The 72089-nt window shown below is 38.8% G+C and overlaps 1 pseudogene; it reads right to left on the reverse strand.

The window, feature by feature from the left end:
• Positions 1-10689: 10689 nt before the first annotated feature.
• LOC138848737 (transcription factor IIIA-like) lies at positions 10690-48680 on the reverse strand (annotated as a pseudogene).
• Positions 48681-72089: the final 23409 nt, after the last annotated feature.

Raw genomic sequence — 72089 nt, forward strand, 5'->3', positions numbered from 1 at the left:
AAAATATATATATATATATATATATATAGTGAACATATGGATAGGATTAAGTGTTAAAGTGATCATGTAAATAGGACTGTTTGATAATAATAATAGACAAAATTAACAAGGAGTGAATGGTCACACATGGGAAACAGTCCACACAGCAGACTCATAGAATGACAATTACCTTAAGTAGCACTCTGAGCTCAGAATAAGCCCATAAGGCATTCTGGTCTGGCTACAAAGCCCATGAGGGCATTTCAGGCATGGAAAGCCAAGACACTGTGACAAAAAGTGCCCTACAAGAAGGACCTCAGTGGGTGAGACTCCAGTGGAAAGAAATAGTCATCAAAGAAGGATGTACTTTTCTCTGAAGGGAGGAGAGAACTTCTACTTTACTAATGGCCTTGTCTAAATACTGACAGAATTTGTGGATTCAAAAGGCTTGCATAGCCTTAGCAGCTCATGTCAAAAGCCTTGGGTGATCACTGATGTCATACATAAGAATGTTAATTGTTAAATTAACAACAGCAGTCACTGTACACTAACTTCCCATGCAGGACCTCTGTCCTCAATGAGTTGTATTATGAAAGTTAATAGTAAAACTTGTTCACAAAGAATTGCTTTGCTTTAGTGTATTCAGTGGAGGATATTCTTATGTCTCATAAGTAATTTATATATAAATGCTCACAAAAGATGTATCATTCTTTGGTTCTTTAAAGATACTTAAGTTTCTTAAAAAAAGGAATGGTAATAAAAAAGAAGTGACATTAACTTCAAGATGCAATGACTTTGAACATCCCTTGTCTAGACTGTTGAGGAACATTTTCTTTTATTCTTTTTCTTTCTTATTCTTTACCTAGAACAGAGTCAATCTTCTGTGTATAAAGTTAATTTAAAGTAGATATTAGTAAAAAATAAGACTGGGAATAGGAGAGGGAGGAGGAAGAAGGGTAGGAGCGTGGATGGGAGGGCAGGTACAGTTGGAAGAATTATTGTGTTTCTAAAGTTGTATTTCTGAAATGCATGCAAATAAATAAATAAAAATAAAGTTATATGAAGTTAAAAAACATATCATTTTCATTTGTCTTTTATGACACAAGGATTTAGTACTGAATGACTTTTTTGAAGCTTCAATACTAATAGAGACATTTATTGCCTTAACATTCTGTTAGCCCAACTTTTGAAACGCACTCCAGATATAGCTATTTAACCAAATAACTGGTAAAGATTAGCAGCAATTGAGAAACCTTAACTCAGATGTTCAGGTGAAATAATTTTTGTATGTGACTTAAAGCATCTTAATCTTATTCATTCATACATTCATTTAAAAATATTTATTGTGTTTCTATTTATGTGCTAGAATAACTTCTAGGAATCAGAAATCTACCCCTAAAGCAGAAAAAAAAAAAGACTTCCCTTTATGAAATTAACATGCTAGTGGGGATGACGAATAAAATAGCCATAGCATACAAATACCCTTTACAGTATTTTAGAAAGTGTTATTCTTAGAGATCCAAGGTCTCACTTGGATGACATTTGAGCATACATTTCAGGAGTGACATCTGTGTATATCTAAGGGAAAACATGACCCAGCAGAGAAAAGTAACTTCCCAAACTGGCCAAGATAGAAGTATGCCCAGCAATAAGCGTGCTGATTGGTCGCCAAAGAGTGCACAAAGATAAGAGTGGCAGATTAGGCGGGAGGTGTGTGTGGTGGGGGACATTGTGAAAGGCCTGGTGAGATAAAAATTTCTTTTGACATTTTCTCTGAGTGAAATGAGGAGCCACAGGGCATCCTCTGACTTACATCTTACTAGGATTTGCTGCATTTCTACAGGGAGCAATGCTAGAGCTAGGAGTCTAATTAAGGGGCTATTGTGATCGATTTGAGAAAGGGTGTTGTTTTGGACCCAATGGGCAGTGACGGTGGACAGAAGGGATAGACTTCTGTAGACTACAGATGCATCATGCTTGCTGTTGGCAATGATGGGAACCAAAGCCAGTTTGGACATGTTAAAACTGCCATCCAAGTGTCTCTTGGGAAAACTAGGGGAGAAATGTGGATTATGAACATGGCTGCTGTTGTTAGTGTAAGAGTCGTAATTGTGTGACTGGTTGGGAAAGCACAGAGAGACCAGAGCTCGGGGCATTTTCTTGGTCTTGAAAGTGTAACTTTAGTATTTCATCATCAAATGTTACCTTTTCTGTAGTGACTTTGTTGTAAATAGCCATTATCAGGTTAAAGAAGTTCTTCACTAGAGAACTAAGCTGTTTTTCCTTTCTTTTTGAATCATAGATTGATGTTCAGATGTTCTTTACTCATTGAGATAGTTACATGATTTTTTCCCCTATTACACCAGAATTAAATCTCCTGGTATAAACTTCACTTGGTTAGGAAATGCTGTCTTTTTTTTTTAAGATTTATTTATTTGAAAGTCAGAGTTACACAAAAAGAGGAGAGGCAGACAGGAAGATGTAACTATTATAAATGTATATGCACCTAATTACAGGGCACAGGTCTATTTAAAAGATATGTTAAGGGACTTAAAGGGAGACTTAGATTCCAATACAATAGGACTGGGGGACTTCATACTCCACTCTCAGAAATAGACAGATCATCCGGACAGAAGATCAACAAGGAAACAACAGATTTAATTGACACTATTGCCCAAATGGATCTAACAGTTATCTACAGAACTTTCAACCCTACATCTAAAGACTTTACATTCTTCTCAGCAGTGCATGGAACCTTCTCTAGGATTGATCACATACTAGGCCATAAAGCAAGTCTCAGCAAATTTAAAAGAATTAGAATCATACCATGCAGCTTCTCAGACCACAGTGGAATGAAGCTTGAAATTAGCAACTCAGGAAACCCTAGAAAGTATGCAAACACATGGAGACTGAACAACATGCTCCTGAATGAACACTGGGTCATTCAAGAAATCAAAAGAGAAATCAAAAACTTTCTGGAAGTAAATGAGGATAGCAACACAACATATCAAAACTTATGGGATATGGCAAAAGCAGTATTGAGAGGCAAGTTTATAGCAATAGGGGCCTATATCAATAAATTGGAAAGCCACCAAATAAATGAGCTTTCAGCGCATCTCAAGCACCTAGAAAATTTGCAGCAAACCAAACCCAAAGCTAGTAGGAGAAGAGAAATAATTAAAACCAGAGAAGAAATTAACAGGATTGAATCCAAAAAAAATTACAAAAAATCAGCCAAGCGAACAGCTGGTTTTTTGAAAAAATAAACAAAATTGACACCCCATTGGCCCAACTAACTAAAAAAAGAAGAGAAAAGACCCAAACAATAAAATCAGAGATGAAAAAGGAAACATAACAACAGACACCACAGAAATAAAAAGAATCATCAGAAATTACTACAAGGACTTGTATGCCAGCAAACAGGGAAATCTATCAGAAATGGATAGATTCCTGGACACATGCAATCTACTAAATTGAACCAGGAAGACATAGAAAACCTAAATAGACCCATAACTGAAACAGAAATTGAAACAGTAATAAAGGCCCTCCCAACAAAAAAAGCCCAGGACAAGATGGATTCACTGCTGAATTCTACCAGACATTTAAAGAATAACTGATTCCATTTCTTCTCAAACTATTCAGAACAATCAAAAAAGATGGAATCCTCCCAAATTCTTTCTATGAAGCCAGCATCACCTTAATCCCTAAGCCAGAGAAAGATGCAGCACTGAAAGAAAATTATAGACCAATATCCCTGATGAATATAGACACAAAAATCCTCAATAAAATTCTCGCCAATAGAATACAATAACACATCAGGAAAATCATCCACCCAGACCAAGTGGGATTTATCCCTGGTATGCAGGGATGGTTCAACATTCACAAATCAATCAATGTGATTCACCACATTAACAGACTGCAGAAGAAAAACCATATGATTATCTCAATAGATGCAGAGAAAGCATTCGATAAGATTCAACACCCTTTCATGATGAAAACTCTAAGCAAATTGGGTATAGAAGGAGCATTCCTCAATATAATCAAAGCAATTTATGAAAAACCCATGGCCAGCATCCTATTGAAAGGGGAAAAGTTGGAAGCATTTCCACTGAGATCTGGCACCAGACAGGGATGCCCACTCTCACCACTGCTATTTAATATAGTTCTGGAAGGTTTAGCCAGAGCCATCAGACAAGAAAAGGAAAGTAAAGGAATACAAATTGAGAAGGAAGAAGTCAAACTATCCGTCTTTGCAGACGATATGATTCTTTACTTAGGGGATCCAAAGAACTCTACTAAGAGACTACTGGAACTCATAGAGGAGTTTGGCAAAATGGCAGGATATAAAATCAATGCACAAAAATCAACAGACTTTGTATACACAAGCAATGCCATGGCTGAGAAAGAACTGCTAAGATCAATCCCATTCACAATAGCTACAAAAACAATCAAATACCTTGGAATAAACTTAACCAAGGACGTTAAAGATCTCTACGATGAAAATTACAAAATCTTAAAGAAAGAAATAGAAGAGGATACCAAAAAATGGAAAAATCTTCCATGCTCATGGATTGGAAGAATCAACATCATCAAAATGTCCATTCTCCCAAAAGCCATTTATAGATTCAATGCAATCCCAATCAAGATACCGAAGACCTTCTTCTCAGATCTAGAAAAAGTGATGCTGAAATTCATATGGAGGCACAAGAGACCTCGAATAGCTAAAGCAATTTTGTACAACAAAAACAAAGCTGGAGGCATCACAATACCAGATTTCAGGACATACTACAGGGCAGTTGTAATCAAAACAGCATGGTACTGGTACAGAAACAGATGGATAGACCAATGGAACAGAATTGAAACACCAGAAATCAATCCAAACATCTACAGCCAACTTATATTTGATCAAGGATCTAAAACTAATTCCTGGAGCAAGGACAGTCTATTCAATAAATGGTGCTGGGAAAACTGGATTTCCATGTGCAGAATCATGAAGCAAGACCCCTACCTTACACCTTACACAAAAATCCACTCAACATGGATTAAAGACCTAAATCTACGACCTGACACCATCAAGTTATTAGAGAACATTGGAGAAACCCTTCAATATATTGGCACAGGCAAAGAATTTCTGGAAAAGACCTGGGAGGCACAGGCAGTCAAAGCCAAAATCAACTATTGGGACTGCATCAAATTGAGAAGTTTCTGTACTGCAAAAGAAACAGTCAGGAAAGTGAAGAGGCAACCGACAGAATGGGAAAAAATATTTGCAAACTATGCAACAGATAAAAGATTAATAACCAGAATCTACAAAGAGATCAAGAAACTCCACAAAAACAAAGCCAACAACAACCCACTTAAGAGATGGGCCAAGGACCTCAATAGACATTTTTCAAAAGAGGAAATCCAAATGGCCAACAGGCACATGAAAAAATGTTCAAGGTCACTAGCAATCAGGGAAATGCAAATCAAAAGCACAATGAGGTTTCACCTCACCCCGGTTAGAATGGCTCACATACAGAAATCTACCAACAACAGATGCTGGCGAGGATGTGGGGAAAAAGGGACACTAACCCACTGTTGGTGGGAATGCAAACTGGTCAAGCCACTATGGAAGTCAGTCTGGAGATTCCTCAGAAACCTGAAGATAACCCTACTGTTCGACCCAGCCATCCCACTCCTTGGGATTTACCCAAAGGAATTTAAATTGGCAAACAAAAAAGCGGTCTGCACCCTAATGTTTATTGCATCACAATTCACAATAGCCAAGACCTGGAACCAACCTAAATGCCCATCAACGGTAGACTGGATAAAGAAATTATGGGATATGTACTCTTTAGAATACTATACTGCATTAAGAAACAATGAAATCCAGTCATTTGCAACAAAATGGAGGAATCTGGAACACATCATGCTGAGTGAAATAAGCCTGTCCCAAAGGGACAAATACCATATGTTCTCCCAGATTGGTGATGACTGACTGAACACCAAAAAGGAAACCTGTTGAAGTGAAATGGACACTATGAGAAACGGTGACTTGATCAGCATAGCCCTGACTGTTAATGAACAACTTAATACATTATCCCTCTTAGTAGTTTTTTTTTTGTCTCTTCTACTTAATATGACTGGTTTAATTCTGTAATTAATACACAGTTATTCTTAAGTGTTGAAATTTAACAGAAATGTGATCCCTGTTAAACCTAAGAGTGGGAATGGGAGAGGGAAGAGATGTACAATTTGGGACATGCTCAGGCTAACTTGCCCCAAATGGTAGCGTTAGAAACATGCCAGGGGACTCCAGTTCAATCCCATCATGGTGGCATGTACCAATGCCATCTCACTAGTCCAAGTGATCAATTTCAGTTCACAATTGATCATAATGAAAGGACTAAGAGTCAAAAGGAGCACATAAACAAGTCTAGTATCTGCTAATACTAACCGATAGAATAAATAAAGGGGAGAGTGGTCCAACATGGGAAGCGAGATACTCAGCAGACTCATAGAATGTCAGATGTCCTAAATAGCACTCTGGCCTCAGAATCAGCCCTAAAGGCATTCGGATCTGGCTGAAAAGCCCATGAGAGTATTTCAGGCATGGAAAGCCAAGACACTCTGGAAAAAAAAAAAAAAAAAAAAAAAAAAAAAAAAAAAAACAAAAACAAAAAAAAAAAACAACACCACCACCAACAACAACACTAAATGAAAGATCTCTGTGAGTGAGATCCCAGTGGAAAGAACAGGTCTTTAAAGAAGGAGGTACCTTTCTCTGAAGGGAGGAGAGAACTTCCACTTTGACTATGACCTTGTCTAAAGAAGATAAGAGTCGGAGAACTCAGAGGGCTTCCATAGCCTTGGAAACTCATGACTGGAGCATGGGGAGATTACTGAGGTCATAAACAAGAGTGTCAATTTGTTAAGTCAACAACAGGAGTCACTGTGCACTTACTCCTCATGTAGGATCTCTGTCCTTAGCGTGCTGTACATTGAGACTTAATGCTATAATGAGTACTCAAACAGTATATTTCACTTTGTGTTTCTATGGGGGTGCAAACTGTTGAAAGCTTTACTTAATGTATGCTAAACTGATCTTCTGTAAAAAAAAAAAAAAAAGAAATTTTCCATTCCTAACTTGACTCTCACTGGGATTAAACATGGAATTAAACATGACAATAGGTCTGATCTGATTTCACCATCATTTAAAAAATCATCCATTATTTTTCACTTTATGTTTCTGTGTGGGAGCAAACTGTTGAAGTCTTTACTTAATGTATGCTAAACTGATCTTCTGTAGATAAAGAGAATCGAAAATGAATCTTGATGTGAATGGAAGAGGAGAGGGAGTGGGAGAGGGGAGGGTTGCGGGTGGGAGGGACGTTATGGGGGGAAGTCATTGTAATCCATAAGCTGTACTTTGGAAATTTATATTCATTAAATAAAAGTTAAAAAAAAAAAGAGGAGAGGCAGAGAGAGAAGTCTTCCATCAGATGGTTCACTACCCAGATGGGCACAGTGGCTAGAGCTGTGCCAATCTGGAGCCAGGAGCTTCTTCTGGGCCTCCCATGTGGGTGCAGGGACCAAGGACTTGGACCATCATCTTCTGCTATCTGGGCCATAGCAGAGACCTGGACAGGAAGTATAAGCAGCCGGGTCTCGAACCAGTGCCCATATGGGATGCTGGCGCTTCAGGCCAGGGCATTAACCCACTGCACCACAGCGCCAGCCCTGATACTGTCCTGTTTTATAATGTTAGAGTAGTTTTGCTAATGTTTGGTTAGGGATTTTGCATCTGTTTAAGACTTAAATAGCCTATAACATTCTTTTTTTGTATGCTCTTGTTGAATTTTACCATAACAATTATCTTTATTTGCTAAGATGTGTAAAAATATCTCCTATTTTTTTTTTTCCTCTGGGAGAATTTTGGAAAATATTTTTGTTTTCTGTTTCATTATTTTGCACTTGTACCTGATTATTATTCTTCCAGTTTCTTTGAGTATATTTTATTTTTTTCACTAACTTTTTAAAAGTGATGCTTGCCTTGTAGACTTTTATCTATTTTTTCCAGCGAATCCATATACTTAAGACAGATTTTCTCTTTCTGTGTACCTTAGAAATATCTATAGATTTTATATCTTTTCATTTTAGAATGCTTCTTATTTTACATGATTTTTTTCCTTTAAACATTAATTTTGAAAAAAAATTTCTAGTTATAAATTTGTTATATTTTCAAATCAGTATCCTATGGTTAAAAAATAAGTTTTTTCAAATTTTAATCCTAAAAAATTTGTGAGATTTGGACTTAGCCCTAAGGGTAAAGCTAAAAACTTACTATGGAACTCCAAATCCCACTAATCTGGGTGATGTGTTAAACTGATCATATTAAGTGTTTAATTGATCATATAGATAGGATTAAGTGTCAAAAGGATCAGATAAATAAGACCAAGTATCTGGTAATAACAATAGATAAGATTAAAAAGGAGAGAATGATCCAACATGGGAAGCAGTCCACACAGCTGACTCATAAAATGGCAGATGCCCTAAACAACACTCTGACCTCGGAATCAGCCCTTAAGACATTCGGATCTGACTAAAAAGCCCATGAGAGCATTTCAGGCATGGAATGCCAAGACACTGTGCAAAAAAATGTTCTACATGACCAATCTCTGTGAATGAGTTCCCAGTGGAAAGAAGGGGCCATCAAAGAAAGAGGTATCTTTCTCTGAAGGGAGGAGAGAACTTCTACTTTGCTTATGGCCCTGTCTTAATACTGACAGAGTTTATGGACTCAAAAGGCTTCGATAGTCTTGGCAGCTCATGTCAAAGCCTCAGTGACCACTGACGTCAAAAATAAGAGTTTCAGTTGTTAAATCAACAACAGGAGTCACTGAGCACTTACTCACCATGTAGAATCTCTGTCCTTATGTAGTACCATGAGAATTAACTGTACAATTTGTTCTCAAACAGTGCTTAATACTTTGTGTGTGTGTGTGTGTGGGAAGTGGGTTCAAATTGTTGAAATCTTTACTTAGTATAGAGTTGGTATTCTGTATATAAAATTAATTAAAAATGAATCTTAATGAAGAATGGGATGAGAGAAGGAATAGGAGGTGGGATGGGAATGGGGGTGGGAGGGTGGGTATGAGGGAAAGAACCACTGTATTCATAAAGCTCTACCTGTGAAATTTGTATTCATTAAATAAAACCTTTCTTAAAAAGTAATACATATACTATCAACCCATTAACAAAAAACAAACCTATATAAAAGTGTACATTGATACATCTATCAGTAAGTACATTGGTACTTATATATTGTTTATATGTAAATGCAAAGAAAAAGCTCTAGAAGAATATAAATCAAACAAACTATAGTAGTTATCTGTAAACACTGATTGAAGAGGGAACAGTATGAGGAGGACTTGAAATTTTTATCTTACACATTTCTGCATTGTTTGAATTTTCAATAAACATTATTTGTAACAAACAAAATTTGTGAGATTATCTTATTGCTTATCAGAGATACTGAAAATTTCATTCTAAAGATTTTAAAAACATTTTTTTCATGTATACCTGGAATGTTTACTCTCTTACTGTGTTGATTCAGGTCTTTTATTTCTGAAAAATTTGAAGATTATTGATTTAAATATTGATCATTATTTATTTAACATACATGTATTGGAACATCTTGACTTTCTTCCATATTTATCTCTTTCTTTCAGATTTTTTGCCTCTATTTTTGTTTCATTTTTAGTCTGATTTGTTTCATTTTTGTCATCTTTACCTCTCACTGTTCAATTTTGCTGTTCTCCCTTGGGCATTTTTTAATTTATTTTTCATTTTCAAGCTGATTTTTTTTCTTTTTCTTCAGTTTCTTTCAGCTCTTCAGCTCTTTTTCATACCTCTTTTTTAATCTGTTCTGTTTGGGTTTTGGAGAGTATGGGATTTATTTATTTATTCAATTATTGGCAATTTTATATTTACTTCCTTTTTGAGAAAGTTTTCCTTGTATGTACACATGTTAATGGGTTAATAATAGGCTTGCATATTTTTTCTCAGATCCTGAAATGCCTCATAAGGTGAACTTATGTTAACTTCTTACAGTAGTATTTCTGAATATATATATATATATATGTGTATATATATATATATATATATATATATATAAAGCTGGAGGGGGTGGCACTGTGGCATAGCAGGTAAAGCCATGGCCTTTGGACATATGGACACTGGTTCTAGTCCTGGCTGCTCCACTTTGGAACTAGCTGTCTGCTATGGCCTGGGAAAGCAGTGGAAGATGGCTCAAGTACTTGGGCCCCAACACTTGTGTGGGAGACCCAGAAGAAGCTCCTGGCCCCTGGCTTCGTGTCAGCTCAGCTCCAGCCGTCACAGCCATCTGGGGAGTAAACCAGCAGATGGAAGACCTCTCTCTTCTCTCTCTCCGGGTCTGCCTCTCTGTAACTCTGCTTTTCAAATAAATAAATACATCTTTAAAAAAAAAGCTGGAAATAAATTTGGTAGACTTTTTTTGTGGAGTTTGTGAACCCATGTCAGCCATATCTCTTGCAACCAACATTGCTCATTGAAAGTGGGAAGAGCCTTGAAGCTATTCTTGGGTTGTTAAATATTTTTTTTCAAGTGATCCACATCAGTGACTTTAATATTGGGGCAGAAATAAGCTCACTGGTCCGTGGTCCTTTAAACAAAGCAGAGTGCCAATTAGGTGAGGGTAAACAGTGCAACTGTTGCAAGCACCTTGTCTTCAACACAGTCCCGCAACTCTCCATTTTTAGGCAACTCTTGCTCCTGGTTCCTCTTAGCATTGATATAGCCACTGAGGTGGGAGGCCCAGCTCCGTCTTTCATGCGGTCTTTTACTTTGAGCTTTATCTTGTCAGGATCCTGCATAACAGTGTGCCGAGTGAGGCTTTGTTTCACGGTGAACATTCTGCCGCAGCCCGTGTGCTCACACACAAAAGGACGCTTTTCCTCATGGAAGGAGAGGATGTGGCTGGGCAGATTAAACACGGTGGTGTAGGTCTGCCCACTGTCTTCCGGTGACACACATCCCTCGGCCCAGTGTGGGTCTTCCTTTGTTGCTTAAGCTAATCTTTGAGCTTAAACGTTTTCTGGCCTACTTTACAGGTTATTTCCTCTGGTGGAGCAGACAAATTAACCATCTTCCCCATCTGTGACACTTTGTGGGCTTCTTTTGTGTGTTTCAAGAGCTCTGACTATGTTTTGGCCACAAAAGGATATCCCTTTTGACATGTGTAACCCTGGTGGACCTTGGCGTGCCGTTTCAGCCTGCCGGGTGAGGTGAAGTGTTTACCACATCCCTCCTGGGCACACCTGGCACTTGGAAGGTTTTTGGCCATGAGAGACACCCACTTGAAGGGTGGCTCCTTGGTGTGCTGGCTCTGATGTGTCTTCAGCTGCTGGTGTTTCCTAAAGGTCTTCTGGCAATCTTCCCAACTGCACCGTGTAGGAAGCGTCTGTTAGTTACATAGTGCTTTTGCTGGTTTTCGTGTTTGCATTCCAATGTTTCTTCAATCAGATTTTGTGTTGAATTTTTGATCACAGTCACTCCTGTGCAGACAAACGGCTTTTCTCCAGGATGGATCAGTGCATGGTGACTCAGATGGTAGTCTGTGATGAAGGCCTTGCTACAAGCCCAGTGATCACAAACAAACGGTCTCTCCCCTATGTGCTTGTACAGGTGCACGTCTAGTTTGCAGGCCATGTTGCAACTGGCATTGCAGTCAGGGAAAGAGCAAATGAACCTCCTAGAGTGTGGCACTGAATTCTCACTGGTGGTGTCAAACGTGACGGTGATGCTCAAGGATGATGGTCAGAGACAACATGGCCTCCGTGACCAAGGCCCTCAGCCCCAGGAGCCAGGGGCCAAGTACATGGCCACATGCAAAGGCACGTGCAGCCACCAAAATATTTCTTGATAAAAACACCAATGCCTTACACCCCATATTTCCTGAACTGTATTCTATCAATAGGTAAGAAAGGTTGGTCCTTGGTTAAATCTCTTTTGTCCTGTGAATTTTATTTGTAGACAAAATCCAAGATCATTATTGATTATCATTCATGGAGTATTTGTGTTACTTTGAATATTTTCTTTCTTGCTGTTTTTCATATTACTGGAACCTTTCAAGTCTGTTAGCTATCTTTTTGTTATTGTGCAGAGTGTTGTTTTTTCCTAGACTCTCAGCAAAAACAGGTGTTTCTCTGGTAGATGGTAAGGTTTTTGAGTGCTTATTCATTTTCTTAGTTCAAGTTATCTCTTCAATATGTTCCAAATACTATTACTGTATAATTAAACATTAGCAAATTCATTGATTTCAGATAATGACTTCTCTTTTTTGCTCATGAAGCTTTAATTCAGGCAAGGCTCCATGGTGACAGCTCATTTCTACTCTACTTATTCATATGTCAGCTGACCCACTCATAATTAGGGACTGGAATCAACTAAAACCTTGCTTACTCACATGATGACTGCAATGAACTGGGATTTCAGATCCTCACTATGTAGGTCTCTTCATGTGGTTTCTCTGAATGGGCTAGTTTAGACTTCTCAGCAAATGGCAACTCTGTTCTAAGAGCAAGCTTTACAAAGCAAGAAGCTCTTGGAAGCCAGTTAATGTTATGATGTAGGCTAGCAAGTCATGCATCCTCATATAAGATTTATCCAGTGAGGCTGTCATAAAAACCCACCCATGATCAAAGAGAAGCGAAATAGGTTACATACCTTGACAGGTTCTAGAGAAGTATGTGGAACTAGAAATATTGCTGTGGTCACTTTGGAAACATACAGGTGAGGGTGATTATCTGGAATGAAGAGAAGAAAGGCCAGTGGCAGAGCTGGACAGGTAACCAACTGTGCTTCATTGAATGGAAGTCATGGAATCCCACATCTCAATGAGAATGTATGGCAGGGCATCCTCAACATTATTATAGGAAAGCTGAGGAAGATGGGAGATACTGGAATCAGTTCTACAAGCATTCACGGTGCTGCAGGTGATCATATTTTGGACAATACCTTCACTGTGAGAACATCTTTGTGCTGTTGATTCTTTTAAAAAAAATTGGTAGAATTGGGCAGAATTACAAAATTGGCTTAAGTTATAGAATAATATTTCTTAAATCTTTGCCTTCCACATACTGGTTAGTGGTCATAATGCTTGTTTTAATATAAAACCAAATCATTGATTTTTGAAAAATTGAAAGAAAAACCAGGTTTGTGGCATTAAAAATATTTATATAATTAAAACGCTATTCAGTTAGTGGGATGATATCATTTCAGCTTTTGAGTAATGTGTATAGGCTTATAATCATAGGTACCTGAGGCCAAAGATCACATCTCACACTTATTGTTTTTATTTTTATTCCTTCCATTCTTCTATATCAAAACCCCACCAACTATTATAGATCATTGAAAAGGGCAACTGTCATGTGGTAGCACTTTGTAGATAAAATCTGAATCTGAAATTATGGGGAGTTCATTCAACAAAGACATCAGCTTTTGGTCAAATGCTCAGACATTGTAATGAGCACATCACCCCTGAAAGCAGAAAGACTGGATGTTTTTAGAATAGAGGGCAAATGATATTCAGCCTCTGGTTTCTTTTTACTTTTGCAAAATTTAACATTCTGTTGAAATATTTTGTTATACCTTAAAAATATATCCAATAATGCACTATTATCTGCTTAGTCCAATAGATAAATAAAAGTATTAGGGAAGAATAAAATTATCTTAGACTGAGTCTTTTATATCTAAGTTTGGTCCTTTTATCCAAGTCCAGGGAATAAGAGAGGGAAGAGATGTATAATTTGGGGCATGCTCGGGTTGACTTGCCCCAATTGGTAGAGTTGGAAACATACCAGGGGATTCCAATTGAATCCCATCAAGGTGGCATGTGCCAATGCCATCTCACTATCCCAAGTGATCAATTTCAGTTCACAATTGATCATAATGAAAGGACTAAGAGTCAAAGGGAGCACATAAACAAGTCTAGTATCTGCTAACACCAACCGATAGAATAAATAAAGGGGAGAGTGATCCAACATGGGAAGTGAGATACTCAGCAGACTCATGGAATGGCGGATGTCCTAAATAGCACTCTGGCCTCAGAATCAGCCCTAAAGGCACTTGGATCTGGCTGAAAAGCCCATGAGAGTATTTCAGGCATGGAAAGCCAAGACACTCTGGCAAAAAGATCTCTGTGAGTGAGATCCCAGTGGAAAGAACAGGTCTTCAAAGAGGGAGGTGCCTTTCTCTGAAGGGAGGAGAGAACCTCCACTTTGACTATGACCGTGTCTAAACAAGATAAGAGTCGGAGAACTCAAGGGGCTTCCATAGCCTTGGAAACTCATAACTGGTGCATAGGGAGATTACTGATGCCATAGACAGGAGTGTCAATTGGTAAAGTCAACAACAGGAGTCACTGTGCACTTACTCCTCATGTAGGATCTCTGTCCTTAACGTGCTGTACACTGAGGCTTAATGCTATAACGAGTACTCAAACAGTATATTTCACTTTGTGTTTCTATGGGGGTGCAAACGATTGAAATCTTTACTTAATGTACACTAAACTGATCTTCTGTAAAAAAAAAAAAAAAGAAATTATCAATTCCCAACTTGATTCTCACTGGGATTAAACATGACAATAGGTCTGATCTGATTTCATCATCATTTAAAAAAAATCATCTATTATTTTTCACTTTATGTTTCTGTGTGGGAGCAAACTGTTGAAATACTTACTTAAGGTATACTAAGCTGATCTTCTGTATATTAAGATAATCGAAAATGAATCTTGATGTGAATGGAAGGGGAGAGGGAGTGGGAAAGGGGAGGGTTGTGGGTGGGAGGGACGGTATGGGGGGGGAAGCCATTGTAACACATGAGTCGTACTTTGGAAATTTATATTCATTAAATAAAAGATAAAAAAATGTAATATTTTAAAATATTTAGGTTAGGGCTATTAAATGTTATTTAATATATTACTGAGATATACTACTTATTAAGTCACATAGAATATAGTTATTATTTAGTTAATAATGCTATAAAGAACTATTTTTATATTTTCTCTGATCAATCTCCAAATGTCTATAAGAGCTGGGACTGAATCAGGTCTTCCATATGGGTGGCAGAAACTATCACCTGCTGCCTCTTAGGGTGTGCATTAGCAGGAAATTGGATAGGAAGTGTAGGTGGGACTTAATCTTAGGCAGTTTGATATGAGATGTGGATATCCTATGGGCAGCTTAACAATTTATAAATTTTAATTTACATGCTGAACTTAGTAGTGTGATGAAATCTCATAGTGCCCTACTCTATCCTGCCTGGGACATGGATCACAACCCCTTTACTCAGTGTATACACACTGCATACACAACCTCCTTTAGTCACTTAAAAGCCATCCTGTTTATCAGTCACACTGTCATGGTACTGTAGTGCTTGTGTTTATGTTACCATCATTTTACTTAATGATGGCCCCAAAGTGTGAGGGTAGTGATGCTGTCAATTTGGATATGCCAGAAAAATTCTTCCTTTAAGTGAACAGTTGTAATTTTATTCACATAATTTTATTATAGTGTATTGCTGTGATTTTTATATTTTGTTATTGCTGCTGTTCATCTCTTTCTGAGCCTAATTTATAAACTAAATTATAAATATATTTATAAACTAAATTTATAAACTAAAATTTATAAACTAAATTTTACCAAAGGTATGGATTTATAGGAAAAGAATGTAGCATATACAGAGTTCACGATTATCTAAGTTTTAGGCATCCACTAGGATCTTGGAAAATATCCCCCAGAGATAATGGGGGACTACTTTATTCATACTCATTTGTTCTGAGAGACCACTTATCTGTTAATGGTCTTAGTGGCTTTGAGATGGTAGTTTCCTGTTATCTCAAGGCTTACAGAGTATGGTTTGATTTTTTTTTGCTTGGGAGACATACAGAGCCCCTGCCTGGACAAGGCTCCTACTGTTTTAGGGTGCCAAGTCTCACCCAGATTGACCTATAATTCATTACATGCTCATTAACATGCTAAATGGCACACCTACCGCAGCACTGACAAGAAATCTATTTGCCACCATTTTTCACTCCTTTTATGGCTGATAAATTTCAGGAAATCTCCACCTACTTCCCTCCCAAACCGTTAACTCTAATGGACCTTCTCTGCTTCTATAGGCACTTGCTAGTATATAGTGCTCCATCTTCCTACAAGAAAGTCGAAAGGGTGAGATATTTTTATATGCCAACTTAGCATACTTAGGAGCAGGTACAGGACTTAGTTCAACCAATCAGGTACTATATTTTAGGACATGGAGTTTTCAATCAGTCATTTTCTCTCATTTATCCAAAGACCTTTTTGTACCATACTAGGCACTGAGAATACAACAGTAATCAAAGTCCTTGTTCTCATGAAGTTTTTCATCTAGTAGAAGGCTGCAGATAACAAAAAGTAAGTGAATGTATTACGTGTCAGATAATAAATACTATGAAGACAAATGGAGGTTAGAATGACTGCTAGAAGTTTTCTAGACAAGGTGGACAGCAAAGAGCTCTCTTGTTAGTGATATTTGAGCAGAAATTTAAATGAAAACTAGAGTCTTTCAATTGTCTGGGGAAAGGGTGTTACATCTAAGAAATAGTCAAATCACGGAGTCTAATTGGATATGTTTGACTTGTTCTTAAGATAGCTCTGAAGCCAGAATAGATGGAGAGGCAAGGGTAGGCAGTCAGGTCAAAGAGGTAACAGGGACCAGATTATGTAGGGTTTTATGTACGATGATAAGGAATTTATATTTTGTCCTAAGAGAAATTTTGGGGTATGAGGGTCACACAAACTGGTCCATACAAGATACTGTACAGAGGTGTACAGAGGTAAAAGTCCATGGAGATGATCTGAGAGTCCAGGGCTTCATATTCTTAAATAGGTACCCAAGGCATGATGTTAGATGTTAAGATGCATGGCAGTAGCTGAAGCAGCATCAACTTTTCTTATTCCATTGTATTTACTCCCACCCCCTTTGGAAACAAAAGGGCCTTAGTGATTTGTGAGTTTGGAGGAAAGAAGTACATATGTTTAGCTCAGTGTTATCTTCTCTTTGCTTTTGCCTGTCTACAAAAGGGCTCCTGCCTTAGAGTAATGCTCTTGCCTCTTTCAAAGAAGACTGGTGACTGCCTACCTGTGGCATACGTGGAGGGAAGTGGTTTTACCTGAATCACCATAAAGCAACCCAGCTTTTTCGATAATAACTTTGATAACTTGCTCCTACGTTTCTGACTCAAGTGTCATTCTAGACTTGGCTTCTAATGCAGAACCTCAGAGATGTGGTTTTTTTTTTTCCCCGTTTTGAAGCCTGTTTGGTCAGCCTTGTGTTGATTCTGTATAAGCACTGAATTGTCTTTCAACTAAATTCACAGTTTACTTGCTGTAGATAGTCAGTTACGGGTGCTTTAAACCAAACACCATAACCAATACAATCATTTAGTCCTCATTCTAGACAAACTTCATTGATTTGACAGAAAGGTCATTCTGCTTTGCTTGAAAATTGCTAAAATGGTTGCATGTTACTCTTTGACATTTCATTACAAACAATGCACAGGGGAATGAATCACCAGTCCAGGAAAACTCAATTTTCAGATAATTATCATTGTACTTTGTACTCCTATTCTGTCGTTGTGACGGTCTATGATAAATTCTCTCAGTCACTGACTCACTTGGATGAGCTTTACAGGTTCACTTTCTGTAGTCTTTCTGGAGTCAGGTATAACTATGTTTATGACATTCTTCAGGGTGGTACTTCTTACCTTGTAGTTTTAAACCTTAATTTTACTCATTCATTCATGACATTAGAGCCATTGTTTCACTTTGGAGGATTGGTGCATAATGATGGACTGTAGTACCATCAAAAGTATAAGTGTAAAAAATCATATAGGAATGTGAATATATTGGTTCAGATAGATGATATGCTGGCCAACATAGGCTAATGAATACTGCCTTCACAGCGCTTTAGATGGCATTTATGGACAAGGATTAGTACAAATCTCACAAGAGTTCTTTGGCAAACATAGTTAACCTTATTCTGATTACATGTTGCTGAGTAACAGACTTTTTTCTTATGGTTTGAGTGTGTCCTCCCAAGTCCGTGTGTTGCAAATGAAATCCTTAAGCAAACAGTGTTGGACGATGGGGCCCAAAAAGAGGTGGTGTCCTAGTGAGTGTATTAATACTGTTATCACCCACAGGAGTGGGTTAGTTGTCAGGAGAGTAGATTTTTTCTAAAAGCAAGTTTGTCCCTCTCTTGCTCTCACCCTCTCATCCTCTCTTGCCTTTACGTCTTCTACCAGGGGATGATGCAGCATAAAGGACCCCGCCAGATGTGAGACTCTTGATCTTGGATTTCCAAGTCTCCGGAGTGCTCAGAAATAAATTTCTTTTTGTCCATATTATCTGATCTGCGTTATTCTGTTTTAGGAACATAAAATGGACTAGGAGACTATCCTAAAACTCTGTGATGAAAGCTTCATGATCAAGCTGTATCTCATCATTCTGTGAATTGTAATTTGGGCAGGACTTTGCTGGTTGGTTTTTCTGCTCCCCTTGGCATTGACAGATGTTAGTCGTAATCAGTGATAAAGGTTAGGGTGAAGCAAAAGTTCCAAGAGGCTTTCCTCACATTCCTGTTGATGTAGCGGCAATGACTGGAAAGCTGAGATCAGCTGGAACCTGGAGCTTCCTCTCTCTGCTCATCCAGATAGTCTTGAAATATCTTCGTGCGGAATGTAAAACAGGGTATGTGGATTAGTAACTTAGTCATCCAAAAGCAACTTCCCAAGAGACCCAGGTGTATACCTCAAGGTTTTAAATAAAATATGGAGGTCCTCAAAGTCACTTTTGCATTCTACAGATCAAATAAATCACCAACGTGAGGCTGGTTTCATGGGCAGGGAAGTTAGACTATTTCTCGATGAGAGAAATGTCAAATATGTTCTAATTGTCTAAATCCACATTGTGAAATGTATTAAATAAATGTGAACAACGTTGCTGCATTATTTTGGTCTTTGAAATAAATAGTATGCAGACTGCTTGGGACCACCAGTATGTCCATGGATGATATTTTGAGAAAATGTTTGTCTAGAAAATGAGGTCGATCCTAAAAACAATTCCTAAAACTCCTGAGTACTTATACGAAATATGAACATATAATATGATCTCCACTCCTTTAAGGGAACAATGTAATACAATGGTTAGTGTAATCTATAGAGATAAGTTGCCTGAGGCTCAAAGCCAGGGGCTGATTTATTGGCTATATCATATGCACAACTGTTTTAATGCCTCTTGTTTTTCTTATTTTCTTCCTCTCTACCTTGAGATAGCAATATTTTAAGTTACCAGGTTGTTTTGAGAATTAAACAATAAATTGGAAGTGAAGAATTAAACAGAAGTCTTGGTACACAGTATCACTCAATATATGTTAACTACAAATTGTTAATATTGATAAATTTTTCTGGGCTCCTGAGTCTCCTTGGTATTGGGCATTGCTTTAAGAGGAAGAGATATTTAGGGAATGAGTTATTGACAATATGTGAATCTATGCTAGTCAAGGATTCTTTTATGCTACTTGTTAGATTTTGTTCTCTTGATTTCTGTAGTGCAAAATCGAAGAACAGGAGAGAATTAGGCTGTAGGGACTCTTGGGTCAATAGAATAGAATGAAGAGATGGAAACAATGGGTCAATTCATTAAACAAAAACCGAATCAAATCAAAAGAAAGCATACTCTTGTTTCAGGCAGATTCTATGAGTGTCCTTTTTTCTTTCAATATACATTTGATTATAGACTTTTTTATCTTTGATTTTTTATTTAGTAAATATAAATTTCCAAAGTACAGTTTATGGATTACATTGGCTTCCCCCCCCCATAACTTCCCTCCCACTCGCACCCCTCCCATCTCCCACTCCCTCTCCCATTCCATTCACATCAAGATTCATTTTCAATTATCTTTATATACAGAAGATTGATTTAGTATATATTAAGTAAAGATTTCATCAGTTTGCACCCACACAGAAACACCAAGTGTAAAATACTGTTTCAGTACTAGTTATAGCATTACTTCACATTGGACAACACATTAAGGACAGATTCCACATGAGAAGTAAGTACACAGTGATTCCTGTTGTTGACTTAACAATGTGACACTCTTGTTTATGGTGTCAGTAATCTACCTAGGCTCTAGTCATGAGTTGCCAAGGCTATGGAAGCCTCTTGAGTTCGCTGACTTCGATCTTATTCCAACAGGGTCATAGTCAAAGTGGAAGTCCTCTCCTCCCTTCAGAGAAAGGTACCTCCTTCTTTGCTGGTTCCATTGTTTCCACTGGGATCTCACTCACAAAGATCTTTCATTTAGTTTTTTTTTTTTTTCCCAGAGTATGTTGGCTTTCCATGCTTAAAATACTCTCATGGGCTCTTCAGCCAGATCTGAATGCCTCAAGGGCTGATTCTGAGGCCAGAGTGCTATTTAGGACATCTGCCATTCTATGAGTCTGCTGTGTATCCCGCTTCCCATGATGGATCCTTCTCTCCCTTTTTGATTCTATCAGTTAGGCTTATTTATGTGATCCCTTTGACTCTTAGACCTATCATTGTGATCAATTGTGAACTGAAATTGATCACTTGGACTAGTGAGATGGCATTGGTGCATGCCACCTTGATGGGATTGTATTGGAATCCCCTGGCACGTTTCTAACTCCACCATTTGAGGCAAGTCTGATTGAGCATGTCCCAAATTGTACATCTCCTCCCTCTCTTATTCCCACTCTTATATTTAACAGGGATCACTTTTCAGTTAAAATTTAAACACCTAAGAATAATTGTGTGTTAATTACAGAGTTCAACCAATAGTACTAGAACAAAACAAAAAAAAAAATACTTAAACGGATAAAGTATTACATTGTACATCAACAGTCAGGATAAGAGCTGATCAAGTCACTGTTTCTCATAGTGTCCATTTCACTTCAACAGGTTTCCCCTTTGGTGCTCAGTTAGTTGTCACCGATCAGTGAGAACATATGATATTTGTCCCTTTGGGACTGGCTTAATTCACTCAGCATAATGTTTTCCAGATTCCTCCATCTTGTTGCAAATGACCGGATTTCATTTTTTTTGACTGCTGTATAGTATTCTATAGAGTACATGTCCCATTATAGATTTTTTTCTATACTGAATTATTTAAGTATAGTATAGGTAGTAAAAAAAATCACATATTGGGAACTCAAAGCTTTCATTCTACAGTTTGTTGTATCATTAGGGCTTAGAAATGGCTATTTGTGACATCAAGAATACACTGGCTTAAGTAAGAGATTATTTTTTTCCATTTCATGTAGAGTTTGGGGATAGTCAGTTCAGAGTTTAGACTTCAGGTCCTTCCACCTGCGGCTCAGTTATGTGTTACTTTGACTTCTAAGAATTAGACCCATGATGGTTTCTGGAGCTCAAGAAATTACATTTGCTTCCCTAATCTTAGGAAAGAGCATGCCTAGCACTGTAAGAATACGTTCTGAAAGATTCTAGTGGCTCTTTGATTTAAAACACTCAAGATTCTTTCTGATGCCAGATATGTTGTTCAGTATCAGTTCTTCAATCCTCTGACAACAACTGGGGTCTAACAATTCAATTTTATTCAATTCCAGTACTGTCTTCCTGTGGTTAGTGTCAGATTCCCCAATTTAAATGATTTAGTCCCACAAGACATCCTCTACTTTGGATACCTATTTTGCAGGTTGTCCACACTTCTGCCTCACTGACATCAAATTTTGGCTTTCTCACCTCCCACCACCAAGTTTTGATAATTTTCTGTAGCAACTCACAGAACTCAGGAAAACTACTTATGTTTGCCAGGTCATTATAAAGGATACACATGAATATTATTGATAAAGAGGTACAGAGAGCAAGGCCTGGTTCCCAATGCAAGAGTTTCTGCCCCCTTGGAGTTGAGGTTCACAACCTTCTATTATATGGATATGTTCATTAATAACAAAGATCCTCAAATTTCATTGTTTAAGTTTTTATAGAGCTCAGTCTTCAGATCATCTAGTCTCCCAGAATTCCATGGTACTTACAGTGCCAACTCTCTAATCAAAGTTTGGGCTTTTTAGTGACAAACCCTATCCTGAGGTTATCTAAGGGCCCCACCCTATGACTTCATTAGCATAAACTTATATGTAGTGGAAATGAGCTCATTATGACTAAGATAAGATAATCTTATCACTCCAGAAGTTCCAAGGGTTTTAGGAGATATGTGTGAGGCACTGGGGACCAATGCCAATTTTTTTTTAATCATACCACAAGTCCACTGACCAAATTTAGTTACAGGGATTTATCTAGTTGTAAGGAGTCTCAGTGATGTTATCAATATGGATTTTATTTGCAAGGGAAGAATGTATCCTGGGGGAAAATTCCCTGTTCCTTCATGAATGGATTTTCCATTCATTAATTAAAGTTTCTGGATTCAGTTTTAATAATTTTTAGTAAAGACCTGGATGTCATTGGAACGATTTCCCAAATGTTGTTAGCCTCACTGTTGTTAGAGTCCTGAATGTTTGACAAAGTCATCATTGCCAGTCAGTTTAGACTCTTATCTGGGGTATTAGTCTGTGTCTCTGCTTATTCTTATGTCAGTTTGTTATAGGGGTCCTTAGCTCTAGCCATTGGTTTCCTGTCTCATTACACTATGATTGAGGAACACAAAGAAGGGTGAGCAGAGAATCGAAGTTTATTGAAATGAAGGAAAAGTACCCACAGTAGCAGGGGTCCCTGAGCAGAGATGCCATTAAGGGGAAGTTGTCTAGGGGTTTATATTCTTTGGACTATGAGGAAGATTTGTAGGGTTTTGTAAACATGTTGCTTAGTTATGGATGACCTTCTCATTGCTGGGGAGTCAATATGTGGAGCTGGACAGGTCCAGGTGTAACTGCATCCTGTTGTATTTTCAGTTTCTCTATCTTGTTTTTGGGTAGTAAGACATTTTGTTTCAGGCGTGTCTCTTGCATGTCAGGTTTAAGTTTCCTATCTCATGGACCCTTTGTTTCCCTGTCTTCTTCAGGCCTCAGCTATATCCTACCTCAATCTCCCCCACCCCCAAGGGGTGACTCTAACTGCCATTGGGAAACAAGGACAATGACTGCCCTAACTGCTTCCTGCTGGTGAGGGGAATTGGCAGAGGGATGCCCCTCAGAGTGATCTGTCTGACTGACCTCAGTGGAAGGAACTGTTTTCCTGTGAGTCAGAGTATCATTTATAGCTGAATTGCCTATATGAGAATAAATGAAACAGGTGAGCTGATTGCTTATTAGAGGGGTGAAGAGCAGAGGTATGAAGATGACAGCAAGTGGCCCTAAGAGGGGAAGTGATCAGGAAAGTCTAGGAAATATAGGGACCAGAAAATGTTATTTACTTTCATTATTGAGTTCTTGTATCCAGGTAGCCTATTTATAGATCTCGCTGATGTTAGTTTCAACCTGACCTGAATCGTTGATGTAAGTGCAACAGGTTTTATTAATTACATGAAGAAAGGCTCCTTATTCTGCTAGTAGATAGTCTAAGGTGAGTGATTGTCCATGATCACATCTGCCAAAGAGCTGTAAGTGAGACAACCAGTGAGGACATCACCAGATTTTTGGAATGTCCACTCCAGAGACTGAGTCAGGGCTTGAAGAGTCGTCTCATGCAAATCCTCCCCATGAGAAGACAGTGGCAACAGCAGCACTGCTCTGGCTATGATTAGACCAGTAACTCTCCAGGAACGCTGGTGGGAACTGATATTTTTAAAAATGAATACACATCCTGGGATGATTGTCCACAAGATTCACTCTTCTCTCATCAGAGAATTATCCAACTGAGAGAAAGCAAATACCTCATGGAGCTGTAACTAGTTACTAGGGGGTGCCATGTCACTAGACATGTCCATGGGGGGCTGTGATTCTGGAAATACTTAAGGATAGAATATGGGACCAATTAGGTGATTTGGTGATATTTCAGTCAAACAAAGATGTCTCTCTCCAGAAGGGGAGTTAGGCTCTCTGGAAAGATTAAGAAGATATGAGTAAAAAAAAAAAAAAAAGAAGAAGAAAGTTATCCCAGTTACTGATTAGGAGTCTGGTAAAATATCTTACCAGGGGCTTTCCTGAGATGACTCTCAGTCATGCTATGGGAAGGGCGGGGGGGCGATTGAAAGAACAGAAAAGTCAGCTCCAGTATCCAAGAGGAAATCAACTTCTTTGCTTTGGAGAGTTAGGACCACCCAGGTCTCTTGAGTGCTGATGGTTCGTGTGGGAGGAGCCTGTGGGGGAAGCCTTGGGCCCCTTCAGCCCTGTTGGGTCATCCAAGGAGGAGAGCCTGACCCCAGAGGCTTTAGTCTCTTGGGGCAGTCAACCCTCCAGTGATCCCCAATACAAATAGGACAGTGCTATGGTTCTTTTTTTCTCCTGAAGATGGGAGTGTGAACATTGCTTCTGGAAGTCTCACATCTGATTACAACCATAGCACTTCAAAGACCCCTGGGGACCCTCAGGTCAGGTTGGCTATGAGGCAGCTACCAGACCTGCAACCTGTGACCTTTTTCTTATCCCTTCTCTCTCATTGTTGGGTCTCCTCCAGGTCCCGATTATAAAAGGCTGAAGTAGTGATCTTTAGGAGATTATCTAATGCATTTTCAGGTCCAGTAGACTGTTTTGAAGCTTTCTTCTAATATCTGAGGCTGACATGGTAATAAACTTATCCTTTAGGATTGCCTGCCTTTCTACTGAAATGAGATAGGAAGGTATATTTGACTAAAGCCTTTCTAAATCTTTCTAAGAAAACTGAGGGATTTTCTTTAGGGCCCTGGTCTATCATAGATAACATGGAGTAAATTAAGGGCTTGGTCTCGGTTATCCTCAGACATTCTTTTATATATATATATATATATATTTATTTATATTTTATTTTATTTAATGAACATAAACTTCCAAAGTACAGCTTATGGATTACAATAGCTTCCCCCCCATAACTTCCCTCCCACCCACAACACTCCCCTCTCCCACCACCTCTCCCCTTCCATTCACATCAAGATTAATTTTCAATTATCTTTATATACAGAAGATCAATTTAGCATATATTAAGTAAAGATTTCAATGGTTTGCACCCACACAGATATACAAAGTATAAAATACTATTTGAGTACTAGTTATAGCATTAATTAAACACCTAAGAGTAATTATGTATTTTTTTTTTTGACAGGAAGAGTGGACAGTGAGAGAGAGACAGAGAGAAAGGTCTTCCTTTGCCATTGGTTCACCCTCCAATGGCCACCGCAGCTGGCGCGCTGCAGCTGGCGCACCGCGCCTATCCGAAGGCAGGAGCCAGGTACTTCTCCTGGTCTCCCATGGGGTGCAGGGCCCAAGCACTTGGGCCATCCTCCACTGCACTCCCTGGCCACAGCAGAGAGCTGGCCTGGAAGAGGGGCAACCGGGACAGAATCCGGCGCCCCGACCAGGACTAGAACCCAGTGTGCCGGCGCCAGGCGGAGGATTAGCCTATTGAGCTGCGGCGCCACCCTGTAATTGTGTATTAATTACAGAGTTCAACCAATAGTTTTACGTAGAACATAAAAAATACTAAAAGGGTATAGTATTAAGTTCTTTTTTTTTCTTTTTTTGTTTGTTATATAGTTTTTTTTTATTTAATAAATGTGAATTTATGAAGTGCAACTTTGTAAATTTGTATTGTTGTGCCCCCCCCCCCGCAACTTCCCTCCCTCCCGTGGCCCTCCCCTCTTCCACTCCCCCTCCCATCCCGCCCTTCATCGAGTTTCATTTTCAATTACCTTCATATACTGAAGATCAACCCAGCATATACTAAGCAAGGATTTCAACAGGCTGCACTCACACAACCTCACAAGGTACAGGGTATTGTTCGACTAGTAGTGTTGTTTTTTAAGTTTCATAGTAGAACACATTAAGGACAGAGATCCTATGTGGGGAGCATGTACCCAGTGACTCCCGTTGTTGATTTAACAATTGGCACTCTTATTTATGACGTCAGCAATCACCTGAGACTCTTGCTATGAGCTGTCTAGACTATGGAAGCCCCTTGAGTTCACCGACTCTGAACTTGTTTAGTCAAGGCCGTATCACAGTGGAGGTTCCTTCCTCCCTTCAGAGAAAGGCGCCTCTCTCCTTGATGGCCTGTTCCTTCTGCTGGGGTCTTGTTCACCAGGATCTTTCATTTAGATTGTTTTTTTTTTTGCCACCGTGTCATGGCTTTCCATGCCTGTGAGACTCTCGTGGACCTTTTAGCCAGATCCAAATGTCCCAAGGGTTGATTCTGAGGCAGGAGTGCTGCCATTCTGTGAGTCTGCTGTGTGTCCTGTTTCCCCTGCAGGATCATTCTCTCCCTTTTAATTCTATCCTTCGTTATTTGCTTACACTGGTCTTATTTGTGAAATCTCATTGACACATACCCTATCTTTTTGATCGGTTGTGTATTTATACTTATCACTTTACCAAGTGCGCTGGCATTGGCACCTACCTCCTTGGTAAGATTGAGTTGAAATCCCCTGGCACATTTCTAGTTCCACCATTGGAGGTAGGTCTGAGTGAGTATGTGCCAACCTATATATCTCCTCCCTCTCTTCTTCCCACTCCTATATTTAACAGAAATCACTTTTCTGTTAATTTTATACGCCTAAGAATGATTGTGCATTGATTACAGAGTTCAACCAGTGATCTTATGTAGAACAAACAGAGCAAAAAAAATAACAACAACTAAAATACTAAAAGGAATAAAATAGTAAGTTGTTCTTCAACAGTCTATACAAGGGTATCATTTTAGATGCTTGTTTAGTTGCTATCGATCAGGGAGAACATATATGTGCCCCTTTTGGACTGGCTTATTTCACTCAGCATGATGTTTTCCAGATTCCTCCATTTTGTTGTAAATGCCCGGATTTCATTGTTTTTTACTACTGTATAGTGCTCCATAGAGTACATATCCCATAGTTTCTTTATCCGGTCATCCATTGAAGGACATTTAGGTTGATTCCATGTCTTAGCTATTGTGAATTGAGCTGCAACAAATATTGAGGTGCAAATGGCTCCTATTTTCTCCCCTTTAATTCCATTTGGGTAAATTCCAAGGAGTGGGATGGCTGGGTCCTATGGTAGGGCTCTATTCAGGTTTCTGAGGACTCTCCAGACTGTCTTCCATAGTGGCTTTACCAGTTTGCATTCCCACCAACAGTGGATTAGTGTCCCTTTTTCCCAACATCCTCTCCAGCATCTGTTGTTGGTTGATTTCTGTATGTAAGCCCATCTAACCAGAGTGAGGTGAAACCTCATTGTGGTTTTGATCTGCATTTCCCTGATGGCAAGGGATCCTGAGCATTTTTTCATGTGTCTATTGGCCATTTGGATTTCCTCTTTTGAAAAATGTCTGTTAAGGTCCTTGGCCCATTTTTTTTATTGGGTTGTTTGTTTTGATTTTGTGGTGTTTTTTGATCATTTTATAGATTCTAGTTGTTAATCCTTTATCTGTTGTGTAGTTTGCAAATAACGTCTCCCATTCTGTTAGTTGCCTCTTCGCTTTCCTGACTGTTTCCTTTGCTGTAAAGAAACTCTTCAATTTGAGGTAATGCCATTTATTTATTTTATCTTTGATTACCTATGCCTCTGGGGTCTTCTCCAGGAATTCTTCACCTGTTCCAATATCTTGAAGGGTTTCCCCTATGATCTCAATTAGTTTCATGGTGTCATGGCGCATCTCTAGTTCTTTGATCCATGTTGAGTAGATTTTTGTATAAGGTGTAAGATAGGGGTCTTGCTTCATACTGCGACATGTGGACATCCAGTTTTCCCAGCACCACTTGTTGAAGAGGCTGTCCTTGTTCCAGGGGTTGGTTTTAGGTCCTTTGTCGAATATGAGTTGGTTATAGATGTTTGGATTGATCTCCGGTGTTTCTATTCTGTTCCATTGGCCTATCCATCTGTTTTTGTACCAGTACCAGGCTGTTTTTATTATAACTGCCCTGTAGTATGTCTTGAAGTCTGGAATTGTGATGCCTCCGGCCTTGTTTTTGTTGTAAAGGATTGCTTTAACTACTCTCAGTCTCCTGTTTCTCCATATGAATTTCAGCATCGTTTTTTCTAGGTCTTTGAAGAATGACTTTGGTATTTTGATTGGTATTGCATTGAACTTGTAAATTGCTTTTGGGAGAATGGACATTTTGATGATATTGATTCTTCCAATTCATGAGCATGGGAGGTTTTTCCATTTTTTTGTGTCGTCTTCTATTCCTTTCTTTAGTGTTTTGTAATTTTCATCATAGAGGTCTTTGACATCCTTGGTTAAACTTATTCCAAGGTACTTTATTGTTTTTGTGGCTATCGTGAATGGAATTGATCTTAGAAGTTCTTCCTCAGCCCTGGCATTATCTGTGTATACAAAGGCTGTTGATTCCTGAGCGTTGACTTTGTATCCTGCTACTTTACCAAACTCTTCTGTGAGTTCCAATATAGTCTCTTATAGGAGTTTATCGGGTCCCCTATATAAAGTATCATGTCATCTGCAAATAGGGATAGTTTAACTTCCTCTTTTCCCATTTGTATCCCTTTAATATCTTTTTCTTGCCTGATGGCTCTGGCTAACACTTCTAGGACTATATTGAATAGAAATGGTGAGATTGGGCATCCCTGTCTGGTGCCAGTTTTCAATGGAAATGCCTCCAACTTTTCCCATTCAATATGATGCTGGCCATTGGTTTATCATAGACTGCCTTAATTGTTTTGAGGAATGTTCCTTCTAACCCCAATTTGCTTAGGGTTTTCATCATGAAAGGGTATTGTATTTTGTCAAATGCTTTCTCTGCATCTATTGAGATAATCACATGATTTTTGTTTCTCAATTTATTAATGTGATGTATTACATTTATTGACTTTCAAATATTGAACCATCCCTGCTTAACAGGGATAAATCCCACTTGGTCTGGGTGAATGATCTTTCTGATGTGCAGTTGGATTTGGTTTGCCAGAATTTTGTTGAGTATTTTTGCATCTATGTTCATCAGGGAGATAGGTCTGTAGTTTTCTTTCTCTGTTGTGTCTTTTCTGGGCTTAGGAATTAAGGTGATATTGACTTTGTAGAAAGAATTTGGGAGGATTCCCTCCCTTTCAATCGTTTTGAATAACTTGAGAAGAACGGGGGTTAGTTGTTCTCTAAATGTCTGGTAAAATTAGGCGGTGAAGCCATCCGGTCCTGGGCTCTTCTTTTTCGGTAGTGCGTTTATTACTGATTCAATTTCTTGCATGGTTATGGGTCTGTTTAGATTTTCAATATCTTCACGGCTCAGTTTGGGAAGGCTGTATGTGTCCAGGTATCTATCCATTTCTTCCAGGTTCCCCAATTTGTTAGCATACATCTCTTTGTAGTGGATTCTGATGATTCTTTTTATTTCTGTTGTGACTGTTGTTACATTTCCATTACTATGTTTGATTTTACAGATTTGGGTCTTCTCTCTCTTTTTTTTGGTTAGTTGGGCCAATGGTGTGTCGATTTTGTTTATTTTTTCAAAGAACCAGCTCCTGGTTTTGTTGATCTTTTGTATTGTTTTTTTTGCTTTCAATTCGGTTTATTTCTTCTCTGATCTTTAATATTTCTTTCCTTCTTGTGGATTTGGGCTTGATTTGCTGCTGTTTTTCTAAATCCTTGAGGTGCATGGAGAGTTCATTTGTTTGGTTCCTTTCCAGCTTCTTGATGTAGGCACCAATTGCTATAAACTTCCCTCTTAGCACTGCTTTTGCTGTGTCCCACAGGTTTTGATAGGTTGTGTTATCATTTTCATTTGTTTCTAGAAATCTTTTGATTTCTCTTTTAATTTCTTCAACAAACCACTGTTCATTTAGGATCGTGTTGTCCATTCTCCATATATTTGCATATGGTATAGAGATTCTTGGGTTGTGGATTTCCAGTTTCACTGCGCTATGGTCTGAGAAGCTGCATGGTATAGTTTCAATTTTTTTGAATTTGTTGAGGCTCCCTTTATGGCCTAGCATATGGTCAATCCTATAGAACGTTCCATGTACTGGGGAGAAATACATGAACTCTGTGGCTGTGGGGTGGAAGGTTCTGAAGATCTCTATTAGGTCTATTTGGTCTATAGTGTCAATTAACTCTGTTGTTTCCTTGTTGAATTTCTGACTGGTTGATCTGTCCATTGGTGAGAGTGGGGTATTGAAGTCCCCTGTTACTATTGTATTTGAATCTATATCTCCCTTTAAATCCTTTAGTAATTCTCTCAGGTAGCCAGGTGCCCTGTAATTAGGTGCATATACATTTATAATAGTAATGTCTTCCTGTTGGATACATCCTTTAATCATTATATAGTGCCCTTCTCTGTCTCTTTTGATAGTTTTTATGTTAAAGTCTATTTTGTCTGATATCAGGATGGCCACACCAGCTCTTTTTTGATTTCTGTTAGCTTGGAGTATCTTTTTCCATCCTTTCACTTTCAGTCTGCGTGCATGTTTGCTGATAATGTGTGTCTCCTGAAGGCAGCATATAGATGGATTCTCCTTCTTGATCCAATCAGCTAGTCTATGCCTTTTGGTAGTAGAATTAAGACCATTCACATTCAGTGTGATTACTGTTAAGTACTGTCTTTTCCCATTCATGTTTCCTAAACGAGCTGTTTATGTATTTTGAACTTTGTAGGTTACTCTACATTCGCTTTTTTTTTTAGTGAAGTTCTTGTTTTTGTATTTCTGGGTGCAGCATGTCTTTGAGCAAGTGTTGTAGGGTTGGACGCGTAGATACAAATTCTTTCAGTTTCTGTTTGTCTTGGAAGATCTTTATTTCCCCTTCATTCATAAATGATAGCTTTTCAGGGTATAGTATTCTAGGTTGCCACTGTTTGTCTTTTAAAACTTGAAATATATCATGCCATTGTCTCCTTGCCTGTAGTGTTTAGCAGTGAGAAGTCTGGGGTGAGTCTGATTAACTTACCCCTGAATGTGATTTGTCATTTTTCTCTGGCACATTTTAGGATTTGTTCTTTGTGTGTCACTGAGCTGAATGTTGCCACAATGTGTCGCGGTGAATTTCTCTTCTGGTCTACCCTGTTCAGAGTCCTGGCTATCTGTTGAATTTGCCTGTTGTTATCCAGCTGCCTTTGTTTGAAGTTTTCTGATATTATTTCATTGAAAACACCTTCCAATCCATTCTCTCTTTCCACCCCCTCAGGGACTCCTATTATCCGAACATTACACCGTTTCATTGAATCTTGCAGTTCTCTGACCATATTTTTTAATTTTTTAATTTCTTCTTCCTTCGTTTGAACTGACTGTATTATTTCTGGAAGTTTGTCTTCGAATTCTGATATTCGGTCTTCAATTTCATCTGTTCGATTTCTAAGGGATTCCACAGTGTTTTTTATATGGTCAATTGAGTTTTTTATTTCCAGTATTTCATTCTGGCTTCTCTCTAGGATCTCTAATCCTTGGGCTTGTTTTTCGTTCAGCTCTTGACACTGTTTCTCATTATTTCTAAGTATTCTGATTATTAATTTTCTGAATTCTTTTTCTTGCATAGTTTCAAATTATTATTCTTCTTCAGCCTCTGTTATGGTTGGTTTAGCCTGCTCCATTGGCGAGTTTATATGTTCTTCTATATTCTTATTGTGGACTTTTGTTTTGTTTTTTTTGGCATTCTGTCTCGGTGGTTTTTCAGGTTGATTTCCCTCTGCTATGGGCTGCTGTTAGTCTGTACCAATATCCAGTGTAAGCAGGCTGCTCTGCCTTTTAGAGTTTGTTTGATTATTTTTTACTTATTTATTTATTTATTCATTTATTTTTTGTAACTTGAGTGGGCTGGTGTCAGGGCTTTGAGGTGCCAATCTCTGCCTCTTGGGGGGCCGGTTTCCTTATTCCTATGTTTGCCCTTATGTGTCTGTGCCTGGGGTTCATTGGTCAGCCACTCTCTTTCACTGCACCTCCTGTGTGGGGAGTGTCAAGTAGCTCCAGACCATCTTTGGACTCCGCCCCTGCTGCTTCCTCCTTTGGAGCAGAGGCCAGCCTCCTTTAAGCCCGAATGTAAACAAACAAGATGACTGCACTCTGCCAGCTGCAGCTCTGATTGTGGGTTGGGCAGTCCTAAGGATCCTGGCGTTATTGATCCCTCAGTTCGTCCCCCTGAATCCTGCCCTCTTCCTGCGGGTGCTATTCAATTTTTTTTTTCTGGTAACTTGAGTAGACTGGTGTCAGGGCTTTGAGCTGCCCTCCCTGGCTGCCTGCCCCTGCGTGAGGGGTGTTGTGTCACTCCACTCCATCTTTGGGCTCCGCCTCCGAAGGTTAGTGTGGAGGCAGAGGCAGTTCTCTTTTAAGCCCGAATGTAAACAAACAAGATGGCTGCTTCCCGCCTGCTGCAGCTCCGACTTGGGGGAGGGATCCTGGATTGTTCAGTCCCTCAATCAGACCCCTTGAATTGCTCACTCTTTCCGCAGGCGCTACTCACTCTGTTCCGTTTTCTATTTCCTCCCCCACTCAGTTGTGCATGTCTCAGTGTCCGTTCCAGGGTGAGTTGGGGGAGGGGTGGTGGCAGCTGCTACAGCGGTGCTGGGTGAGCGCCCTGTTTCACCTCGGCTTCCAGGGCTGGTGCGTACACACTCCTGCTGGTGTCCTGCTCCTCAGGCGGAGGAGTCCGCGTCCTCCTCGCAGGTCCACCCTGTTTAATCCCCCATTTAAGAAGAGCTTCCCTTTCCCCAAAACTACAAATTCTCACCCCTCTTTGAACCTTCCCTTCCCGGACCATCGGTATGCTCCCTCCCTACTCCGCCATCTTAGTAGCCTCCTCAGTCATTCAAAGACACAAGCAATGAAATGCATTAATAGGATCATTGGTTTCCATTTAGGGTAAGGCTCCTCCTGAGGAATAGCCTACTTTCCTGTAGGATTCAGCAGCCCTTGGCTTCTCTGGTCAGGGGAGGATGTCAAAACCATATAAAGTTCATCCCCCAAAGTTCCTGCTGCTGGAAGAGCAGCCTGTTTTTCAGTCCCTATTAGAGTCTGAATTAGGAGTAACATTACTTCTTTCCAGGAGAGTTCATAAACTTGGGCTAAAGTCTGGAAATCCTCTATGTAGTTACCAGGGTCATCTGAAAATCTGCCTACGTTTGTCTTTATTTGTCTAAGGTCCTGCAGAGAAAAGGTGACCTGAACACATTTGGGGCCACTGAGCCCTCCAGGAATCTCCTAGAGGAGTAAAATATAAGTTAGTAGTCTGGTATCCTGCTTGTTAACATTTAGTTCAGGATGGGGTGGGGAGCATGAGGGAAGAGGAGTGGTAGGTAGAGATATTGGTGTAGTCTGTGCAGCGGGCACCACAGCAGTTGAAGATGGGGAGGCAGCTAGCATCTTATGAGTAACTTGTGATAAAAGTGCCAGATCTACTTTATAGATTTGGGTCAAGGGAACGTGAGAAGGGAGAACAGAGAAGTTTCAGGGCAGAGAGTGACCATAAGTCATGAGGAGTGAAAGGCGTGGAAATGAGTAGAGCACTGTGAGAACTTGGTTGAGTAAGAATGACAGAGAATAGAATACAGAAATCAGTCCTGATAGTCTAGTGGGGAGTTGGCATCTGGGTGTGGTCTTGGAACCTTTGGGTAATGCCAGGGTGTTGCACCAGTCCCAAACCTTCAGTTGCTCCCAGCCTTTATTCCAGTCTCATGTGTTCCTTTCCATGAAAGGAAACTGAGGCAGAATAAGTCCAACATTCCCAGTGCCAGAAGTTGGGGGGTACTGGGAGGGCAGAAATGATCAGGCCTGCTTAGCAATCCTAACCTTGAGGATTTAAAACCAGAGGCCATGCTAACTGCCTTTAACTACAGCCAGAGGCTCAGTGTATTTAATCGATAGAGGACTGAAAAGGAGAGCAAGGATCTTCAAAAAAGTGAAGCAGGAGCAGTCTGTCTTCACTCACAATCCCAGATGAGCACCCAGAAATGTTTCAAGAGTCTAGTTCTAGCCATTCAGGTCTGTGTCTTGTACACCATGAAGAATGAGGGGGCTTGGCTAAAGAAGGGCTAGCCAAGAGGCAACGTTTGTTAACGCCAAGGAAAAACTCCCCTTGTGGGAGGGTTCCCTGAGCAGCGTGTGGTTAAGGGAGAGTTCATGTTCTTTGGGCTATGAGGAAGTTTGTACAGGGTCCTGCAAGCATGTTTAGTCACCAGTGACCTCATTGCTGAGGTGTTTTCAGTTTCTGTACCTTCCTGGTGAGTTGTGAGGCATTTTGTTCCACCTGTGTCCTTCATGTCAGGCTTGAGTTCTGTGTCTCTGCACCCTTTGTTTCCCTGACTGTTTACCTCAGGCCTCAGCTAACTGAGCTCTGAGATCTCTATCAAATTGTGACCCTGTTGCTTTGATTCTCATATAAAAATAGCTTTCCTTTGCTGGACTCATTGGGACACTCACTCTATTTTATGGAAGTATTGATTGATTATTGAACTGAAAACAAAGCCAATTAATATCTTTATGAAAAACAATTGGAACTTTTTGATTTGGTTTTTGAGACTTAAAATCCTGATCCTGCAGATAGAAACCCTGTGCAGTTCTAAGAGTTATGCCTACTTCCTTAACGGTTTTCTTTTTTGAGTGTGTATTTGTCTAAATACTCAACATTACATATAGTACAGTATTCTCCTTCTACTCAGTCAAAACTGAATTATGTTCTTGTGGAGAACTATTTTTGTTGAACTTCCATTACCCATGCCTTGTTTTTGAATTTCATTTCTCTAGCTTTTTTTTTGTTTGTTGCTAGCTGCAGTTCCATCCTTTTTGTTGCAAATGACTTAATTTCGTTCTTTTTTATAGGTGAATAATATTCTGTTGTGTATATATATCTATTTTCTTTATCTATTCATCTGATGATGGATACCTTGGTTGATTTTGTATTTTTGCTATTATGAGCAGTGCTGCTATTAAAATGGTGGAACAGGTATCTCTGATACAGTGAGTTCATTTTTTGGGGGGTATATAGCCAATAGTGGGATTGGTAGATCATATGGCAGCTCCATTTCTAGTTTTTAGAGAAATCTCCATACTATTTTCTATAGCAGCTGTGCTAATTTGCATTCCCACAAATAGTATATAGGAGTTTATCTTTCTCCACATTCCCACCAGCATTTGTTACTCTCTGTCTTTTGGGTAATAGCCATTGTGACAGGGGTGAGGTGATATTTCATGTAGTTTTTTTTTTAAAGATTTATTTTTTTACTTGAAAGCCAGAGTTATACAGAGAGAGAAGGAGAGGCCGAGAGAGAGAAAGGTCTTCCATCTGCAAGTGCACTCCCCAAATGACCACAACAGTTGGAACTGAGCCAATCCGAAGCCAGGAGCCAGAAAGTTGTTCCAGGTCTGCCATGAAGGTGCAGGGGTCCAAGGACTTGGCCCATCTTCTACCACTTTTCCAGGACATAGCAGAGAGCTGGATCAGAATTGGAGCAGCCGGGACTCGAACTGGCACCCATATGGGATGCCGGCACTGCAGGCAGCTGCTTTATATGCTATGCCACAGTGCCGGCTCCTCATGTAGTTTTAATTTACGTTTCCTTGATGGCTAGTGTTATTGAACATTTTTTCATATATTTGTTGGCTATCTGTATTCCCTTATTGGAGTACTGTCTGTTCAAGTCCTTTTCCCATTTCTTCATTTGATTATTTGCTTTTTTGTTGTTGAATGAGTTGGTGTTATATTCTAGATACTAATCCTTTGTCAGATACATAGCTTGCAAATATTTTCTTCCATTCTATTGGATGTTTCTTCACTATAATAATTATTCCCTTTGCTGTAGAGAACCTTTTGAGTTTGATATCCCATTTTTATATTCTCAACAACTGTAGTCACTGTATAATAGACTTCTTGTGTTTATTCCTCCTGCCTAATTGTAATTTTGTAGTCTTTGACCAATATCACCCAATGTATTCCCCCTACTCCCCTTATTCCACCTTTGTAGCCACTGGTAACCACCATACTACTCTATGATTTTTGAATTCAACTATAAAAAAGAGATCACTTAGTATTTGCCTTTCCCAGCTGATTTATTTCACTTACCATAATGTCCTCTAGATTTCTTTCATGTTGTCACAAATACTAAGACTTCCTTCTTTTAAGTGACATAATAATAATCTATTGTACTTATATATCATATTTCCTTATCCATTTATCCATTGATGAATACTTGGGGAGATTCCTTATTTTGGCTATCATTAATAATATTGTAATGCATATGAGAGTATAGATATCTCTTCAACATGTTGATATCATTGCCTTTGGATATATTCCCATAATTGGGATTACTGAATCACATGGCAGTTCATTTTAATTTTGAAGAACCTTTATACTCTGTTCCATGATGGCTGTACTATCTTAAATTCCTAGAAACAGTGTAGAAGAGTTTTCTTTTCCTCATATCCTTAACACTTGATATCTTTGGTCTTTTATATAACAGATACTCTCATGGGTGTTACATGGCATTTCACTGTATGTATGTTTAATTTGAAAGAGAGAGGGAGAAAGAGAGAGAATGAATGAATGAATGGATGTGAGTACACTCCCATTTAGTAATTCATTCCTCAAATGCTGCAATGGCCAGAATGCTGAAGCCAGGAGCCAGGAACTCAATCCAAGTTTCCCACCTGAATGACAGAAATGCAGCTACTTGAATTGTCACTGCTGCCTCTCAGGGTATGCACTAGTGGGAAACTGGCATCAGGAGCTGGAACTTGGATTGAACACGGATACTCCAGTGTGGGACGTGAATGGGCCTCCTAAACCATGTCTCAACCACTAGACCAAGTGCTGGCATTTCAGTTATATGTAGGTTGTTTCAACTTTTCAACAATACATACAGTGGGACTGCTATGAATTTCTTCATCCTAAAATTACATTTTGCTCTTATGAGGCAACTTCTTATGCTGAAGTCTCTTAGTGGGATTTCTGGATAAAGTTGTGTTTGAAATGAGAAAACACAGGGTCAGATTTTTTTCAGTAGTGAAAAATAATATGTATAGTTAGAACTTACAGTCAAGGTCTCTCTAGTTTTTTGTTTAGACTGTTGAGTAGCTCCTTTTCTTAATAAATGTCTCACTGGAAAAATTCCATTCACAATAGCAAATTTGTATAATCCACTGAGGCCACAGCTTTGACAGAGTCTGTACTTACCTACTAGAAGATCACCTACTAGAAGAGAGAGGTAAATTCATTAGTGAAGTAGTTTTCCCTAATATTTTATATTTATATTTCAAGAGATGATGGAAATCTGGAAGAGTTTCTTATGACCTATTTTGGATTGAGTGGATATAGAACTAAAGTGAGGCTGAATTTCAATAATCTTAATGGCACTCTCATTGTAGAAACATAGATTGTCTCTAGTGCTTGCCACTGGGGAAGGAAAATTTTGTGAAACAATAACATTTTTATGGAGAAAGGCCATAGAGTCTATGAATAGAACAACATAAAAAAAAAAGAACTAATGAGTATATTTTCTATCTTAATTAGAATTGTGATAGTATCAAATAGAATAACTTGCATTTCATTCAATTGGCAACTCAACATTTTAAAAAATTTGATCTTTCTTGGGTAAGCATTTTGCACAGTGCGTTAAGCCAACACTTGGGACATCCAATCCCATACTGGTGTGACTGCGATTGAGTCCCATCAATGTTTCCCATCCAGTTCACTGCTAATGTGCGCTCTTGAAGAAAGCCATTGATAGCTCAAATACTAGGGTCCCTGCCACCCACAAGGAGACCCAGATGTCTGGCTTTGGCCTAGGCCTTCCCTCGTTATTGTAGGCATTGGGGGGAATGAACCAGTGGGTGGAAGTTCATTCTTTGTCTCTCTCTCTCTCTCTCTCTCTCTCTTTCTGTCTGCTTTTAAAATATATAAAAATGCATAAACTTTAAAAAATTAATCTTTTGTAGTACTTATATTCCTTTAAATGAAGTGATATGGGGAGCTTCCATTGATTTACACAGTAAATGACCAATCAATATTTATTGAAGGGTGGATGAATTGAATGTATCTGGTAAGGCTGAGTTGTTGCTTTTCATCTATATTACTAATACAAAGATATTAGTCTTTACTGTAATTAAGAATTTAGTAGTGAACATATGTTTTTCCTTCCTCTAGGAATTAAAACCAGAGTTATGGTAGACACTGGAACTATTCAATATTATAGGTACTAGCCACATGAGACTATTTATACTTAATCAAAATTCAATTCCTGAGTAACAGTAGCTACAATTTCAAAGGCCCAGTACACTCATGGGGTTTAGAGACTGCCCATTTGCAGTTTGGGGCTTAATCCTTTTTTAAAATTGTTTTTAATTTACTTTTTAAGATATACAAATTTCATAAGTACAACTTTAGGGATATAGTTATGGGACTTAATCCTAGAAAACTCAATCCTACTTGTAGTAGTCTCAAAAATTGAAGTCTCAAAAGACCGAATCTTTAAATTCTAAAGTTCTGAAAAAGTTATAAATACACAATTTTTAAAAGAATTACAATATCTTTAAAAACATGTATTTTGCAATGAGATATTTTGGGTTAACATCATGGTGCAACAGGTTAAGTTGCTGTTTGGGCAGCTTACATCCCATGTCCAAGTTCTAGTTTTAGTCTTGGCTACTCTGCTTCTGATTAAGCTTCCTGCTAATATACATCCTGGGAGATAGCAGATGATGGTCCCCGCCAGCGCTGTGGAAGATTTGGATGGAGTTCAGGGCTCCTGGATTCAGCCTTGCTTATTAACAGCTTGTGCAACCATTTGGTGATTGAACCAAGGGGTAGAGATATCTCTCTCTCATTCTACCTTTTAAATATATAAATTAAAAAAACTTGTCCCAAATTGTACATCTCCTCCCTCTCTTATTCCCACTCTTATATTTAACAGGGATCACTTTTCAGTTCAATTTAAACACCTAAGAGCAATTGTGTGTTAATTACAGAGTTCAACCAATAGTATTAACTAGAACAAAAAAAAAAATACTAAAAAGGATAAAGTATTAAATTGTACATCAACAGTCAGGACAAGGGCTGATCAAGTCACTGTTTCCCGTAGTGTCCCTTTCACTTCAACAGGTTTCCTTTTTTTTTTTTTTTTGACATGCTCAATCTGACTTGCCCCAAATGGTGGAGTTAGAAATGTGCTAGGGGATTCCAATACAATCCCATCAAGGTGGCATGTACCAATGCCATATCACTAGTCCAAGTGATCAATTTCAGTTCACAATTGATCACAATGATAGGTCTAAGAGTCAAAGGGATTACACAAACAAGACTAGTGTCTGCTAATACTAACTGATAGAATCAAAAAGGGAGAGAAGGATCCATCATGGGAAGCGGGATACACAGCAGACTCATAGAATGGCAGATGTCCTAAACAGCACTCTGGCCTCAGAACCCACCCTTAAGGCATTTGGATCTGGCTCAAGAGCCCATGAGAGTATTTTAGGCATGGAAAGCCAAGACACTCTGGAAGAAAAAAAAAAAAAAACCTAAATGAAAGATCTTTGTGAGTGAGATCCCAGTAGAAAGAACAGGGCCATCAAAGAAGGAGATACCTTTCTCTGAAGGGAGGAGAGAACTTCCACTTTGGCTATGGCCTTGTCTAAATAAGATCAGAGTTGGTGAACTCAAAAGGCTTCCATAGCCTTGGGAACTCATGACTAGAGCCTAGGGAGATTACTGACGCCATAAACAAGAGTGTCACATTGTTAAGTCAACAACAGGAGTCACTGTGTACTTACTCCTCATGTAGGTTCTCTGTCCTTAATGTGTTGTCCAATGTGAAGTAATGCTATAACTAGTACTGAAACAGTATTTTACACTTTGTGTTTCTGTGTGCGTACAAACTGTTGAAATCTTTTCTTAATATATACTAAATAGATCTTCTATATATAAAGATAATTGAAAATGAATCTTGATGTGTATGGAATGGGAGAGGGAGCGGGAGATGGGAAGGGTGCGGGTGGGAGGGAAGTTATAGAAGGGAAAAGCCATTGTAATCCATAAACTGTACTTTGGAAATTTATATTTACTAAATAAAAGTCTTAAAAAACGTTAAAAAGAGGGTTTATCTGAGAAACAAAAAGAGATGACAGTGTTTCATAGGACTCTTTACACAACAAAATAGGCAATAGTCTCATGCATATGTATTTTTGTAAGCATAATCTCTTAGGTATACTGATGATAGTTGCCTGGGCATAACAGGTATGAACAGATAAACTTTCTTACTGAAAAAATGATCAAAATTAAAATATATAAATATTTATCATTATGATTAGTAATTACAAACATCAGCCTTGTAATTGGAGGCGTGTGAAATAAGTGACAGATAACTCATTCTTTTGATAAGATCAGTCAAAACTATGATGGGTCACCACTACATATGCTGTTGCCCAAAGAGCAGAGATCTTGAGAAATTTTATCTTTCAGGAATGCAAATCACCAAAAAACTCATCATTTATTAGGAAGTTTCAATATTTTGTCTACATGCACAGTGCTTACACACAAAGTCAGTGTTGTGATAATACAGTTTTGTTGATGCAAACTTGCAAAAAATGCATAAAGTAAATTAGCACTCCCCAAAAGTCTTTACACCAGGTGTACCTCCTGTATTGGATTTGAAGATGGCATAGCAAATTATAATAAATAATGCTAGTGATTTGAAACTAGTGAGAAATGAACTGAGAAGAAGATGGAAAGTTTCCTCAATTTATGAAAAACTACAAAGAAAATCTGATGTATGAAAAGGTATGAAATAGGGATCAATTTTGGGTAGTTACACCAGAGCAGACCATGAGACCTCGATAACTATCATGATTATTAGCTATATCTTTAAGTCTTTTATTTGGTGAATAGCTGTTTTTGGTCTTTTATGGCTTAGTTCTCCTTAAAAAATACTTTTACACCTCTTTTCTTGATAGCACTGCTATTTTTGAAATTCTTTGTGATTTGATATACATGAGTAATCCTTGTTGAAATTTCTAATCAGTTGTGCCATACTTCTGTGTTGTTTTGGGTCAGTGGCTATCCACTCTGTGGGCACTCATACATAGATGGAGGGAGGGTAGAGTGGGAAGGATCACTGTGTTCCTAAGTCTATGCACATGAAATACATGAAATTTGCATACCATAAATAAAATTAAAAATATAAAAGAAACTACACATTTGAGAGAAACATTGTCAGTCAAACAGGAACACCATTTCCTAGATATATTCTTATTTTTCTGAGCACATAATTATTTTCCAACCAGTCAGTATCATCACCGGCTTCTTCATGCAAATACAGCTCTAATTCATTAAAATATCCTAGAACTGTACCTACGGAAGGAAAGCCAATACAAATGGTGCTTTGGCCTCTCTGGGCCAAGGATTTGGCTTCCTATCCCTCTTATATAACCTTTCCCCTCTAGGGAATCATGTTTAAGATTTTGGTTATTAGGATTTCAGCACTTGGAATTATGATTTTTGAGATTTTAAACTCTCAAGATTCTAAGTTTAAGAGCTTTGATGATTTAAGTATTCAGGATTATGATGTTTGACTTTGTAGCTTTTCAGATTAATATCAGCATTACATCACTGAACAGCACCAACATTAGGCATTGCTATTGCTGCCAAAAGTGTATAGAACAAAAGGCCACTCTAGGCTGTGCTCAGTCATGAAAAAATCATAAATAGCAAATTAAAAGGAATCTTAATGAAGCAGTATCAACATCAATACTCAGTACTTACTGACAGTGAGATGCTTTTTTTTTTTGGTGTTTTATATATTAGTTATATATTGGTGTGGCTAAGACTGTATATATACATGTGATTAGTTATATTTAAATATGGAAAAATTTGTATGGTTTTCCCAATTGACATAATCCCTACCTACATTTGCCATTGTTACTTTTGTAGCCAGTCTATTTCTTTAAGCATCTGGTTATATTGAATGAATTTCTTTAGATTCTGCCACTACTCATTCTGCTCTAAGAGTCCAGTACAACCACAGAAGAGTGAGCTTTTTAAATATGCTGGAAATTCAGAATCTGAATGTATGGGCCCATTGAATTCTCTATTATGGCGTTTCATTCCTGGGGTATTTTACAATTACCCAATTATAAATGTGGCTATTTATACACAGACTGTCATGCACCACACAACAACGAATTGGTGAACAAAGGGCCATATATATGAGGGTGGTCTCTTAAGATTATAATGGGCCTGAAAAGTTCTACTGCTTAGAGGCATCATAGCCATTGTAAGGTCATAGCATAGGTGTCATCCATGATTTTGTGGTGATGCTGATATAAGCAAACCCACACCATCAGTCATATAAAAACACAGCATTTATAGTTTTGCACAATACTTAATACTTGATAGTGATAAGTGACTATCTTACTGGTTGTGTGTATACTATATTATATCTTTAATCCTTATTTACAGGGCACTCCTTCTGCTTATATTTAAAAACATTAGTTGTAAAACAACTTGAGCAGGTCCTTCAGATAAATTTCAGCAGGCATTTTTAATTCAATCAGTTCATTGATTAGTTTATTTGACAGGCAGAGTTGTAGACAGTGAGAGAGAGAGAGACAGAGAGAAAGGTCTTCCTTTTCCATTGGTTTACCCCCCAAATGGCCGCTATGGCTGGCGCGCTGCGCCAATCCGAAGCCAGGATCCAGGTGCTTCCTCCTGGTCTCCCATGCGGGTGCAGGGCCCAAGCACTTAGGCCATCCTCCACTGCCTTCCAGGGCCACAGCAGAGAGCTGGACTGGAAGAGGAGCAACCGGGACAAGAAGCCGGCGCCCATGTGGGATGCCGCAGGTGGAGGGTTAACCGAGTGAGCCACGGCACCGGCCCCAAGCAGGCACTGTTTTCATGAAAGCTTCATGCGTGTTATTGCCCCTGCAGAGCTTCCAGTGGGACAGATATGAGAGTAAAGGACCATGATTATTAGTGATGCTGACCCCATGTAGGCCTAGCCTAATATGTGTGTTTAATAGTTTTCTTGAAGATTTATTTTTTTATTTGAAAGAGAGAGTTACAGAGAGGCAGAGGCAGAGAAAGAGGGAAAGATCTTCCATCCACTGGTTCTTTCCCCAAATGGCCACAACAGCCAGAGCTGAGCCCATCCAAAGCAAGGAGCCAGGAGCTTCTTCCTGGTCTCCCAGGTGGGTACAGGGGTCCTAGGACTTGGGCCATCTTTTACTGCTTTCGCATGTTATAGCAGCAAGCTGGATTGGAAGTGGAGCAGCCAGGACTTGAACCTGCGCTCATATGGGATGCTGGCACTGCAGATCAGGGCTTTAACCTGCTGCGCCACAGTGCTGGCCCCTCTGTAATAGTTTTTAACAGAAAATTTTAAAAGTAAAAATTGTAAGATAAAGAAATTATAGAATAAGGTTATAAGGAAAAAAATCAGTGTGTATAGCTGTAAAATCTGAGTTTTAAGCTAAGTGTCATATGAGGATTATACAAGTGCTGTGTAAGAGTAGTATAAAGGAGTTAAACACTTAAACATTATTAAAAAGTTTATAAAGTAAAATATAAGTTATGAAGGAAGGGTTGTTCTTATAAATTTAGTGTAGCCTGAGGTTATAGTGTTTATGAAGCCCACAGTAGTTTACAGCCATATGCTAGGCCTCCAAACTTATCACCACTCACTGAATTCCAGCCTTATAAGCACCATTCATACTACGTGCCAGAAACTGCTATACTATTTTTTAAAAATCTTATACATGCAATTTTTTACTGTAATTTTTCTATTTTTAGGTACACATATACTTACCATCTTGTTACAGTTGCCTATAGCATTAATACAGTAACATGCTGTGCAGGTTTCTAATCTAGGAGCAATGAGGTCTGTGTAAATATGCTCTAATGTTTGCATGACGAGGAAATTCTTAACAACGTATTTCTCAGAAATGTGATATGTGGTTATACCAAGAAAATGTTTTTACTAAGCCCTGCATTAGACATTTTAAATTGGATGCTTATTCAATATTGGCATAGTCATAAAAGACCCAAGAGTGTAAATTTGTTTTGATAAAGTCTTTGTTCCTAATTAAAATTGTGCACAAGCCTTGGGTGTTTAACCAGATTGCCTGCAGTCTCACAACATCCAGGTAGACAAATACTATCTTCCTTATGCATATTGCATCTCCTTGATTTACCCTTCTCAAATGAAGAAAAGGATACACTTGTAGTATTAAAGCAAGTTTTAAATAAAAATTTCTATTTATAAAACAACAAAATTCAAAAATGTTTTGAACTAATTTGGGGAATGTGTCATGTTTTATAGTTGATATGTATTTCCTCTTTCCTCATCCCAAGTTTTCAGCACTATGAGGACATAGTATGTCCTAAATGTGTGAGGAGAAACAATTTAAAGTTATTTAAACACTTTGTATTTTTGCTTTGGCCCAAGCAAAACACAAGCTGTTTGTCAAGGGATTAAAAAAACAAGGAAATTAAAATTAGATTGCACTGTAAACAAGTAGTCATTAAATAAAGAAATCTGTCTGAATTATTTGTACTTTTTAAAAAATGTTGAAATCATCTTTCATCTATTCACACTATATTGGAGAGCTTTTGAGAAAGCAGTACTGAGACAAGTGTTAATGAATTATGAAGCCTCCGCTTTGATAGAGAACCATTATATTGCGTCGCTGGATTTATTTTCTATTTTGAATTGGAGATGACCTAAATGAATATTGATATGGTCACTGATTTTACCAAAGTCTTGTGTTAGAATTACTTTCCTTTTGGGATCTGAGCTTATTTCTTGCACAAAGTCCCAAGTGAAATTAGGAAAAGTGTGAACGTGTTTTTTTTTTTATTATTATTCTGAATTTGTTTATTTGCTTATACAAATAGGAGTTGGGTATGCATGCATGGACATTGATTTCCCAGGACAGTTTTCGCAATGCTTCACCTGCCACAGTAGAAAGGGTAGAGCCTTTGAAATCAGACAGCCTAGTTCTGCTTTTTACTGGGTATTCAATTTTGGATAAATTATTTAATTTCGTTGAAATTATTTTCATATGTCTTTAAAATAGGGAAGGTTTATTTACCTCCTAGGTCTGGTGTCAAGACTGTACATAATAAATGTAAATCTTTATCTAAACAGTGCCTGGACAAAAATATGTGATAGTAAAGGAATGTTGCTATTTTAACAGAGATTAACTTTACACAGTGGCATTGAGCCAATAGTAGTGCACAAGACTAAATTTTTCAAGGGTTTATTTTTAAAGTTCTGAAATGAATTTTCAGTGGTGGCATAAAAATGGTTGAAGCATACAGAAATATCATATTTCTTTACCCATTTCCAAGTATCTATAGCAAATATCTTTTTTTAAAACTTTTATTTAATAAAAAATAAATTTCCAAAGTACAACTTTTGGATTACAGCAGCTTTTCCGCCCATAACCTTCCTCCCTCCTGCAACCATCTCATTTCCTACTCCCTCTCCCATCCCATTCTTCATTAAGATTCATTTTCAATTATCTTTATATACAGAAGATCAACTTGGTATATAATAAGTAAAGATGTCAACATCTTGCACCCACACAGATACACAAGTATAAAGTACTGTTTGAGTACTAGTTTTACGGTTAATTCACATAGTACAACACATTAAGGACAGAGATCCTACATGGGGAGTAAGTACACAGTGATTCCTGTTGCTGATTTAACAATTGACACTCTTATTTATGACGTCAGTAATCACCAAAGGCTCTTTTCATGAGCTGCCAAGGCTATGGAAGCCTCTTGAGTTCACCAGCTCCAACCTTATTTAGACAAGTCCATAGCCAAAGTGGAAGTTCTCTCCTCCCTTCAGAGAAAGGTACCTCCTTTTTTGATGGCCCTGTTCTTTCTGCTGGGATCTCACTCACACAGATCTTTCATTTAGGACATTTTTTTTGCCATATTGTCTTGGCTTTCCATGCCTGAGAAACTCTCATGGGCTTTTTAGCCAGAACCGAATGCCTTAAGGGTGGGTTCTGAGGCCAGAGTGCTGTTTAGGACATCAGCCATTCTATGAGTCTGCTGTGTATCCCGCTTCCTGTGTTGGATCCTTCTCTCCTTTTTAATTCTATCAGTTATTATTAGCAGACATTAGTCTTGTTTATGTGATATCTTTGACACCTAATCCTATCTTTATGATCAATTATGAACTGAAACTGATCACTTGGACTAGTGAGATGACATTGGTACATGCCACCTTGATGGGATTAAATTGAATCCCCTGGCACGTTTCTAACTCTACCATTTGGGGCAAGTCTGATTGAGCAAGTCCCAAACTGTACATCTCCTCTCTCTCTTATTTCCACTCTTATATTTAACAGGGATCACTTTTCAGTTAAATTTACACACCTAAGAATAATTGTGTGTTAATTAAAAAGTTCAACCAATGGTATTAAGTAAAACAAAAAAATACTAAAAGAAATAAAATAGTATGCTGTTCCTCAACAGTCAGGACAAGTGCTGATCAAGTCATTATTACTCATTGTATCCATTTCACTTCTACAGGTTCCCTTTTAGGTGCTCATTTAGTTGTCATAGATCAGGGAGAACATATGTTATTTTTCCCTTGGGACTGGCTTATTTCACTCAGCATGATGTTTTCCAGATTCCTCCATTTTGTTGCAAATGACTGGATTTCATTTTTTTTTTACTGCTGTATAGTATTCTATAGATTACATTTCTGATAATTCCTGTATCCAGTCTTCTGTTGATGGGCATTTAGGTGGATTCCAGGTCTTAGCTATTGTGAATTGAGCTGCAGTAAACATTGAGGTGCAGCCAGCTCTTTTATTTGCTAATTTAATTTCCTTTGAGTAAATTCCAAGGAGTGGGATGGTTGGGCCATGTGGTAGAGGGATATTCAGGTTTATGAGGAATCTCCAGACTGACTTCCATAGTGGCTTGACCAGTTTGCATTCCCACCAACAGTGGATTAGTGTGCATTTTGCCCCACATCCTAGCCGGCATCTGTTGTTCGTTGATTTTTGTGTGTAAGCCATTCTAACTGGGTGAGGTAAAACCTCATTGTGGTTTTGATTTGCATTTCCCAGATGGCTAGTGATCCTGAACATTTTTCGTGTTTCTATTGGCCATTTGGATTTCCTCTTTTGAAAAATGTCTATTGAGGTCCTTGGCCCATCTCTTAAGTGGGTTGTTTGTTTTGTTTTTGTGGAATTTCTTGATCTCTTTGTAGATTCTGGTTATTAATCCTTTATCAGTTGCATAATTTGCAAATATTTTTTTTCCCATTCTTTTGGTTCCCTCTTCACTTTCCTGGGTGTTTCTTTTGCAGTACAGAAACTTTTCAATTTGATGCAATCCCAATGGTTGATTTTGGCTTTGACTGCCTGTGCCTCCCAGGTCTTTTCCAAGAAATCTTTGCCTGTGCCTATATCTTGCAGGGTTTCTCTGATGTTCTCTAACATTTGATGGTGTCGGTCATAGATTTCTATCTTTAATCCATGTTGAGTGGATTTTTGTGTAAGGTGTAAGGTAGGGGTCTTGCTTCATGCTTCTGCACGTGGGAATCCAGCTTTCCCAGCACGATTTATTGAATAGACTGTCCTTGTTCCAGGAATTGGTTTTAGATCCTTGATCAAATATAAGTTGGCTATAGATGTTTAGATGGTTTCTGGTGTTTCTATTCTGTTCCATTGGTCTATTCATCTGTTTCTGTACCAGTCCTATAACTCTATTCCTAAAGTTGTACTTATGAAATTTGTATATCTTAAAAAGTAAATTAAAAACAATTTTAAAAAAGGATTAAGCCCCAAACTGCAAATGGGCAGTCTCTAAACCCCATGAGTGTACTGGGCCTTTGAAATTGTAGCTACTGTTACTCAGGAATTGAATTTTGATTAAGTATAAATAGTCTCATGTGGCTAGTACCTATAATATTGAATAGTTCCAGTGTCTACCATAACTCTGGTTTTAATTCCTAGAGGAAGGAAAAACATATGTTCACTACTAAATTCTTAATTACAGTAAAGACTAATATCTTTGTATTAGTAATATAGATGAAAAGCAGAACTCAGCCTTACCAGATACATTCAATTCATCCACCCTTCAATAAATATTGATTGGCCACTTACTATGTAAATCAATAGAAGCTTCCCATATCACTTCATTTAAAGGAATAGAAGTACTACAAAAGATTAATTTTTTAAAGTTTATGCATTTTTATATATTTTAAAAGCAAACAGAAAGAGAGAGAGAGAGAGACAAAGAATGAACTTCCACCCGCTGATTCATTCCCCCCGATGCCTACAATAACGAGGGAAGGCCTAGGCCAAAGCTATGCATCTGGATCTCCCTTGTGGGTGGCAGGGACCCTACTATTTGAGCTATCAACTTGTGTCCATACTTTCCCTTTTATTTTTTCTCTCCTCAAGTTAGGCTGGTGTACTTTCCCCCACGGGGCTTCAAGCCTTGTTCCCTCTAGGCTCTTCCTACCACTTTTTCCTGCAGTATCTTGGGCTGCTGTGGTTCCAACTCACCTCTCTTTCCAGTGCTGATGTGGAGGCTCTTGGCAGTTGGAGTCCCAAGCTGTGGGCGCCCATGTCCTCCATGTAGATCCATCGTTTCCCTCTAATTATGGAAGAGTTTCCTCTGCTGCTTTTTCAGTAACTCTTCCCTGGGACTATTACACCATCTCCACTTTTTTTAAACAATCTTCTACTGGACTATCAGTAAGCTCCCTATTCCACCATCTTGAATGGCCCCAGAAATATCTTTTTTTTTTTTTTTTTGACAGGCAGAGTGGACAGTGCGAAAGAGAGACAGGAGAAAGGTCTTCCTTTGCCGTTGGTTCACCTTCCAATGGCTGCCGCGGCTGGCATGCTACAGCCAGTGCACCGTGCTGATCCGAAGGCAGGAGCCAGGTACTTCTCCTGGTCTCCCATGGGGTGTAGGGCCCAAGCACTTGGGCCATCCTCCACTGCACTCCCAGTCCATAGCAGAGAGCTGGCCTGGAAGAGGGGTAACTGGGACAGAATCTGGCACCCCGACCAGGACTAGAACCCGGTGTACCGGCACCGCAAGGCTGAGGATTAGCCTATTGAGCCACTGCGCCGGCACAGAAATATCTTTTTTTAAAAATTTTATTTAAGGCCCACAAGTTTCATGTATTTCACATATACAGATTTAGGAACATAGTGATACCATCCCTCCTGCCCACACTCAAATTCTTCTTCCTCCTCTGTCTCCTAGTCCCACTCTTACTTTTTACGAAGATCTATTTTCAGTTTACTTTATACTCATAAGTTTAACCCTTCACTAAGTAATGAGTTCAACAAATAGTATAAAGAAAAAAACACTTCCTCAACAGTAGAGACAAGGGCTACAATCATCAAATCTCAAAATGTCCATTTACTCTAATACATTACATTTTAGGTACTCTATTAGTTACCCCAGATCAGAAAAACATATTATATCTGTCTTTTGGGGACTGGCTTATTTCACCAAGTATAATGGTATCCAGTTGCATCCATTTTGTTGCAAGAAAAGGGAACTGATAGCATCAAATTATTAGATAATATAGAGGAAATGCTGTAAGACATTGGCACAGGCAAAGATTCTTGGAAAAGACCTCAGAAACACAGGCAACCAAAGCCAAAATTGACAAATGGAATTATATCAAGTTGAAAAGCTTCTGCACTGCAAAGGAAGTACTCAGCAAGTTGAAAAGGCAACCAACAGAATGGGAGAAAATGTTGGCAAACTGTGCAACTGATAAAAGGTTAATATCCAGAATATATAAAAAGCTCAAGAAATTCATCAAGAACAAAACAAACAATCCAGTTAAGAAATGGTCAAAGGACTTAAACAGGCATTTTGCAAGATAGGAAATTCAAATGGCCAACAGACACATGAAAAAATGCTCAGGATCACTAACCATCAGGGAAATGCAAATCAAAACTCCAATTAAGTTTTAATCCACCCCAGTTAGAATGGCTCTCATGCAGAAATTAAGAAACAACAAATGCTGGCAATGATGTGGGGAAAAAGATACCTTAATTCACAGTAATGTAAACTGGTGCAGTCACTGTGGAAGACAATATGAAAATACCTCAGAAAACTGAATATAGACCTACCATATGATCCAGCCACCCCACATCTGGGAATTTATCCAAACTAAAAGAAATCAGCATAGGAAAGAGTTATCTATACCCCCATGTTCATTGCCGCAGAATTCACAATAGCTAAGATATGGAATCAACCCAGATATCCATCAGCTGATGACTGGATAAAGAAATTATGATATATTCACACTTTGGAGTACTACTCAGATGTGAAAAATAGCCAATATCTTAAGATGAGAATAATTAGTGACTTTATGTATCAGAATGTCATCTATACATCTGTTGTTGGAAACAGCAACTTGTAAATTTAAGTTAAAGGTGTAGTGATTACAATTGTTATTATATGAAAATATTGCCTGGTTCTAGGTCCTGGCTGATACATAAAGTTGTAGTGCATTAATCTAAATTGGTAACTACTGAAGATTGAATCAAAAGTATGTGAATGTTTTTTAAAGTAAATGATTAACTTTGATGATAAAAGTATAAATTGTATATTAATTAATGTATTGATTGGTTATTTGAACTTTTATATAATTGTTGTTGCTTGTGTTATAGCTCTTTGACATACATTTTGTGTACATGTTAATAATTTTGGAAAGACGATACATATATCCTGGAACTAAACTCAACAAAGGAGCTGGTGAATGGATTCTCACTGTTGGAGTAGGAGGCTGTGGATAAACAATGAGGGAAAGCTGTTAACAAAACAAGTGGTAATGGATTAGTGATGGAAACATTATAAAGAACTCATGTTTTTCTTAATACAGACATATATAGACACATTTGTAGATGTATTTTTATACATGACTTAGTGTGCACATATTTCCTTGCCAGGTGAGATGTCCTAGAAGCAATGTACCCCAGTAGTAAGTAATGAACATACCCAGATCTGGATTTTTAATACCATTGTCCAATAAAATGAACCAGGTCTTGGATAATTGGCTGATTCTAGGACTGAAAGAGGACTGTACAAGATAAGCTTAAAGCAACTTGCAGTACCAGGAAGTAAGAAAGTACCAGAAATGTGTTGGCATGTGACCTGGAGATAAAGATGCTGATTATGACTCACACATCACAATGAATGATTGTGTCCACAATCTGCCTCTGGCTCCTGATTCCAGCTTCCTCCTTATGCATACCCTGGGAAGGCAGTAGATGTTGATGTTGGATCCCTACCATCCATGTGGAAGACATGGATTCAGTTCCAGGCTCCTTGATTTGACCCAGCTCAGCCTTGACCACTGTGGGCATTTAGGAAAAAACTGTCAAGTGGGAGTTTCTCTCTCTCCCATCTCCTTTTCAAATATATGAATAAAAAATGCAAGAAACAAAAGAAAAATTTAAGCTTCTCAAAAGGTCACAGTAGGCAATTTAAAGACCTTCTAATGTCTAAAACTGAAAGAGCTGAGCATCAAGATAATATTTGATTATATCACAAAGTATAAAATACAAATATCTTGGAGTCCATACTGATTTAAATAAGTGATTTAATAAATAAATTGGGGAGAATTGATAACTCTACTTTGTAGAAGAAATTCAGGTAATTTATGTAGATAACTTTGTACGTAAGGATGTGGAGAATAATTCCCCACCATATAGATGTGGGTGTTGCCTAGCAACTTCCTTACAAATTGTCAAGTAAAGAAAGGCAGAGTGGAGGGAGAGTAACTACACAGTGGACAAGTGTGACAAACACGCCCCAGCTAGGTGCAAAAGGTCGACACCCACAGTTATGAATCATGTTCATAGTTTGTAATCTTGATATAATGTGATATGAATGGCACATTCCTTTTGTGGTCTTGATTTTTAAACACACAGTTCAGTCTAATCAAGAGGAAAGCATCAGACACATCCAAATACGGATACCTTCTATGAAATACTTGTCAGTGCTCCTCAACACTGTCACAGACACCTGTCCTGGTATAAAGGTGCCTCAGGACACATCATGACTGAATGTGCTGTGCTGTCCTAGATGGAGTCCTGGAACACAAAAGGGATATTAGGCAAAAGCTCAGGCAATTTGAGTAAAGTATGGCTTTTAGTTAGTGATATATGTGGACTTAATTAATAATCATGTGTCAGAGCCAAATTACTGTCAGGTGGAAAGTTTACCTTGTAAACTTGAGTTGATAACTTTAAACTTTATGAGGAAATTTAAATTTTTCTTAAAGTATCTTTGATGGCCTTTAGAATTTTTCATCTTTTCAAGTGCCGTATCTTTGTTCTTTTCAGTTTTATATAGTTTAAAAAAAGTCACAATTATCCCCTTGTCCAACAGTGTTTTCTTGAACTTTTATTTCTGTAAGGTGACTGAAAAACAAATATCCTCATACACTGTGAACATTTTAGTAACTGTTTTCTTTAGAGTTATATGTTTTCTCAAGTTGTGACACTGGTGTCCCAATCGATGTTTTTTTGTTGTTGTTTTGTTTTTGTGAGAAAAATATAGATGTGTAGGAGGTTGCAGCAGTTCCAGTGAACTCTTGTATTCATGAGCATTCTCCTTTCTCCTCAGTAGAGACATATTATGTAACTACAGTACAGCATTAAATACAAGAAATTAAAATAGGTACTCATATGTATTTATACACAATTTGTCACAAATGTACAAAATGATTCAGAATTTCTAGATATTATCAGGCTTAGAATTATTCCATCACCATGCACATCTTTCATATTATTCCTTTATAGTCACACCCATCTCCTTCTGTCCCACCATTATTAGTCATTGATACTGATCTATTTTGCAGATTGGCCTTGAGTAAACAAATGGAATATTTTAACTCTGAGATCTAAATTGTTGTGCAGCTCAATCATGGATTCCTTTTCATTGCTATTTAGTTATTTGGATTCTCTCTTCTAGTCTACTGATCTATGCATCTGTCCTCTGATAATACAGAACACTACTAAAGCTACACAGTAAGTCCTGTTATAGTCAGTGTGTGCCAAATGCATACCCCATCTTATTCTTCATGGTATGCCCTGTGTTGGCATTATTTAAAATATTTTATATTCTAATTTGTCTATATATAGGTTAAAGAAGAGCAAGAAAGATTGCAACTATTCCATTGAAGTAAATAATCTGAATAAAGTGCAAGTGTATTTATCACACTCATGGAAGGCATTAGGTACTGTACTGGCAGCAGATGTAGCACAGTGAACAAAATAGTCCTTTTCCTCATGGAGCTTCTGTTCTTAATCTTGAGTATTAGACTTTGAAAAGCTAATTTCAATTTAGTCAAGCATCACGGTGAGAAAGCTTGGGTTTCAAGCGAGCTGAAGTGAAGAGTGGTAGGGATTTGGAAGGAATTTAAGCCAGTACACTAACCTTCCTTATGGTGGTGAGTGATTACGTTTAATCTGAGGATGGTAAGCATTGACCAGGTCAGTGCTTCTCATCAAGGCTGTTTTACTGTGTTTCAGAATTGCTTCCACCACTTGGTGTTTGGAACTGAGGATTACAATTGTGCTACAATACATGGACAATTCCACACAATCAAAACTTAGATCCTATTCTGTATAACTTTCTAAATCCCTGTAAAACATTTTTATTGGTTGTACAATTTGTCTGTCAGAAAACCATACTACTCATATTTTATTACTGAACCATCTGTAATTTATCTTAGCCTGTTATCTAATTTTTCAGTAAGATCATTTTGCTCTTTCATCATGTACAAATAAGTGCATTCTGTTATGACTTATCCCAAATTAGGTTTTATTTGAGTGCATACCCTTATCTTTGCTCTTTCATTTTCCTCTACTCCCCCTCCAAGTGACTTTTTAAATTCAAGTTGACTCAGGCCGGCGCCGTGGCTCAATAGGCTAATCCTCCACCTTGCGGCGCCGGCACACTGGGTTCTAGTCCCGGTCGGGGCGCCGGATTCTGTCCCGGTTGCCCCTCTTCCAGGCCAGCTCTCTGCTATGGCCAGGGAGTGCAGTGGAGGATGGCCCAGGTGCTTGGGCCCTGCACCCCATGGGAGACCAGGAAAAGCACCTGGATCCTGGCTCCTGCCATCGGATCAGCGCGGTGTGCCGGCTGCAGCGGCGGCCATTGGAGGGTGAACCAACGGCAAAGGAAGACCTTTCTCTCTCTGTCTCTCTCTCTCACTGTCCACTCTGCCTGTCAAAAATAAAAAAAAAAAAAAAATAAATTCAAGTTGACTCATTAATGCTGGAGTAAATATCAGATTAGGTCATGACAGCTTCCAGCCAGCTGTTCTGAAGCATTTACATACAGAAAAACCTGTAGTATTTTATTACAAACCACTTCTGTGTTATTTCTCCTATATGGTAGACATTCTACACAAATGCTGTATTATTGAATTTTAAAAACTCATATGTGTAAGAGTTTGTATATGGTCAATGACTTTGGTTCCAAGTAGCAATGGAGACATTAAAAATATTATAAAAAGGAAAGATTAAAAGTCTAGATTGAGACTGTTACTATTTTCAGGGGCGCGCTAGCATTTTGAGTGTGGAGCTAAGGACACTGCATATCTTGCAATGCACAGATACCTTTGCACAACAAAGAATAATCCAGCATGCAACACAGATTGAAAACATTCCATGGGCTTTCATGCAGGCCCTTTGGTTTCTCTGAAGGAATGTCATGCTCCATCACTCTGTTCTCTGGCAATGTATAATTTGTCATATGAACCTTATTTCTTTTTTTTACATTTATATCTTTATTTCTGTAACACAACTTAATATCTGACTTAATCCCATACAACCTCATAGTAAATAAATCACAGTTGCCTTATTGTGGAGGAGAGTCCCTTCACTCCACTGATGACATGAAAGATTCATGTCTTACACAGTTCCTCAGAGTTTGAAGTGTGGCTTTCCATTGCACTTTCTTCCCCTGTGCAAAGGGATCACTCTTGAGAAATCCCTTCAGATCCAGTATAGGTCCTCTTTGCTTCCACCTCACGCTTGCAGAATTGAAATCTGCAAGGTTTTCTGTGATCTTTCTTTTTTTTTAACTTTTATTTAATGAATATAGATTTCCAAAGTATAGCTTATGAACTACATTGGCTTCCCCCCAACCCCCGATGACTTCCCTCCCACCTGCAACCCTCCCCTTTCCCGCTCTCTCTCCCCTTCCATTCATATCATGATTCATTTTCAATTTACTATATATACAGAAGATCAGTTTAGTATACATTAAGTAAAGATTTCAACAGTTTGCACCCACATAGAAACACAAAGTGAAAAATACTGTTTGAGTACTCGTTATAGCATTAAATCTCAATGTAGAGCACATTAAGGACAGAGATCCTACATGAGGAGTAAGTGCACAGTGACTCCTGTTGTTGACTTTACCAATTGACACTCCTGTTTATGGCATCAGTAATCTCCCTATGCTCCAGTCATGAGTTTCCAAGGCTATGGAAGCCTTTTGAGTTCTTGACTCTTACCTTATTTAGACAAGGTCATAGTCAAAGTGGAAGTTCTCTCCTCCCTTCAGAGAAAGATACCTCCTTCTTTGAAGAACTGTTCTTTCCACTGGGATCTCACTTAAAGAGATCTTGCATTTAGGTCCTTTTTCTTTTTCTTTTTTTTTTTTTTTGCCAGAGTGTCTTGGCTTTCCATGCCTGAAATACTCTCATGAGATTTTCAGCCAAATCCGAATGCCTTTAGGGCTGATTCTGAGGCCAGAGTGCTGTTTAGGACATCTGCCATTCTATGAGTCTGCTGTGTATCTCACTTCCCATGTTGGATTGCTCTCCAATTTATTTATTCTATCGGTTAGTATTAGCAGGCACTAGACTTGTTTATGTGCTTCCTTTGACTCTTAGTCCTTTCATTATGATCAATTGTGAACTGAAATTGATCACTTGGACTAGTGAGATGGCATTGGTACATGCCACCTTGATGGGATTGAATTGGAATCCCCTGGTATGTTTCTAACTCTACCATTTAGGGCAAGTCAGCTTGAGCATGTCCCAAATTGTACATCTCTTCCCTCTCTTATTCCCACTCTTATATTTAACAGGGATCAGATTTCAGTTAAATTTCAACACTTAAGAATAACTGTGTATTAATTACAGAATTAAACCAGTAGTATTAAGTAGAACAGACAAAAAAAACTACTAAGAGGGATAATGTATTAAGTTGTTCATTAACAGTCAGGGCTATGCTGACCAAGTCACCATTTCTCATAGTGTCCATTTCACTTCAACAGGTTTCCTTTTTGGTGTTCAGTCAGTTGTCACCGATCAGGGAGAACATATGATATTTGTCCCTTTGGGACTGGCTCAATTCACTCAGCATTATGTGTTCCAGATTCCTCCATTTTGTTGCAAATGACTGGATTTCATTGTTTCTTACTGCGGTATAGTATTCTAAAGAGTAAATTTTGCATAATTTCTTTATCCAGTCTACCGTTGATGGGCATTTGGGTTGGTTCCAGGTCTTGGCTATTGTGAATTGAGCTGCAATAAACATGAGGGTGCAGACCGCTTTTTTGTTTGCCAATTTAAATTCCTTTGGGTAAATTCCAAGGAGTGGGATGGCTGGGTCGAACGGTAGGGTTATCTTCAAGTTTCTGAGGAATCTCCAGACTGACTTCCATAGTGGCTTGACCAGTTTGCATTCCCACCAACAGTGGGTTAGTGTCCCTTTTTCCCCACATCCTTGCCAGCATCTGTTGTTGGTAGATTTCTGAATGTGAGCCATTCTAACCGGGGTGACGTGAAACCTCATTGTGGTTTTGATTTGCATTTCCCTGATTGCTAGTGATCTTGAACATTTTTTCATGTGCCTGTTGGCCATTTGGATTTCCTCTTTTGAAAAATGTCTATTGAGGTCCTTGGCCCATCTCTTAAGTGGGTTGTTTGTTTTGATGTTGTGGAGTTTCTTGATCTCTTTGTAGATTCTGGTTATTAACCCTTTATCTGTTGCATAGTTCGCAAATATTTTTTCCCATTCTGTCGGTTGCCTCTTCACTCTCCTGACTGTTTCTTTTGCAGTACAGAAACTTCTCAATTTGATGCAATCCCAATAGTTGATTTTGGCTTTGACTGCCTGTGCTTCTGGGGTGTTTTCCAAGAAGTCATTGCCGGTACCTATATCTTGAAGGGTTTCTCCAATGTTCTCTAATAATTTGATGGTGTCAGGTCGTAGATTTAGGTCTTTAATCCATGTTGAGTGGATTTTTGTGTAAGGTGTAAGGTAGGGGTCTTGCTTCATGCTTCTGCACATGGAAATCCAGCTTTCCCAGCACCATTTATTCAATAGACTATCCTTGCTCCAGGAATTGGTTTTAGATCTTTGATCAAATATAAGTTGGCTGTAGATGTTTGGATTGATTTCTGGTGTTTCAATTCTGTTCCATTGGTCTATCCATCTGTTTCTGTACCAGTACCATGCTGTTTTGATTACAACTGCCCTGTAGTATGTCCTGAAATCTGGTATTGTGATGCCTCCGGCTTTGTTTTTGTTGTACAAGATTGCTTTAGCTATTCGAGGTCTCTTGTGCCTCCATATGAATTTCAGCATCATTTTTCTAGATCTGAGAAGAATGTCTTTGGTATCTTGATTGGGATTGCATTGAATCTATAAATGGCTTTTGGGAGAATGGACATTTTGATGATGTTGATTCTTCCAATCCATGAGCATGGAAGATTTTTCCATTTTTTGGTATCGTCTTCTACTTCTTTCTTTAAGATTTTGTAATTCTCATCGTAGAGATCTTTAACGTCCTTAGTTAAGTTTATTCCAAGGTATTTGATTGTTTTTGTAGCTATTGTGAATGGGATTGATCTTAGCAGTTCTTTCTCAGCCATGGCATTGCTTGTGTATACAAAGCTGTTGATTTTTGTGCATTGATTTTATATCCTGCTACTTTGCCAAACTCCTCTATGAGTTCCAGTAGTCTCTTAGTAGAGTTCCTTGGATCCTCTAAGTAAAGAATCATATCATCTGCAAAGAGGGATAGTTTGACTTCTTCCTTCTCAATTTGTATTCCTTTAATTTCTTTTTCTTGTCTGATGGCTCTGGCTAAACCTTCCAGAACTATGCTAAATAGCAGTGGTGAGGGTGGGCATCCCTGTCTGGTGTCAGATCTCAGTGGAAATGCTTCCAACTTTTCCCCATTCAATAGGACGCTGGCTGTGGGTTTTTCATATATTGCTTTGATTATATTGAGGAATGCTCCTTCTATACCCAATTTGCTTAGAGTTTTCTTCATGAAAGGGTATTGAATTTTATCAAATGCTTTCTCTGCATCTATTGAGATAATCATATGGTTTTTCTTCTGCAGTCATGGATTGATTTGCAAATGTTGAACCATCCCTGCACAGCAGGGATAAATCCCACTTGGTCTGGGTGGATGATTTTTCTGATGTGTTGTTGTATTCTATTGGCAAGAATTTAATTGAGGATTTTTGTGTCTATATTCATCAGGGTTATTGGTCTATAATTTTCTTTCAGTGCTGCATCTTTCTCTGGCTTAGGGATTAAGGTGATGCTGGCTTCATAGAAAGAATTTGGGAGGATTCCATCTTTTTCGATTGTTCTGAATAGTTTGAGAAGAAATGGGATTAGTTCTTCCTTAAATGTCTGGTAGAATTCAGCAGTGAATCCATCTGGTCCTGGGCTTTTCTTTGTTGGGAGGGCCTTTATTACTGTTTCAATTTCTGCCTCAGTTATGGGTCTATTTAGGTTTTCAATGTCTTCCTGGTTCAATTTAGGTAGGTTGCCTGTGTCCAGGAATCTATCTATTTCTGAAAGGTTTCCCTGTTTGCTGGCATACAAGTCCTTGTAGTAATTTCTGATGATTCTTTTTATTTCTGTGGTGTCTGTTGTTACATTTCCTTTTTCATCTCTGATTTTATTGATTTGGATCTTTTCTCTTCTTTTTTTAGTTAGTTGGGCCAATGGGGTGTCAATTTTGTTTATTTTTTCAAAAAAACAGCCCCTCGTTTGGCTGATTTTTTGTAATGTTTTTTGGATTCAATCATGTAGATTTCTTCTCTGATTTTAATTATTTCTCTTCTCCTACTAGATTTGGGTCTGGTTTGCTGCAGTTTTCTAGGTCCTTGAGATGTGCTGAAAGCTCATTTATTTGGTACCTTTCCAATTTCTTGATATAGGCACCTATTGCTATAACTTGCCTCTCAATACTGCTTTTGCCGTATCCCATAAGTTTTGATATGTTGTGTTGTTATCCTCATTTACTTCTAGAAAGTTTTTGATTTCTCTTTTGATTTCATGAATGACCCAGTGTTCATTCAGGAGCATGTTGTTCAGTCTCCATGTGTTTGCATACTTTCTAGGGTTTCCTGAGTTGCTAATTTCCAGCTTCATTCCACTGTGGTCTGAGAAGCTGCATGGTATGATTCTAATTCTTTTAAATTTTCTGAGACTTGCTTTATGGCCTAGTATGTGATTAATCCTAGAGAATGTTCCATGCACTGCTGAGAAGAATGTAAAGTCTTTAGATGTAGGATTGAAAGTTCTGTAGATATCTGTTAGATCCATTTGGGCAATAGTGTCGATTAAATCTGATGTTTCCTTGTTGATCTTATGTCTGGATGATCTGTCTATTTCTGAGAGTGGAGTATTGAAGTCCCCCAGTACTATTGTATTGGAATCTAAGTCTCCCTTTAAGTCCCTTAACATATCTTTTAAATAGACCTGTGCCCTGTAATTAGGTGCATATACATTTATAATAGTTACATCTTCCTGTTGAATTGAACCCTTAATCATTATATAATGCCCCTCTTTGTCTCTTTTTTTTTTGACAGGTAGATTGGACAGTGAGAGAGAGAGAGAGAGACAGAGAGAAAGGTCTTCTTTTGCCGTTGGTTCACCCTCCAGTGGCCGCCACGGCTGGCATGCTGCAGCCAGCACACTGCACTGATCCGATGGCAAGAACCAGGTGCTTCTCCTGGTTTCCCATGGGGTGCAGGGCCATCCTCCACTGCACTCCCTGGCCACAGCAGAGAGCTGGCCTTTAAGAAGGGCAACAGGGAATGAATTCAGCGCCCTGACCGGGACTAGAACCTGGTGCGCCGGCGCCGTAAGGCGGAGGATTAGCCTAGTGAGCCGCGGCGCCGGAGTGCCCCTCTTTGTCTCTCTTAACATTTTTTGTTTTAAAGTTTATTTTTTCTGATATTAATATGGCTACACCTGCTTTTTTTTGGTTTCTGTTGGCATGGAATATCTTTTTCCAACCTTTCACTTTCAGTCTGCATGCATCTTTGTTAGAGAGATGTGTTTCTTGTAGGCAACAAATAGTTGGCTTTTGTTCCTTAAGCCAATCAGCCAATTGGTGTTTTAACTGAATGGTTAAGTCCATTAATGTTTTATGTGACTATTGATACATAGTGACTTTGCCCTGCCATTTTCCCAGAGATATTTTCTAGTATATGCTTTGATCTTTCCATGCTCTTTTACTGGTGGTTTTTCTTCCTTTACCTTCTTTCATATTGATGGCTGTGTTTCTGTGTTTCTGAGTATAGCACATCTTTAAGTATCTTTAGCAGGACTGGACGAGTGGCCGCAAAGTCTTTCAATTTCTGTTTGCTATGAAAGGTGTTTATTTCACCTTCATTCACAAATGAGAGCTTAGCAGGATATAATATTCTGGGCTGGCAATTTTTCTCTCTTAGCACCTGTGCTATGTCTCGCCATTCCCTCCTAGCCTATAGTGTTTCTGATGAGAAGTCTGCTGTGAGTCTGATTGGAGATCCTCTGAGAGTAATCTAACATTTCTCTCTTGCACATTTTAGGATCTTTTCTTTATGTTTCACTGTGGTGAGTTTAATTACAACGTGCCGTGTTGAGGATCTCTTTTGGTCATGTTTACTGGGGGTTCTATGAGCTTCCTGTACTAGGATGTCTCTGTCCTTCTCCAAACCTGGAAAGTTCTCTGCTAGTATCTCACTAAAAAGGCCTTCTAATCCTTTCTCTCTCTCCATGCCTTCAGGAACTCCTAGAACTCGAATGTTGGTTTTTTTTTTAACAGTATCCTGTAGATTCCCAACAATATTTTTTAGATTTCTCATTTCCTCTTCTTTTCTTTGGTTTGACTGTATGTTTTCCTGTGCTCTGTCTTCTAAGTCCGATATTCTCTCTTCTGCTTCACCCGTTCTGTTTTTAAGGTTCTCTAATGTGTTTGTCATTTGATCTATTGAGCTCTTCATTTCATTTTGATTTCTCTTCACTATCACACTTTCCTGTTCTACTAGTTTCTGCATTTCATTTTGATTCTTCCTTAAAATTTCATTTTCACGAGAGAGATTTTCAATCCTGTCCAATAAGGATTTCTGTAGTTCAAAGATTTGCTTTTGAATACTTCTAAATGTTCTTATCCTAAATTTTTTGAAATCCGTATCTTGCATTTCTTCTATCTCATCATCTTCATAATCTTGGCTTGGGGTGTTTTGTTTATTTGGAGGCATCATAGTGTCATCGTTGATCTTGTTCCCTCGATTTTTGTGTTTGTTGCTTGGCATAGTTAATTCTTCTTCCCTCACTGTGAGTGTTTTTTTTAATATATATACTTTGTCTGTGTTAAGTGGACTGCCTGCTGTTGGGGGAGCCTTGGAGGCTTGAGATGGGTGTGGCCTGAGAGCTCTGCTTGGTTCTTCCAGGTTACGAGTGTGCAAAGGCGACACCCTCAGGTTATGCGTGGTAAATCTCTCTCTCTCTATTTATTTATTTATTTTATTTTTTTATTCAGGAGGTAAGTAATACCACACAGCTGAGCAGAATTGATGGTATTTAGCTTCTGATCTCTGGCTTCTACCCAAAGAGTCTGTGCCAGCTCAGTTTCTCCTTTGGACTCCCACTGGATTGCCTAGGCTACTGAATTGTAGCCTTAGCTCTCCCCTTTTGTTATGTATATCCTGAGCGGGGCCTGCTCTTTGTCTCTTGCCTGCCTTTGCAAGGTTGGCGGAGAGAGAGAAACTTGTTTGTACCAGTACCTCCCCTCCTTTTTTTTTGTTTTTTTCCTTCTCTCCTGTAGTCAGTCTGGTGAACTTTCCCGCCTCAAAGCCCGCTTTCCTCTAAATTCTGTCTGCCGTTTCCCTGCCAATGTCTCCGGTTACTGAGCTCACCTCCCCTTTCAGCGCCGATGTGTGGACTCGAAGCCCTGGGCATCCCTGCTCTCCCCGCTGGTGTCTGTGTGACATCCACTTCCCTTCCCGCACTGGTGCATAGACCTGCGGCTCCCGCGGCTCGGCTTCCGCGTGGTGGGCGAACTTGCTCTGCCAGTAGGTCCTCCGAGTCACAGCCACTAGATCCGGAAGAGTTTCCTCTGCAATTTTTTCCTGATCCTTTTTCTGAGGCTACCGTAACTCCACTTTTATTAAACTAAATTTTCCCGGACTATCAGTGCGCGCCCTCACTATTCCGCCATCTTGGCTTCACCCCCACCTTATTTCAATTAATGTTATTTTGCCCTTTATTTTATTGTATGTAAATACATCTTGAAGTGGGTATATGGTTTATCATTTAAGACATGGGTTAGAACACCTTTGTTGCACATGAGAGTATTTTGGTTAAAGTCCTGGCTCCTGATCTTGACTCCAGCTTCCTGCTAGTTTAGTTAGTGGTGATGGTTGAAATATATTTGGGTCCTGCTACCATGTGGGAGACCTGGATTGAGTTCTTGGCTCCTAGCTTTGGCTCTCTAGCCCTTGTAAACATTTAGGGGAGTGAACAAGCAGAAAGGAGCTCTTCCTCTGTTAGTTTGCCTCTCAAATTAAAATGCAAAGTTTTGTCTGTTATGACTTATTCTATCACTAGATTTTGTTTTCCTTTTTATACCATTATCTATTCACTCTTCCATTTTTTCAATATACAGAATAGTTTCTGCTTTTCTTTTTAAAAATTTGAAGTAATTAAAGAAAATTTAAACATTTGACAGTTCTTCATTATGTCTTCCAATGGACATGCACAAGCTTTTGAGCATATTGTAATATATATTACTTTAATTTCCTTTATTTGTGCTTCATGTTAATAATCTGTTTAGGGGCCATCACTGTAGTGTAGTGGCTAAAGCCGCTGCCTGCAGTGCTGGCATTTCTTTTGGGCGCTGGTTCGAGTCCTGGCTGCTCCCCTTCTGATTCAGCTCTCTGCTATGGCCTAGGAAAGCAGTAGAAGATGGCCCAAGTCCATGTGCCCCTGCACCCATGTGGGAGACCCTGAAGAAACTCCTGCTCCTGGCTTTGGATTGACACAAACTCCGGCCATTGAAGCCCTCTGGGGAGTGGGCCAGCAGATGGACGTCCTCTGCCTCTCTGTAACTCTGCCTTTCAAATAAATGATAAATAAATCTTTTAAAAAATCTTTAATAAAATATTTTTCAATGAAAAATGAAGTATACATTTCATTTTAAAAACATCTTGATAATGTGAACCAAAGTTCTCTTGGAACCTTAATGAAGAATTCTTTGGTTCCTCATATGACAGAAATAATAATTGCTTCACTCTTCTTGAATTCAAATAACTTAAAAAGACAATTTTATAAATAAGTTGAAGTTATAAAATTTGCACCAGAGCTTCCACTTGTCTGTCTTAGATTACCTGAGGCCCCTCCCTTCACTCTGTCTCACTAATAAAGGTCATGTCTATACATCACTGAGAACGAATGACAGTCCCAGACTCAGTGGGAAAATCTGCTACTTGAAACATCAGGCCACTCAGCAAGTGGAAATCCATATCCTCCAGGACCTAGTTTTTTGGCTGCAAAATCCCTTTTCCTATATGGTCATACATGTATTTATAAAATTTCATCTCTTTCCATGGGCATAGTTTGTTCACTATAGACCTCTGATATGTATGTGTTATTCAATAAATGCACCTTTCTCCTAGAAAAACAGCTCCAGAAAACTATTTCCATTTAAACAGTAGTGTCTTAAAAATATCATCTTGTAGAAAGGCCAACACTTTAATTAATTTTGACCTTTTCTTTACCTTCTGCCGTTGTTTTAGAATTCTGTTGTTTAGGATGCTGAGCCTCTGGGGTACTCATATTATACTCTCAGGAAATAAAATCTCTGTAGCTTTCCTCCTAAGACCCATCTTCAGACTTACGACAGAGAGAATTCCCCAAACACTTGTTTCCCTCAACAGCATTTCTTAACAGTTTGTAAAACTCAGCAGTGAAGCCATCGGTTCTGGGTATCCTTGGTTTGCTATTGATTCATCTCAGCATTGTTATTGATCTGGTTAGGTTTTTTATGTCTTCGTGCTTTCATTTTGGAAGATCTATGCATCCAGAAATCCAGTCATTTGCTCTAGATTTTGAATTTTCTGGCATATAGCCTTTTGTCATAATATCTAATGATTCTTGGTATTTCTATGGAATCAATTATAACATTTCCTTTTTTTAACCTCTGATTTTATTAATTTGAGTATTCTTCCTGTCTCCCCTTTTTTGGGTTAGTTGGGACAATGATTTATCAATGCTGTTTATTTTCCAAAAAGCCACTTCCTCATTTCGCTTGTCTTTTGAATAGCATTTTGTACATTTCTTCCTCTTTTAAAATAAAAGATTTATTTATTTACATGAAAGTCAGAGTTATAGAGAAAGAGGGAGAGTCAGAGAGAGAGAGAGAGATCTTCCATCTGCTGGTCCACTCCCCAGATGGCTGCAACTACCAGGGCTTGTACAGGCTGAAGCTAGGAGCCAGAAGCTTCTTCCTGGTCTCCCTTTTGGGTGTCAGGGACCCAAACACTTGGGCCACCTTCTGCTACTTTTCACAGGCCATTAGCAGGAAGTTGGATCTGAAGTGGAACAGGCACCACACAAACTGGCACCCATATGGGATGTCAGCATTACAGGCAGCAGTTTACCACTGTGCCTTAATGCTGGCCCTTGTTGCTCCTTCTGGCTAGTTCACTCCTTCATCCTCCTCATCTCTGTTAGAGTAGACCATTGAGACAGCCTTAAAGGAGTCAGCCACAGTGTCTTCAGTCCCATCTCTAATTTATGAAGCTTTATTCCAAATATTGGGGGCAGCCCAAGCTAGACATTTATAGTCATGGGACTGCTCTGACACTGTCTTTCTCTGTGAGTTAACATGGTGTCTGTAAGGAGGGCTTGTCCTTCCAGGTAAGATCAAACATGATGGCCACCTTTCATAACGTGTATGTAGATTTTGAGGTCATCAGAAAAACTTCCAGTCTCCCTCTTAATTTGGTTTGAAAAGAGGGGCTCTGCCCATTTACTACATTGGAATTACTACAGCAGAATAGATCTAGCTGTAAAATCTTAAAAGTTTTTAAAAGATCTATTTATTTTGTAACTCAGAATAACAGGGTAGTGGGGAGTAGAGGGGGTATGGAGAGAATGATGGCTTCACTTCCCAGATAGTCACAATGACCAGGCTGGGCCAGGACAAAGGCAGGAGCCAGGAGCTTCTTCCAGGTCTCCCATGTGGGTACAGGGGTTCAAACACTTGTGCCAGTTTGTGCTGCTTTTTCCAGGCCTTAGCAGGGAGCTGGATCAGAAGTGGAGCATCTGGGACACGAACCTTTGCCCATATGGGATTCCAGCATCACAGGAGGTAGTTTAACCCACTATACCAAGACACTGCTCCCAAATCTTATAATTTAAAAGCTCTCATTTTTTTTTTTTATCCCACAGTTTTTGGTCCTCTAATTGATATCGTGGCCATGTCATATTACAAAGAAAGATTAAAGTATTGTTTTTTTTTTAAGATTCATTTATTTATTTTTTGAAAGGCAGAGTTACAGAGAGGCAGAGGCAGAAAGTGAGAGATCTTCTGTATGCTGGTACATTCCCCAAATGGCTGCAATGACCCTAGCTGGCTTGATCTGAAGGCAGGAGCCAGGAGCTTCTTCTGGGTCTTCCACACTGGTGTAAGCGCCCAAAGGCTTGGGCCATGTTCTACTGCTTTCCCAGGCCATAGCAGAAAGCTGGATTGGAAGTGGAGCAGCCGGGACTTGAACTGGGCCCATATGGGATGCTGGCACTGCAGGTAGCAGCTTTACCTGCTACGCCGCAGCACCTGTCCCTAGAGTATTGGTTTCAAACTGTGCGTCCTAGTAGAGAATTATGTGACATAGAGCATTGATTTCCCATGTGGAAGAGAGTAGAGGAGGAATGGGAGAAATGGGGCAGAAAGTCAGGGTCTCTGATTGTTTCTCCCTTGGGAAAGAACCAATGCATTTCTCCTGTGTGTTCAGATTTAACCAACGTTCACTGTGTAGCGCTACTTGCTAGGCTTGCAGACTTAACCAGTGTTCACTACACAGTCCGTGGGTTATGGACCATCGATTTCTAGGGTGAATTAGTACTACTGTGTAGCCCGCAAATTTTCCAGGACTTCTGGACCTCCCCTGTGTAGCCAGTGAATACCACAGCTTATTTGGGCTTCTGGACTTAAATCAAGCAGCCTGTGGGTTATCCGTCCTGAGTTTCTGGGTTTATCACCACGTGACTTGTAGATTTATTCACCACGTAATTACATTTCTAGTACTCATATCACCTCCAGCCATCTCTAAGTCTCTTTTTGGAACCATCCTTTTTTTTTTTTTTTTTTTTTTTCCCCCTGGCTGGACCTCCATATTCAATCACACTACAACTGGATAATGTTTGGCTATTTAATGTTCCCTGAGCCTGTCAGTTCTCCTCTAAAGATCTGGCTTACTTGCTGAGACTGCCAGCTTGGGCAGGGCAAAAGCATTTGTTTAGTCTTTTTTTCCTTTCTCTTTAGCCAGCTGTGGCCAGAAAAACATGTCTGTGTGCCTCTCACATGCCCTCCTGGCATTTCCCTGTTCCTGGTGTGGGCTCTGGGCCCAGGGGTAGAAATTCCCCTGCCTGACTCCTAAGTTGATGGTGACATCCCCCGCCTTCCCCACCATAGTATCAGGACATGCTGGGTGCCCACCTGGAAGGGGTGGGTCAGGAGTACAGTGGGGATGGGCAGTCAGCTCCCTGTCTCAGTGCCACTGTGGCTGTGGTCAAAAGCTGGGGACAAGAGAGAGCAGAAATCCCCATTACCCTCACCATCATGCCCAACACAGCATGGAGGCCAAGAAATCTGCTATCCCGTCATGGGTGATGGGTCTGCTTTGGAAGCACGACATAGATTTGGCATAATTTCATCACCCAGCAATGTATTTTACACAATCTAAGTTAACTCATGCAACTATTATCTCTCCATGTTGAGAGTCTCATCCTTTCAGTGTTTCGGGGATTTGACTTGAAGCCCCAAAGTCAGAAGATTCAGTTTAGAACTTTAAAGAATTGTCATGGGTTCAGCCATTTGGTCAGAATAAAATTAATAATCCATTTAACCTGAGCATTTTAATCAAAGCTGTGGGCCAGATTTTACAGAGTATAGGTAATCACTCCAACATTTAAAACTAGGCAGATAATATTAACACCTTTAAAACTCCATTCTCCCCAGCGATCAAGACTCATGGCAGAAAAAACACAAGAAACCTTCCTCAAGACCCATAATTATCCTTATTTAGGTCAGTTACAATGACAGAAAAAACTTGATTAAAAGGATTAGGATGTGACATCAGTGTATTAACCCATTGCTTACAGTTCAAAACAATTCTTTCTTAAGCTTCAGAACCAATAATTTATTTTCATGCTTATAGCTTCCTCCACATCTTTGCTAACTACTGTTCCCTTTCCTTTACATCCTGAAACAGCTCCCCAGACTGTACTTGAAATCAGTGGGGGCTGTGGAATTGGTGATGGTAACCATGGCATCTTCTTCCTACCTTTTCTTGTCAACATTGTATTTCCCAGCTGGGAGCCAGTTGCATAGATGCGGATGTGGTTGGAAGTGCAGCTGGCAGGGGTGAGTCTGCCCTTTGTCTTCTGTGCCCCATAGAGTATGTGTTCTGTTCTGTCCATTTTCCTTTGAAAATTTTTCAGTTCCTGAGACTGTGGTACTTTCTTATTTTTCTGGAATCTTTCTGTGGCTGAGGTCAGTGAGGCTTCTTACTATTCAGCCATCTTGGATTTTGAGTCAAGTATTTTAAATCATCAAATCCTAAAAACATTGAACTTTGGTCAGAGAAGTGGGAGAAGAATGAAATAATTAAATATAACGAAACTAAATTAATGGCAAGCATGTAATGAAATTCTAGCCAAAGGAAATCGTGATAGTTTCTGAAACAAAGAATGATGAATGGAAAGCTCCTATGCAGTCCCCATGATGTCTACTTTACAATGTATATGAAGTTATTTAGTTGGATGGTGCTATTATCTTATTTCAGAGAACAGAAAAAAAATGAAGGCTTTTGTAATTTCATTTGTGATCTCAGTCCACACTTTTGATTAAAAAATTTCTACCACAGAAATTCTCAGGCCCCCAATTCTTCTTTGGGAATAAGTAATTACTTGTATAGTTAATTAAAATAGTCTGCAAATTACAGGTGAATAGGATACTAAAAATTAAGCTAGAAACCAGATAGTTGTTTAAAATCAGGAAGCATAGCTATCTATAATATGTCAAATCAAGTCCTTGGTCAGCCTGAAGCTGATCATATGGTACCCATTGAGTGAAGTAGTGATAGTTTCTTTTTTTTTTTATTTGTAATTAGAAGGGAGAAGAAAATATAACGGTTTATTTTCCTGACTCTGTTCTAGGGACCTAGGAAATTTCTGACAGAATTTTTTTCAAATCCTCTCCCATCTTTTATGAAAATGTTTTATTTCAGAATATTTTTAAATTTATAAAACAAAAGTTGTGAGGTAGTAATACAGAGTTCTCATATTTCCCTTACCCTGTTCTCCTAGTAACATCTCATACTAGTATTTCTATCCTAATTAATTAATGAAACTGAAAATTTCCTAAATTTTTTATCCAAAATCTTTTCATCTCTCTCACCACTCCCTGCTTTAATCAAAATTCTGTGTTCCGAGTGAGATTTTTAAAATTTTAGCTCCCACATATAAGGCAAGACATACAATATTTGTCATTCTGTGGCCAGCTTACTTCACTCAATATAATGTCCTTCAATTCCATCCATTTTGCTGCCAATGGCAGGATTTCATTCATTTTTATAGCTGAGTAATATTATGGTGTGTGTGTGTGTGTGTGTATCATGTTTTGTTTATCCATTCATCTGATATTGGACACCATGGTTGATTTCATATTTTTGCTATTGTGAACAGTGCTGCTATAAACAGGATGGTGCAGGTATCTCTTTGATACAATGAGTTCATGTCTTTTGGGTATACCCCCAGTAGTGGGATGACTGGATCATATGCAGTTCCATTTCTGTTTTCTAAGAAATCTTCCTACTGTTTTCTACAGTGGCTAAACTAATTTATATTCCCACCAACAGTGTATAAGAGTTCTCCTTTCTCCACATCCTCATCAGCATCTGTTACTTTCTGCGTTTTAGATAACAGCCATTCTGATAGAGGTAAATTGATATATCACTGGGGCTTTAATTTGCATTTCCTTGATGGCTAGTGATACTGAGCATTTTTTATTTATTTTTGAAACAAAATCTGCTTTATTTTTTAAGATAGCTTTTATTTAACAAATATAATTTTCATTGGTACAGCTTTAGGAATATAGCAGTTCTTCCCCCCATACCCACCCTCTGACCCCCACTCCCATCCCACCTCCTACTCCCTCTCTCATCCCACTCTTCATTAAGATTCATTTTTAATTATATATGGAAGACAAACTCTACACTAAGTAGAGATTTCAACAATTTGTACCCTCACAGAGCACAAGTATAAAGTACTGGTTGAAGACAATTTTACCATTAATTCTTAGAGGACAACTCATTAAGGACAGAAATCCTACGTGGGGAGCAAGTGCACAGTGACTTTTGTTGTGAGTTAACAAATGACATTCTTATTTATGATGTCAGTGATCATCTGAGGCTCTTGTCATGAGCTGCCTAGGCTATGGAAGCTTTTGAGTCCACAAACCTCATCAGTATTTAAATAGGGCCATAGGCAAAGTGGAAGTTCTCTCCTCCCTTCAGAGGAAGTTACCTTCTTCTATGGCCCTTCTTTCTACTGGGATCTCACTCACAGAAATCCTTCATGTAGGTCATTTTTTTGCCACAGTGTCTTGGCGTTCCATGCCTGAAATGCTCTCATGGGCATTTTAGTCAGATCCGAATGCCTTAAGGGCTAATTCTGAGGTCAGAGTGTTATTTAGGGCATTTGTCATTCTAGGAGTCAGCTTAGTAGACTGCTTCCCACGCTGGATCATTCTCTCCTTTTTTAAAATTTATTTTTATTTATTTATTTATTTATTTATTTATTTATTTATTTATTTTTGACAAGCAGAGTTAGACAGTGAGAGAGAGAGAGACAGAGAGAAAGGTCTTCCTTTTCCATTGGTTTACCCCCCAAATGGCCGCTACAGCTGGCGCGCTGTGGCCGGCGTGCTGTGCCAATCCGAAGCCAGGACTCAGGTGCTTCCACCTGGTCTCCCATGCGGGTGCAGGGCCCAAGCACTTGGGCCATCCTTCACTGCCTTCCAGGGCCACAGCAGAGAGCTGGACTGGAAGAAGAGCAACCAAGACAGAATACGGCGCCCCAACCGGGACTAGAACCCGGTGTGCCAGTGCCGCAGGTGGAGGATTAGCCAAGTGTGCTGCAGCACAGGCCCATTCTCTCCTTTTTAATTCTATCTATTGTTATTAGCAGATACTTGGTCTTATTTATATGATCCCTTTGACACATATTCCTATCTATATGATCAGTTACACACTTAAAATGATCACATTCACTAGTAAGATGGCATTTGTACTACCCAGCTTAATGGGATTTGGAGTCCCATGAAAAGTTTTTAGTTTTTCCCTTATAGGTAAGCCGTAAGAATGTGTGAGGATTTTTTAAATATACTTGTTGGCCCTTTGTGTTTTTTCTTTTGAGAACTGTCTGTTTAGGTCCTTTGCCCAATTTTTTTTTTCTAGAGATGTAATGAAATGCAATATTTATCAAAATTCCAAAGATACATTTAGCATAAACAGAAAAGCCTATGTGCAAATTAATATTCAATCTCAAGAGACTTCAAATATCAAAAAACTCCTGTCTCTTGAAAATGTTGGATTTTATATTTTATTATATACAAAACTTCCATAAACCACACAATGTGGTACTGTCTTCATCCATTTCTGCTGCTGCTGAGTTGAGTTGCTCGTAGATTCTGTATGTTAATCCCTTTTCACATCCATAACTTGTAAAAATTTTCTCCCATTCTGTTAACTGTCTCTTCCCTCTATTGATTGTTTCCTTTGCTGTGCAGAAGCTACTGAATTTTATATAATCTCAGTTGTCTAGTTTTGCTTATCCAAGAAGTCATCACCTAAACCAGTGTCTTGTAGTGTTTCCCCTATGTTTTCTTCTGCACCCTCCCCTCATTTCCTGATACTACTCTCTTCAAGCACCATGATGTTCAGACACATTGCCTGTTTTACTCTCTGGGGCATCCTGTTGAGGGGTGTCCACAGGGAGTCATAAATAGTGGCTCAGAATTGCCTCCCTCATTTCCTCCCTTCCTTCTTCCTCCCTTCATAAAACTTACCTTATATTTTCAAAACAGTGTAAGTGGATGAGAAAGGCTCAAGCCTTTTAGAGGGGTTTGTATTTTTAAGAAAGAATTGCCTGATAACTCACATGAATATTTAGTAGAAGTTTAGATCAACAAATTTAATAAAAGAACACACATTAAGCATTGAGTATGGTGCAAATTTCTGGATGTTAATTCTTAGCCTCTTCCCAATATCACAAAGAGAATATAAAATGTTATAGTATGAGAAAGATATCATGATGCCTAGGGGATGCCATATTTGGGATCTTGCCAGGGACTCAGAAACAGGGTACAGAGAATGACTAGGTGTAGGAGAAAGTGGGGCTCATATAATTCAAGTATATAATTCAGAAGATTTCTTAGCAAGAGAGCATTTAGTGATCTATCTTTGCTTCTATTTTT

Source organism: Oryctolagus cuniculus, chromosome 2 (assembly GCF_051225735.1).
Source record: "Oryctolagus cuniculus isolate XC-2025 breed Fujian yellow rabbit chromosome 2, ASM5122573v1, whole genome shotgun sequence".
Lineage (NCBI taxonomy): Eukaryota > Metazoa > Chordata > Mammalia > Lagomorpha > Leporidae > Oryctolagus > Oryctolagus cuniculus.